The sequence below is a fragment of the Pristiophorus japonicus genome, chromosome 9 (assembly GCF_044704955.1).
Source record: "Pristiophorus japonicus isolate sPriJap1 chromosome 9, sPriJap1.hap1, whole genome shotgun sequence".
NCBI classification, from domain to species: Eukaryota; Metazoa; Chordata; class Chondrichthyes; family Pristiophoridae; genus Pristiophorus; species Pristiophorus japonicus.
The window spans coordinates 115,348,068-115,419,022 of record NC_091985.1 but is presented as its reverse complement, the minus strand read 5'-3'; the positions used below and the strand labels follow the sequence as shown (position 1 = coordinate 115,419,022).

Here is a 70,955-nt window from a genome sequence, read left to right as displayed (position 1 = left end):
ATTGTCCCACATTAATTAAATCAGAGTGAAAGACTGAGAGTAATACCGAACCGTCCTGAGCTGCAAAACAGCAGCGAGTACAACAGGCATGAGATGGTTAAAGATACAATATTGTTTTCTCACTCTCTCGTACTTTCCCGCAGTGTGAGATTCATAATGTGTCTGGTAAGAGATCTGTGCAATGAGACTGCATCTTCTGCCTCTCCAATGGGTTGTTTCTGGATCGAACGGGAATTTACATGTCAGTCTGGAACTGATACGATCTCTGTCTTTCACCGCCCTTCTCTGCCTCTCTTTTTCCTTTCGTCCCCTCTCTGTCGCTATCTGCTCTCTCTTGTACTGTATGGATGCTGTTATTGAGCGTGATATGGACACATTGATATGCAGTGTAATTGATATGCACTGTCTCTCTCTCTGGTTCTGTACATAAAGGTGTGATACTTTTAATTTCTAGATACACTGTCGGTAAGTGTAAGATTGCTACTTGCCTGTCTCTGTCGTGCTGTACATGTAGCTGGGATACCGTTATTGAGTGTAATATGGGGAATCCGACACGAAGCTTAAGATTGATACAGTGTATCTCTGTTAGTCTCTGATCGCAGTCTCTGGGTGCTCAGGATGGGATGGGTAGGACACAAGTTACTGTTATATATCCCTCAGTTTCTGAGCAGAGGGAAACGCAGACTAGCTTGAGGGGCGGTGAGCATATAATTTCTATTTTCAAATGTGAGGAGCGCTGACAATAAACGGTTTGAAACTGGCGGTTGGAGAAAACTGGAGGTGGAGCTGGAAGATCAGAGGTTGCTCTCTGCTCTGTTTCCTCCCCTCCCAGTCTCTCTGATGTCACTCTCAGTCTGTATCCTCCCCTCCCGGGTTCTCTCACTCTGACGCTTTCTCAGTCAGGTCGGGGTCAGCTCTATAAAAAGGAGCCAGAAGCAGTTTTTTTTCTCATTAAGCAGCGACTTGAGTGAATAGCGATCATGACTGGCAGAGGTAAAGGAGGCAAAGGCTTGGGCAAAGGCGGAGCCAAGCGACATCGTAAAGTGCTTCGTGATAACATCCAGGGCATCACCAAACCAGCCATCCGCCGCCTGGCTCGCCGTGGTGGTGTCAAACGGATCTCTGGTCTGATCTACGAGGAGACCCGCGGGGTGTTGAAGGTTTTCCTGGAGAATGTGATCAGGGACGCGGTCACCTACACTGAACACGCTAAGCGTAAGACTGTCACTGCCATGGATGTGGTGTACGCTCTGAAACGGCAGGGTCGCACTCTCTATGGATTCGGCGGCTAAACCATTCGACCCTTTCTACTCGGCACAAAACAAAGGCTCTTTTAAGAGCCACCCAACACCTCACAGAGAGAGCAGTGACCTGGGAACGCAAGCGGGGATATATTGTGATGGTAATTGGTTCAAGATATTTATGAATGTGGTTAGATTTCCCGAACTCTCGCCAATGGTTCGGGAAATAGTGAGAATTTGTGTGTGTGTTTTACCTGGGACATTTCCGCCCTGGGTGTAAAGACAGCGAGAGCAGTCTCACATGGACACACTGCGGCTCTCCGCACATTTATTGTTTAAATACCGATATTGTAGAGAGCGTGAAAGCGAGTCGGCAGCCAGTGCGGCCAATGGGAATGTTAATCGGGAGATCTAAGACGTGCTGCCGATTCCCCATCAGCCGTTTTACAGGAGCGCACAAAGTGAGGAACATTTCCCATCTGACAGAACCGAACAAGGAGCCGATTTAAAACCTGATTGTAAAATAGCGCCGGCAATCCGGGACTATAAAAGGGAGGTTATTATTTGTTGTCACAAACAGGCTTTCGCTCAAACTCCGTTATCTGTTACATTGAAATTGGCGGGTGTTTTGAAAATGATGACAAATTTGAACTCAGCCAATCAGGGCCCCGTAATTGTCACCGTTTCCTTCTGACTGTCAGCTCGTCCCTGATTGGCGGGGGGATGGTAGCCAATCACAGTCCCGGGGCGGTCCTTCAGACCCTGTCGCCGATCACAGTCCCGGGGCGGTCCTTCAGACCCTGTAGCCAATCACAGTCCCGGGGCGTTCCCTCACAGAACTTGTAGCCAATCAGAGCCCCGGGGCGTTCCCTCACAGAACCTGTAGCCAATCACAGCCCCGGGGCGGACCCTCACAGTCCCTGTAAAAGGCGGCGGCAGAACCGGCTTCACATTAATCCTGCCTGCTCCAGTTTGTAGTACAATCTGTTCAGACGATGGCCAGAACCAAGCAGACAGCGCGCAAATCGACTGGAGGGAAAGCTCCTCGCAAACAGCTGGCTACCAAAGCGGCCCGGAAGAGTGCTCCAGCCACGGGCGGAGTGAAGAAACCTCACCGTTACAGACCCGGCACTGTGGCTCTGAGGGAGATCCGCCGTTACCAGAAATCCACCGAGCTACTCATCCGCAAACTGCCCTTCCAGCGCCTGGTGCGAGAGATCGCACAGGACTTCAAGACCGACCTTCGCTTCCAGAGCTCGGCTATCATGGCCCTACAGGAGTCCAGCGAGGCTTACCTGGTGGGGCTCTTTGAGGACACCAACCTGTGCGCCATCCACGCCAAGCGAGTCACCATCATGCCAAAGGACATACAGCTGGCTCGCCGCATCCGCGGGGAGCGCGCCTAAACCCTCCAACAACAAGTGCAACAACGGCTCTTTTAAGAGCCACCAAATCCGCAAACGAAAGAGATGCAACCGCCTACTGGCATACTGATATGTATTGCTCATTAACTTTCGGTGCGACATGGTTATGTGGTGCCACAGAACTGTACTTCCAGGGGTGCAGCACCGAGATCTGGAACAGCCGATACATTGCTGCGTCCTCTGTCCGATTCATTTGCTGGGGTATTAATGATAAACATCGCAGTCTCACTAATCACCGGCAGCTTTTTGTTGGGGGAGTGGGGTGGGGAAAAGGTAGATCTGAGAAAAAGTAATGTTTAGGAAAGGAGCCCGTTAATGATGCTACCCCCGCTTACTGCCAAAGTTCAAATTCTAAGACTTCCCCCACTTACGGTGTTAAGACCTAGAACTACATCAGGCCTTTTTATTACTAAATTAATTCAACTCCCAAGCTATTCATACGCCAGAACAGATTGGTATTTTAGATCGAAAGTGGTGGAATTCAGACAAACTATAATCCACCGTTAACTGGAGGAGAGCGAGCGTGAGTACAGAACCGAAATATAATGGTTAGAGGCAAACATTCGGAGTGATTAAAATAGACTTAAAAATGTGACTCGCTTCAGACGGTAATCTGCCCCTTTCACCGATACTGTGGGCGGCTCTGAAAAGAGCCTTTGGGTTATTAGATTAAAGTTTCGCTGCTTCACTTTGTTTTGGAGCTCACGGCACTGGTTTTCTTGGGCAGTAGCACAGCCTGGATATTGGGCAACACCCCGCCCTGCAGGTGCCTGGGAATGATGTGGGTCTTCTTGTTGTCGCGAACCGCGTTGCCGGCCAATTCCAGGATTTCAGCGGTCAGGTACTCGAGCACAGCAGCGAGATAGGCCGGGGCTCCGGCACCCACACGCTCAGCATAGTTCCCCTTTCGCAGGAGCCTGTGAACACGGCCCACCGAGAACTGCAGTCTGGCTCGGGATGAGCGAGACTTGGGCTTGGCCCGAACTTTCCCGGCACCTATTTCCTCTTCCCGACATTTCCACAATCTCACAATGAGCAATTATTCCGGCACTCGCCCTTCTTATACCTTCAGGAGGAATGCGGTGGAGGCTCTTGTGATTGGTCCCTTTGTCCTGATTCTCATTGGACTGTACATGTCACCAGCGAGTGATTCACCAATCAGCAGGCCGCAAAAGGGCTAAAGGTAACGGCGCTAAATATTTCTAAAACAAACATCAGATTGTGTATTGATTCGATTCACAGGGGCTGCAGCGGGAGCTCAACTGGAACCCAGAATCCTGGCGCAAGAAGCCGAACATTAAGGGTTAGTATGTAATAAAAACAGAAAATGTTGGAAATACTCAGGTCAGTCAGCGTAGAATCATAGAAATTTACAGCGCAGAAGGAGGCCATTTAGGCCCATCGTGTAGGTGCTGGCTGACCGAGAGCTATCCAGCCTACTCCCACGTTCCCGCTGTTGGTCCACAGCCCTGTAGGTTACGGCACTTTAAGTGCACATCCAATTATTTTTTTAAATGTGATGAGGGTTTCTGCCTCTACCACCCTTTCATGCAGTGAGATCCAGATCCCCACTACCTTCTGGGTGAAGAAATTTCTCCTCATATCTCCTCTAATTACTTTAAATCTATGTCCCCCGCATGTTAACTCCTGGGCGAAGGGAAACAGGCCCTTCCTATCCATTCTATCCAGGCCCCTCATAATTTTATACATCTCAATTAGGTCTCCCCTCAGCCTCCTCTGTTCCAAAGAAAACAGACCCAGCATCTGCAATTTTTCCCCATAACTAAAATTCTCCAATCCAGGCAACATCCTCGTAAATCTTCTCTGCACCCTCTCTAGTGCAAACATGTCATTGCTGTAATGCGATGACCAGAACTGCACGCAGTACAGTTGTGGCCTAACTAGTGTTTTATACACTTCAAGCATAACCTCTCTATGATCTTATATTCTATGCCTCAGTTAATCAAGGCAAGTATTCCGTATGCCTTCTTAACCACCTTATCTACTTGTCCTGCTACCTTCAGGAATCTGTGAACATGCACTCTAAGGTCCCTCTGTTCCTCTTCACTTCTCCATATCCTACTACCATTTAATATGTATTCTCTTTCCTTGTTAGCCTCCCCAAATTCACTACTTCACAGTTCTCCGGACACAATTCCATTTGCCACTTTTCTGCCACGTGACTAATGCATTGATACCTTCCTGCAGTTTACAGCTTTCTTCCTCACTATCAAGCACACGGCCAATTTTTGTATCATGTTCAAACTTCTGAATCATGCCCCCTGTATTCAAGTCTAAATCATTGATATATACCACAAAAAGCAAGGAACCTAGTACTGAACCTCACTGGAGGCAGCCTTCCAGTGACAAAAACACCCATCAACCATCATCCTTTGCTTCTTGCCTCTTAGCCAATTTTGGATCCAACTTGCAACTTTGCCCTGGATCCCATGGACGTTTACTTTTCTGACCAGTTTGCCATGTCGACTACATCATAAGAACATTAGAAATAGGAGCAGGAGTAGGCCATACGGCCCCTCGAGTCTGCTCTGCCATTCAATGAGATCACGGCTCATCTGATCGTGGACTTAGCTCCACTTCCCTGCCCGCTCCCCATAACCCTTTACTCCCTTATCGCTCAAAAATCTGCCTATCTCCGCCTTAATTATATTCAATAACCCAACCTCCACAGCTCTCTGGGCCAGAGAATTCCATAGATTTACAACCCTCTGAGAGAAGAAATTCCTCCTCATCTCAGTTTTAAATGCGCTACACTCATCGACCCTCCTTGTTGTCTCCTCAAAAAGTTCAATCAAGTTAGTCAGACATGACCTTACATTAACAAATCCATGTTGACTGTCCTTGATTAATTTGTACTTTTTAAAATGATTTATGCTGTTCCTCAGAATTTTTCCCATAATTTGCCCACCACTGAGGTTAGCTTGACTGGCCTGTAATTACTTGATCTATCCCTTTCTCCCTTTTTAAACAATGGTACAACGTTAAGCTGTCCTGCAGTCCTCCAGCACCACACCTGTAGCCAGAGGATCGGAAAATGGTGGTCAGAGCCTCTGTTATTTATTTCCTTGCTTCTCTTAATAGTCTTGGATACATTTCATCTGGGTCTGGAGAGTTATCTACTTTCAAAGATACTAAACCCTTTAATATTTCCTCTCTCACTATATTTATCTCATCCAATATTTCACACTCCTGCTCCTCAACTACAATGTCTGTATCGTCCCTCTCTTTTGTGAAGACACACCCAAAGTATTCATTAAGAACCATGCCCATAATTTCTGCCTCCACACACAAGTTTCATTTTTGGTCTCTAATAAGCCCTACTCTTTCTTTCGTTATTATTGAATCTGCTTCCTCCACCCTTTTCGGCAGTACATTTCAGATCATAATAACTTGCTGTGGAAAAAATATCTCCTCATCTCTCCCTTTGATTCTATTGCCAATTCTGTGTCTGCTGGTTACCAACCCCTCTGCTACTGGAAACAGTTTCTTCTTATTTACTCTATCAAAATCCTTCATAACTTTCAACATCTCCATTAAACCTCCCTGATGGAGAGAATTGCCCTTGTCCTCTCGTAACAAGCCCGGATTCAACAGCCTGATACCTTGGATAAGCTTCAACGATCTTTTATTCCAGCACATGCAGGGGGAGCATCTCACTTCTCAGTCGCCTGAGAGGATCTCCACTGAACTGTTCAAATTACACCTTAATTATACAGGTTTTGGCACATGAGTGTCCTCGTGGATGGACCTTAACAGTGACGTGATTGGTTGTACCAACGCATGATCGAATACCCATTTGTTCCCTTCTTCCTGGTGTCACTCGCCTTATATTGTTATATGGTTATAGTAGTTCCTCTTTGGATTTCTTTACTGCTCCCTTGAGCCCGAGGTCAACGAGTGATCATCTCGTAGCTCTATTGTGTTTTATGCATATGTGTGGTTTTAAGCATACCTCTTGTTTAGCCAGCTCAGTGCTTTCACAATAGTCAGATAACATCTTTGATAATCAATCTTGCCCTTACAATCCCCCCTGTTGGCCCTTGGCTATATACCCCAAGATAGGCCAATGTGCCGTCCCCTCATTATTTCATCCAAAGGGGAAGTGATATTGTCAGCTTAATCCATCCTTCTAGGTGGCCAAGCCCTTACTTCAGGATGGTTTCTCGTATCTCTTTACCTTTACACACCATTTACCCGTTTTACAGATTTTTCCTTAGATACTAAAGGTTTAGTTTCTTCTAAGGCTTTTATGGTGGCCTGAGCAATGGCTTTCCTCGCCTGTCGTTTACATCTCCAACATAGTTCAATCAACAATACCGTTAAAACCACACATTGTACAATCACCAATACTTGGGATATTATTTTAATCCAGGGGTGCACCTGCATGTTTAGTCCAAAGTTCCAAAGCCTTGTATACCAGGGTTGGTTTGCCAACATTTCTTTAGTGTCCTTCTGGAGTTTGTCGATCTTCTTCATCAGGATGATGTACTTCTGCCGTTGTTCATGGATGTCCTGTTCCAACTTAGTTTGTTCTTCACTAAGTTTGGGTATATGTTGTCCTTGTGGTTCCTCAAAACCTTTATACCCTGCTTTGATAGTTTCCATCGCCATCCCGTTGACTGACTCGCCTTTCAATTCTGGATATATGATGTATCCCTGAATATCGACGACTTCTTTTGGTGTAAAACAGAAGTCGATGATCGTGATCGGGCAGTAGGTACCTCCCCCCACTGTCATGTTGACCGCCGTGGTGCTCACACACCAGCCTCCATTTCCTTGTGAGGCTGCAGTCGTTTCGGAATCCATTGTCAGCGGTGTGACACTCAACACATGTCCTTCTGTTTGGCCATATCCACAGTTGTTGTTACCTAGGTCTGGGTGCTGTCGGCATAAAACAACTTGATTATTCTTAAAACAATCTTTAACATGGACACCTTTGGTATTGTTTCCCTTTTTAATTACGTACTGGTGCAATTTGTAAAACTGCACATGGGTCTGATTCCTTATTTCTCCTATATTGTTTACTTAGTACAGTGTGTTTCCCTTTGTCATGTCATATTGTGGTACATATTGATAACACAAACCTTATTATATTCTGATGTCTGGTTACACACCTGTTCTTAGGGACCCAGGCATGGCTATTCATCCGGACCGCACAGGCTTGGGTGTCATTCTTGCCCAATGTCCATTCAGCAAATACATCATCGATTATCCAATCTGGCACCTCCCCATTCTGGAGTTGTTCTATGTTATGTTCCACCGTATTGAGCATCCAAGCCCCATATCCCGCACAAACTATCTCGGCCTCCTTTCTTTTACTCATAGTTTATCCAGCCTGGTTTACCAAATTTGTCATTTATGCATGGTCCCGCAATGTATGGGCAACCTGCAGCAGTTCCTACTCCGCCCCGTCCCCTAGCTGGGCCTATATTTTCTTATCATCTCCCCTTTCCAGCAGTCCTTTTAAGATCTGTGTCAGGTTGATGATCTGCTCGTCTATTGTTTGAAGATCCTGCGCCCACCATTTCCAATATTCCCCTCTTTCTCCTCCCGCCTTTCCCATATTTATTTGGCTTTTTTACGTTGAACTTCTTTACGTTGAACTTCATAGTCTTGAATTTGGGCCCCTCAAGGGCCCTTAGGGTTAGGTTTTCATATAATCTTATGGTTTTCTTACCACAAAACAGTGGGATCGTTATATCCGTTAGGTTTAACAATACCGTAATTACCCTTTGGCGTACCCCGAAGTGGATTTTGTCTCTAGTTGTTTTCATTACTAATCCTCCGCTTGCCCCCTGTTTCATGTTTGGGCATCCTGGGGGTTCTGGTTGGGGCTATTGTGATGGTTGGGATACCTATTTTACACGCAAACATTCCCCATAAGGACCCATTACCGCATTGTGATTCCCGGTGCCTTCAGATCTTGTAATTGTTTACATAATTCCATCACAAATCTTCTTACTCGGTCCCGGTAGGATCCAACGTCATCACTCTCCGTCATTAGAACCTCAGGTAATCTCATTGCCCTTCCTGTCATTAGTTCGAAAGTTGTGAGTCTGGTGGTCTGGTTTGGGGTCGCCCTTAACTTCATTAAAATCCAGGGCAGCATATCTACCCATCCCTTTCCTGTCTCGTCGATCACCTTGACCAATGCATTCTTCAGGGTCCTTCGTTCGTACGTCCTACTAATCCGGACGATTCCGGATGATAGGGGATATGACATTTCTGCTTGATTCCCAGTAGGGCGCATGCTTATTTCATTACTTTACCCGTGAAGTGTGTACCCTGATCTGAATCTATCTGTAGGGACATTCCCCACCTAGGTATAATTTCTCCTAATATTCTAGCCACCGTCTCAGCTGAGCAATTTCTAGTTGCGAATGCTTCTATCCATTTTGTGAATTGATCTATTATAACCAAACAATATGTTTTTCCCTGGTGATTGGGCAACGGGCCCGTGAAGTTTATCTGCAGGTTTTCTCATGGTCCCTTTGTTCAGGGTTGATGTCCCATTCTGACCTTTATTTTTCCACCTGGGTTATGCTTTACGCATGTTAAGCACGTCCTACAGTCATTTTCAATATCTCTTCCCATTCCCTTCCACCACCAGCATTGGGACATTGAACACGTCATGCTGGTCTTACCTGTATGCGCATACCCGTGGTATATACTCAATAAGTTTTGTTGTATGCACTCTGGGGCTACCACATTACAATCTTTCCTCCGGATTCCATCCGCGCCTTGTTTAGCTCCCTGTCTTTTCCATTCATCTTTATCTGCTGTATGGTTGCCTCCTGTACTTTAAACATATTTACTTCTTCCGGCCCAAGTGCACAGGCACTTATTTTAGCCCGTAGGCCCCGTACTTCTGCCGCTCACTTAGCTGCCTCATCCGCCCATGCATTCCCTTGCTGATGTCTGTCAGTAATTTTCTTATGGGCTTTGATCTGTACTATTGCACATTTCTGGGGCTGGAGGGAAGCCTTTACCAGTTCCTTAACGATGTTCTCGTGTCGAATTGGTCCTCTCCCCAATGTCATATAACCTCGCCGACACCAGGCTACCATAGTATCGTGGACCACCCCAAACGCGTATTGGCTGTCTGTACATATTTTTACCCTTTTACCTTTTGCCCATTTGAGGGCTTCTGTTAGGGCGACTAATTCGGCACTTGGGCCAAAAGGCTCCCTTCTAACTGCCCAACTCCCCTTGTTTGCCCTTCACCGTCTACTACCGCCCACCCGTTTGGGGCTTTCGATCGATGTACCGATGCGACCCGTGTATGTAAAGGTCCATTTCTGCTCCCTCGAGTGGCTCTTCCTTTATCGAGCTACTTTCCTCTGCCCCCTCTATCGGGTTACGTTCATGAACGTGGCCTTCTGTAATGATCCACCCTGTGGGGTTGTTACTGCTATCTTTTACTATTGTTACTGTGCTGCTCGGGGGTATTAGTACCGCTTCCCATGTCGCTCTTGCGTCTGACATTGTTCTCAGTCTCCCCGTGTTTAATAGCTCTACCAGGGTATGTTGCGTATGTAGGATAATTTGTCCTGACATTACTATGGGTTCACTAATTCTGACTGCCCTGCCTGCGCAGTCGAGAGCGGCTACACATCTAGATAATCCTGCAGCTACAGGTTGTTGCTTAGAGGAGTAATACTCACCGGTCATTGCTTGTCCCCATGTTGCTGGGCCACCACTGCATTATAGTGATTTTTGCTCTGGTGATTATAAACATGGAAGGGCTTATTCTGGTCCGGTACTCTCAGGGCGGGGGCGCTCATTAGGGCCTGTTTCAGCTGTTGAAATGCTGCTTGTTTGGAGCCCCAGTCTACCAGCTCTTGGGAGGGCTTTCCCCCTTTTATCAAATCTTGTATGGACTGAGCCATTTCTGCATATACTGGAATAAAGTTCCGACAGTAATTAAACAGTCCTACTACCTGTCTGACTCTCTTTACGGTCCCTGCCTTTGGCATCGTCCTAATGGCCTCCTTCCTATCCTCTGCCTTTTCTCTTGTGTTACTATATACCCTAGGTATGTGACTTGGCCCTTCCCTATCTTGGCCTTTTTTTGGATTGGCTTTCAGCCCTGCCTGTCGTCCACATATTACAAGAGGGTACTTCCTTCCCCTACATCTGTTGGCTCCAGGACCCCAGCCAGCGTCCGGTGGAATATACTTGGGCTGTTATGGAATCCTTGGGGCACTCTAGTCCATGTATACTGCTTTCCTTTTACAGTGAAGGCGGACTTCCCTTGTGACCCTTTGTCTAAGGGTATGGCCCAAAATCCATTTGCTATATCCAATACGGTGAATATTTTATGTTCCGGGCCCAAGCTATTGAAAATCGTTGTCGGGCTGGCCACTATCGGGTGCTCCCGGGGTGTAACTTTGTTTAAGACAGTATAGTTTATTGTCAGCCTATATGAGGCGTCTGGTTTCTTTACCGGCCATACTGGTGAGTTGTTTGTAGCTATTGTTTGTCTCACCACCCCTTGCCTTTCCAATTCTTTCACTATCTGAAGGACAGCTGCTTCAGCGTTGGGCTTCAGCGGGTGTTGCCTGTGGGCTTTATGTTCTGGGCCTGGGATCTTGACTGGCCCGGGCCCCACCAACCCACAGTCCTGTTTGTGTTGGGCCCATAGGGCAGGGTATAACTGACATATACTTCCCCAAGCACCCTTTGTTTCCCACTCGGGATCTATTGGACAGATCCCAGGCACCTGCTGCTGCTGATGGCCCGGGTGGTTAAATTTACACTGAGTTTGGTGCTCGTCTCCCCAGACTACTCGGTTACGAGTACCCCTATTTCCCTTAATATTTCTATCCTAATATGGTGCCTTTGGGATTGGGGCAGCACCAATACTGGGTGGGTAGTATTATCCCCTGTACTTCCAATAGTACAATTTCACTTAAAGTTGTCTTTCTGTTACCTCCTCCCACTCGTTGCATGCTGATCGTTTCCTTAGTAAGGGGTAAGTCTAGATTAGTTATGGATATTGACGCTCCCGTGTCTATCAGCATCCCACAATGCCAGCCCCCTAACATTGCGCTAACAAACATTCTTGGGTCCTCTCTTTGTGGTCCCACATCTTCACCAGGGGCCAGTAGCCCCTATTGAGTGGCTGCCAACTGTAGCATACTTATGACATCCTCGTTAGCAAGCGTCTCTTGCGGAGCGGGATGGTCGCAGAGTCCGCCGAGCTTCTCTAAGGAGCGCTACCACTTCTCCCTTGGTCAGGGGTGGTTCTCCTCCTGGGGCTCCTCTAATCTCTCCGGGTCGCTGTCCTTCCGCCCCTCCCCCTTAGCCCAGCATTTCCTCGCTGTATGGTCTAATTTGTCACAGTTCTGGCACTTCGGCCTTGATTGCCCACTCCTCCCTTGAGCCGCTTTTATATGCTGGCACTCTCCACTAAAGTGGCCATCTTTTCCACAATGAAAACAAGTCAAGGGGGCTGGGTGTAATTTTCCTTCCTCACTCGTTCCTTCCGCAGCTGCTGCCACTGCGGCCACATGCGCTTCTACCGAAGCTACTTTCCTTTTCTGAGTAGCATCCAGCTCAGACGCCAGTCTGGACAAGCTGTCATAGTTTTGCATTATGACTAGCCCTGTTTTTAATATGTCTTCGAGTGCAGTATTCAACCCGTCTTTGTATATTTTTAGGAATGCTTGATTATCCCTGGTGGGGTTCAGTATTCCCGAGTACACTTGGAAGCTCACCCATTTCCGCTCTTCATAGTCATGTGCGGATTGCCCCTTGTTTTGAGTGACCCCCATGATTATTCCCCAGTTTATGGGTATTGCTCCTGCTACCCAAGTTACGTTTGCTTTAAACGCCTGATATTCTGCCTCCGACTGCGCAATGGTGGGGGCTATCATCGCACACCAAGTGTCGTTGTCCCAACTGTTGCCACATTTCTTCAGTCATTTGTGCTGTTACTAACTAACGCTTACTACCTAACACAACATCTCGGTTGTGAAGGCTGTGGCATATTCTTATTTCCCGTATTTTCTGCCCAAACTGTTCAGTACTTCGTCTCCTCTCTAACATGGGTGGCATTTGTAATAACTTCAATGTGTCCCCGGGTGTCAGTGACACATAGGTGGTTTTTATCTGAGGCGTCACGGCAGGTATTGTGGGCGCGCCCAGGTTGCCTCCGGCAGCCGGTACTGCTGGGACAGCTGGGGTGCCGGGTACAGATTCTACCTTGATCGGGGCTGCCCGTACCTTCTGGTATGGGGGAGGTCCAACTTCTCTTCCCCAGTCGTCATCGTCTGGATTATATTTGCGAGCCAACTCTGGTCCCCCACTATTCTCTATTTCTTCACTTAAAACTTCCAGTGGGGGATATATTAGTACCGGTGCAGGCAGTGGGGTAGGTGGCACTGTAGGTCACCCAGTTACTGCTGCACATGTTGTACCATTCCTACTGCTTACTTCTGCCTCTTCTATCTTTTTTATTTTAGCTTTTAGTTCCTGTATTATTTTATCCTTCCTTTCCTTCTCTTTATTTTGTTCCCAATAGCAGGCTAATACTTCTTGTCTGGCACTCCCACCACTTCGCCTGCCTCCGGTGGGTCGTCTGGTTGCCATCCCTTTTTCTTCATTCCCTCAATTAGTCTCATGTTTTTATCTGCTAGCATTTTCCCTATAGATCCCTCGGGTCCCCAGTTGTATTCGCCCGCTATTCTAAGATTGCTAAGGGGCTACCTTTCCCTTAGTGGGCTACTCTTGTACTTCCGTCGCATCTCCTGACCGATACTTACTCGTTAGTACCGTGCCCCGGTTGACCGTGTTAGAGCCTACTCATACCCCAAATCATCCTTATCCTTGATCTCTGTCCTCTCTTTATTCTTTCTACAGATTTCCTCCTTTCCTGTAAACAGTTTTTCAACTCTAACTTGTAGGTGATATTTAAAAGGTACTCACGCCAACAGCTGCCACATCGTTTCAGGTCAGCGAGTCTGTATCCTGCAAACTATGCCAGTTGATGGGGAGAATCGCCCATCTCCTCTCGTAGCAAGCCCGGATTCAACAGACCTGGGATAAGTTTCAATGATCTTTTATTCCAGCACGTGCAGAGGGAGCATCTCACATCTCAGCCGCCTGAGAGACGATCTCCACCGAACTGTTCAAATTACACCTAAATTATACAGGTTTTGGCATGAGTGTCCTCGTGGATGGACCTTAACAGTGACGTGATTGGTTGTACCAACGCATGATCGAATACCCATTTGTTCCCTTCTTCCAGATGTCACTCGCCTTATATTGTTATATAGTTGTATTACTTCCTCTTTGCATTTTTTTTACTGCTCCCTTGAGCTTGAGGTTAACGCGTGGTCCTCTCGTGGCTCTATTGTGTTTTATGTGTACGTGTGGTTTTAAGCATATCTCTTGTTTAGCCAGCTCAGTGCCTTCACAATAACCAGATAACATCTTTGTTAATCAATCTTGCCCTTTCACTGCCCTTAAAATTCCCTGCTCTAAGGAGAACAACCCCAGCTTCAATAATCTTGCTATGTAAATTAAGTCTCACATCTCTGGTACCATTCTAGAAAATCTCATCTGCACCATCTCTAAGGCCTTGACACCTTGACATAAAAGCAAAGAAGTCTTGCTACAGCTATATAAGGTATTCGTGAGGCCACACCTGGAATACTGCATGCAGTTTTGGGTTTCCATATTTACGAAAGGATATACGTGCTTTGGAAGCAGTTCAGAGAAGGTTCACTAGGTTGATTCTGGGGATGAGGGGGTTGACTTACTTGGAAAGGTTGAGGAGGTTGGGCTTCTACTCATTGGAATTCAGAAGAATGAGAGGTGTTCTTATCGAAACGTAAAAGATTATGAGGGGGCTTGATAAAGTGGATGCAGAGAAGATGTTTCCACTGATGGGGGAGACTAGAACTAGAGGGCATGATCTTAGAATACAGGGCCGCCCATTTAAAATAGAGATGAGGAGAATTTTTTTTTCTCAGAGGGTTGTGAATCTGTGGAATTCGCTTCCTCAGAGAGCTGTGGAAGCTGGGACATTAAATAAATTTAAGACAGAAATAGACAGGGGTTATGGGGAGCGGGCGGGAAAGTGGAGCTGAGTCCATGATCACATCAGCCATAATCTTACTGAATGGCAGAGCATTCTTGAAGGGCCTTATGGCCTACTCCTGTTCTTATTTCTTATGTTCTTATCTTTCCTAAAGTGTGGTGTCAAGAATTGGCCACGACACTTCGGCTGGGACCTACCCAGTGATTTTTAAAGGTTCAGCACCAATTCCTTCCTTTGATATCACACTCCAATTTCTGGTTTCTAACTCAGTGCCGGCTCTGGACTGCTAAAGATAACAAAGTGCTCACAGGTCAGGTATGGAACTTTAGTGGCCATAGGACTGGAATCGAACTGGATGGTGTTCAATTCCCACAATTCAAAAATATCTGGCAATTTGTGGATTAATAACCATAGAAAATTCCGGATTGAGGAAAAAACCCAATCGTGTCATTTGGGGAAGATACCCTGCCTCCCTTCAGTCCCAGACTACGTGGATGATTCCTGAAGGAAGTGCACTACCCCTCCAGTCCCACAGTAATTGATTAATCCCTAAAAGGAGCAGTTGACCCCTCCAGTCTCACTCGAAGCGGTTAATGCCTTTCGTGAGCTTATGGGGGCGTCACTCCTAGCCAGGTCATTAGCATTATTTCCTCATTAATATAATGCTCAGTGTGCCCATCTATAACCAGGGATACCAGGGTTCAATTTCCAAATGTGGAGAGATGTTATTGCTATCAAAAATGAGAATGTATGGAATTGGAAGTAGCCTGTTGAATTGAAAATGGATTGGGAAGTATGAGTCAGAGAGCAGGGATAAAGCATATGTACTCAGATTAGTGGGAAGGCAGAGTCAGGAGCAACAAAGTTTTCATAGGGCTAGAACCTCCACTTTTTTTTGCATGTTTAACGCCCATTTAACGACTGAAATTATGTATAACGACCATATAGTGCCCATTTTGGCACAAAATGGAAACTGACGGGCATTTTTAGAAAACTTACCGCTGAGCGTTACTTTCCCATGTGGTTGACGCCAGGAACAAATATTACCGCCGGCCCCCTTTTTTTGGGCGGAATCATCAGAATGAGCAAAACCAACGCCCATAGTATCGCCTAGCATTACTTTCCGCATGGAATTAACGGCGAAATTCAATAATCCCGTCCGCCCACTTTTTTGTCGTAAAGAGCACATTTGGTGAAACTAACGCCCAGGAGATCGCCCACCGTCACTTTTCCCACCTCGCACACACATCGCCCACAATATCGCTCGCCCAAAAAAACGCCCTCAAAAGGTGGAACTGTTCTGAACGAACGCCAGCGGTGTGGCTGGTATTTTTAAAATCCCACTCTTGCGTGAGGAGCTGAAATCTGAAGAATTTGCTTGAAAGAGCGTTGATGAGAGTGACAACGCTGACACACTGCTATGTGTGTGCAGCTCAGACATCAATGGTGCCCATCAACTTGGTGCCAGTTAAAGTTTACGTTGATTGATGTTAAGTTGTATTTACGGAATCAACAGTGTGTAACGGTGCAGCTATCTGAGACAATGCGCAACAAGGTTATGTTCAATCACAAAAATTTTATACGAACATTGGTCTGAAATCATAAGTATCCCCGCCCACACCACACTTTTTCCACCACTGACATCAATCACATGTTCAACATGTCCAGCAACACAGAATACAAAGGCAAAGCTGGAGCGTGGTCCCCAGCCCCGATACATTGCAACAAATTGCATACACCCAGATGGAGATATAACACTGCCATCACCTGCAGACATGCACCTCACTTTCCTTCCCCCCTCCCCTTCTTCTCCCCACCTCTACCCCTTCCCCTCCTCGCTCCACGGCTGAGGAGCTCCTCAGGCGGTGCCTCATTGGGGATGAAGGCAGATGTGGTCGTTGCATGGGTACGGGAGCGGGGGATGCCGAGGGGGCAACATTCTCTGATGCAGAAGCAGGATCTTGGTCCTTGCTCTCATCTGTCGTTCGCAGCGGTGGTGCGGAACTAGCAGTGGAGTGTCGCGCTCGGGGACCACTGGGAGGCCTGTGTCAGCAGTGTTCCTGGCTATCGCATCCAGGGTCTCCGCCATCCGCGGAATGTACTCCGTCATGGTGGCCAGCTGTCGGGATATGCTCCACAATGCTTTGATGAGCTATTCACCAATGTCTACAGTCCTCCTGAAAAACTGTACCATCTCTCCGCTGTCATGTGGTGCACGTGGAACAGACCTGTCGTGTCCACGGGACCTCCGTGGGATCGGCGCAGTGCTGAGGACAAATTGGGTGCCCTGTGGCGAGGTGTTTGGGGCCGGTACCTCCAGTGGAGATGGGAATGACTGGAGGACCACTAGATAGCCTTCGGGTGGAATGGCTTCTGGAGTGTGGCGATGCAGGTTCCTCGAAATCCATGCTTTCATCTGTGGAGAACAGACCCAGCGGATTGACCGGCGAGAATCGGAGCTCTTTAGCACCAGACGTAGGATTGTCCGTCGACTCCTGTTCCACGCCCTCACCTTCTGGCCTCTGTGGTCTTGCCTTGGGACGCGCTGCTGGCTGAGCTGAAAAACACAAATGAGGTTATTAGAGGAGAATGGGGTGCTAGGGTCACAAGGTGAGTCCAGCGCTACATACAGCATATGCACGACAAAAGCACCACCGCTCTCAAAATCATCGCAGACATTACATTTCATGACCACCAACACATTTGCATTGCAATGATTTTCATTAGGCCATCATTATTTCTATGACTATTTTAGAAATCATCTATCATATACGAATGTTTGGATATGAGTGGGTGTGGCATCTATTGACATTACATTGCGCAATGGTGTAAGCTTTACTCACGTGGCATCACTTCAGGGTCTGCAGATGCGTCCATGGCTGTCCGGGGGTGGTACCGCACGAGTGCGAGCACACGCTCTTACATGTCGATGATAAAGCTGGGGACTGGTGCCCTCCACCTATTCACCTGTGTCTGGACCTCATCGTCGATAGCTTCTTCTGTAAAAGGTGACAGGATGACATTGCTTGAGATCATTGTGTGATATCATTGCTAGGTACTGTCACAGACACTGATACAACACATAACCAACAGATGTAATCATGATTATTAAGAAATTATCATTCTTTACCTAAAGACGTGCACCGTGACCACAGGCTTTGAGTAAAACATTCCTGGTAAAAGTGAAAGACCTCACATCTGATGATAGTCACTCATAACTGTTACAAATCAAATTATATAAATACATAAGTACATGTAAATCAATGTATTAGTTACTCTTGCGGATCCCACAAGGTCGTTCCATCGTTTGCGGCATTGATTGCCCTCTTGCACCTCATTGGTCGCCGAAGCCCACCTCTGCTGTCTCGGTCCATATCTTCTGGTATGCCTTTGGGGTGGGCTTCCTATGCCGTCCCTGTGTCAAATCACCCCAGCATAACTCAACCTCCTGCAGGAGGGAGGCATTTGCATCGTCTGAGAACCTCCTGGCTCTTTTGCGCCCTCCAATGTGCTCCTCTCCCACACTGCTCTCTCCAGCGTCAGTCTCCATAGCGTGCTGTGATGCCTCCTCCTCTCCATTATAGGCCAAATGCAGTCAAATATGTGGCTGGTAACAGCTCATTTTTGTTTGCCTACTTGCTGTGAAGCTCTAAAGTCTCCCTCCTTCCTCCCAAAGCAGCCACGCCACACCCAGACACGCCTTCAGTCCCTCTGAGCTCCCTCTCTCTCTGTCTCCTCTTCTGCGCATGTCATTATGACCTTTGACCTCCTGAATCACAGGAATCAGTATTGCCATGCCGTTGCTAAGGATGCGATACTTTAAGGCAGAAGGTCAGAGAGATTTAACACTACCGCCTATTTCATATCGTTCGCGGTAACGCCCATTTTCAAAAATGGAAACTAGGTGTTTTGAGAATGGGCGAGAAGCCGGCGATCTGAAAATCCTTTTTTACTGCCCACGCCGAAAATTTTTGGACGATAAGCACAAAAGTGGAGGTTCTAGCCCATAGAGTCTGGAATGTGAAAGTCCCCTGAGAATATCAGTCCGTCGCACCAATAGACAGGTGACTCTGTCCTTCTGTTTCTGTGTCTCTATCTCTCTGTTGATGTCTCTCGATGGGCTAGATTTTCCACTTTTTTTGCATGCTTAACGCTCACTTAATGTCCATTTTACCGCTGAAATGACGTATAACGCCCATATATCGCCTATTTAGCCACAAAATGGAAACTGACCGGGCATTTTTCGGAAACTTATCGCCGAGTGTTACTTTCCCCATTTGCGTAACGCTGGGAAAAAATAATACTGCTCGCTCACTTTTTTTGTCTTAAAGATCACATTGGCCAAAACTAATGGCCGTGAGATCGCCCAGCGTCACTTTCACCACCTCGGACACATATTGCCGACTATATCGCTCGCCCAAAAAAACGCCCGGAAAAAGTGGAACTAACTGGAACTAATCACAGTGTTATGGACGCCATGTTCGACATCACATGTCGCATTCTTTAAAAGGATGCTCTGCTTCAACCTCAGGGGAGTTCGGATGTACTCTGGAGGTATTTGGAGGTGATGTGAACATCTGTACAAATATCTTTACCATACTGTGAATGATTGGAATTTAATATGTGTCTTCGTCGTGACATTCATTCTTTGAGACCAATCGGTTGGAAACAGAGCTATTGCAATGGGGCCTGTCCTTTCTCACCCTGTCTTGATGACCAATTACATGTTGCAGACTTGAGATGACCGAAGATACACTCACAGCATTATGTGCCCAATGTAAGATGTGCCAGATTGATGTTGTGGTGGTGTGCTCCATGCTGCACAACTTGGCTACCAGGAGGGCACAAGAGTTGCCTGAAAGTCTGACAGTCCACCTCACCAAAGAGAGGAAGAGGAGGCGGACGCTGACATCGACCCAGACAAGCAGACTGACGCTGAAGCCATGCCACTGCCCCCCCACCCCGTAGACCGCAAGAAAGGGCCCGTGGTGGCATGATAGCTGCAAGAGCCTTATCTCAGGAGCTCATCAATGAGCGCTTTGCCTGAAAGAACGTTGGTGGTATTTACAAGGCTGACACACTGCTGAGTGTGCAGGTCATACATCATTGGTGACAATTAAAGTTTAAGTTGATTGAAGTTAAGTGTAATTATACCCTTTGATAAGGAATCACCAGCGTGTAATAGTGCAGCTATCTGAGCCAGTGCGCAACAAGGTTTTGTTAAATAAAAAACATTTAAACTGAACATTTGTCTGAAATCATCAGTATTTCTGTAAAAACCAGCCCTTCCTCCACACCCCCCTCCACTTCTCCTCCCCACCTCTACCCTTCCCCTTCCCCTCCTGACTCCATGCCGCCTGGCCGAGGAGTTCCTCAGGCAATGCTTCATTGGGGGGGGGATGATAGCCAAACCGCTGCTTGGACGGATAAGGGAGAGGATGGTCCCGAGGTGGGAACATGCTTCAAGCCAGAAGCAAGATGTTGTTCCTGGCTCTTGTGTCATTGGCAATGGGGGTGCGGCACCTTGGGGTGCAGTGCCGCACTCCAGAACCACTGGGAGTCCTCTGTCACCAGCGTTCCTGGCTACCAAATCCAGGGCCTCCACCATCTCTTCCATGTTATATATATTATTTGTTGGACAAAAACTCGGTGTCAACTATGTTCTTGGTGCTTAGTAGGCTTTTTACTGCTGGTGGTGAATCTCCCTCGTGCCTCCCTCAACAGCCAAAGAAGCACACACCACAGCCACACATGCTTTCAGTCCCTCTCATCTCCCTCTCTCTCCGTCTCCTCTTCTGAGCATGTCATTATGACCCTTGACCTCCTGAATCACAGAAATCAGGCGTTGCCATGCCGTTGTTAAGGATGGTGATACTTTAAGGCAGATGGTCAGAGAGATTTAATGCTGTCGCCTTTTTCGTATCGTTCGCGGTAATGTCCAATTTCAAAAGTGGAGACTAGGTGCTTTGATTATGGGCGAGAAGCCGGCGATCTGAAAACCCATTTTTACCGTCCACGCCGGAAATAACGCCCATTTTTGGGCGATCTGCACAAAAGTGTAAAATCTAGCCCTATATATCTTCCTGTCTCTCTTCTCACTCCTGGCTGGCCCCCCACGTTCAACCCTACATAATCTTGAGGTCATCCAAAAGCCAACTGCCTGTGTCCTAACTCGCACCTAGTCCTGTTCACCCATCACCCCTGAGCTCACTGACCGAGATTAGCTCCCGGTTAAGCAACGCCTCGATTTCAAAATTCTCATCCAGAGACAGAGAGAGAAAAAGACAGTGAGAGAGAGGAACAGAGGGACACTTGAGTGATAGAGCGAAAGAGTAATAGAAGGAAAGAACGAGAGTGAGGGACAGAGAGAGAGAGAGAGAGAGAGAGACACAGACAGAGAGAGGAACTAGAGGCACAGGGGTAAGAGAGACAGAGAATGAAAGACAGAGGGAGATAGAGCCAGAGAGAGAGAGAGAGAGCAAAAGCGATGGATAGACAGAAAAAGAGAATGAGGGACAGAGAGAGAGGACAGAGAGAGAAACATAGAAAATAGGTGTAGGAGTAGGCCATTCGGCACTTCGAACCTGCACCGCCATTCAATAAGATCATGGTTGATCATTCCCTCGATACCCCTTTCCTGCTTTCTCTCCGTACCCCTTGATCCCCTTAGCCGTAAGGGCCATATCTAACTCCCTCTTGAATATATCCAATGAACTGGCATCAATAAGTCTCTGCGGCAGAGAATTCCACAGGTTAACAACTCTCTGAGTGAGAAGTTTCTCCTCATCTCAGTTCTAAATGGCCTACCCCTTATCCTAAGACTATGTCCCCTGGTTCTGGACCTCCCCAACATTGGGATCATTCTTCCTGCATCTAACCTGTCCCGTCCCGTCAGAATCTTATACGTTTCTATGAGATCCCCTCTCATCCTTCAAATCTCCAGTGAATAAAAGCCCAGTTGATCCAGTCTCTCATAATAGTCCAGCCATCCCTGGAATTAGCCTGGTGAACCTTCGCTGTACTCCCTCAATAGCAAGAACGTCCTTCCTCAGATTAGGAGACCAAAACTGAACACAATATTCCAGGTGAGGGCTTACTAAGGCCCTGTACAACTGCAGTAAGACCTCCCTGCTCCTATACTCAAATCACCTAGCTATGAAAGCCAACATATCATTTGCCGCCTTCACCACCTGTTGTACCTGCATGCCAACCTTCAATGACTGAAAAACCCAGGTCGCGTTGCACCTCCCCTTTTCCTAATCTGCTGCCATTCAGATAATATTCTGCCTTCGTGTTTTTGCCCCCAAAATGGATAACCTCACATTTATCCACATTATACTGCATCTGCCATGCATTTGCCCACTCACCTAACCTTTCCAAGTCACCCTGCAGCCTCTTAGCGTCCCCCTCACAGCTCACACCTCCATCCAGTTTAGTGTCATCTGCAAACTTGGAGATATTACACTCAATTCCTTCATCCAAATCGTTAATGTATATTGTAAAGAGCTGGGGTCCCAGCACTGAGCCCTGCGGCACTCCACAAATCACTGCCTGCCATTCTGAAAAGCACCCGTTTATCCTGACTTTCTGCTTCCTGCCTGCCAACTAGTTCTCTATCCACGTCAGTACATTACCCCCAATACCATGCGCTTTGACTTTGCACACCAATCTCTTGTGCGGGACTTTGTCAAAAGCCTTTTGAAAGTCCAAATACACCACATCCACTGGTTCTCCCTTGTCCACTCTGCTAGTTACATCCTCAAAAAATTCCAGAAGATTCGCCAAGCATGTTTTCCCTTTCATAAATCCATGCTGTCTTGGACCGATCCTGTCACTGCTTTCCAAATGCACTGTTATTTCCCTCAATGATTGATTCCAACATTTTCCCCACTACTGAAGTCAGGCTAACCAGTCTATAATTACCAGTTTTCTCTCTCCTTTTTTACATTAGCTACCCTCCAGGGAACTGATCCAGGGTCGATAGACTGTTGGAAAATGATCACCAATGCATCCACTATTTCTAGGGTCACTTCCTTAAGTACTCTGGGATGCAGACAGTCAGGCCTCGGGGATTTATCATCCTTCAATCCCATCAATTCCCCTAATACAATTTCCCACCTAATAAGGATATCCCTCAGTTCCTCCTTCTCACTAGACCCACTGACCCCAAGTACATTCGGAAGGTTATTCGTGTCTTCCTTCGTGAAGACAGAACCAAAGTATTTGTTCACTTGGTCTGTCATTTCTTTGTTCCCCACTATAAATGCACCTGAATCCGACTGCAAGGGACCTACGTTTGTCTTCACTAATCTTTTTCTCTTCACATATTTATAGAAGCTTTTGCAGTCAGTTTTTATGTTTCCTGCAAGCTTCCTCTTGTACTCTATTTTCCCCCTCTTAATTAAACCCTTAGTCCTCCTCTGTTGAATTCTAAATTTCTCCCAGTCCTCCGGTTTGTTTCTTTTTCTAGCCAATTTAAATGCCTCTTCCTTTATTTTTAACACGATCCTTAATTTCTCTTGTTAGCCACGGTTGAGCCACCTTCCCCGTTTTATTTTTACTCCAGACAGGGATGTACAATTGCTGAAGTTCATCCATATGATCTTCAAATGTTTGCCATTGCTTATCCACCGTCAACCCTTTTAAGTATCCTTTGCAAGTCTATTCTAGCCAATTCACGCGTCATATCGTCGAAGATACCTTTCCTTAAGTTCAGGACTCTAGTTTCCAAATTAACTGTGTCACTCTCCATCTTCATAAAGAATTCTACCATATTATGGTCACTCTTCCCCAAGGGGCCTCGCACAACAAGATTGCTAATTAGTCCCTTCTCATTACACATCATCCAGTCTAGGATGGCCAGCTCTCTAGTTGGTTCCTTGACATATTGGTTGAGAAAACCATCCCTAATACACTCCAGGAAATCCTCCTCCATCGCATTACTACCAGTTTGGTTAGCCCAATCAATATGTAGATTAAAGTCACCCATGATAACTGCTGTACCTTTATTGCACATATCCCTTATTTCTTGTTTGATACTGTCCCCAACCTCACTACTACTGTTTGGTGGTCTGTACACAACTCCCACTAGCGTTTTCTGCCCTTTGGTATTCCGCAACTCCACCCATACCGATTCCACATCATCCAGACTAATGTCCCTCCTTACTGTTGCATTCATTTCCTCTTTAACCAGCAACACCTCCCCGCCTCCTTTTCCTCTATGCCTATCCTTCCTAAATGTTGAATACCCCTGGATGTTGAGTTTCCAGCCTTGGTCACCCTGGACCCATATCTCCGTGATGCCAATTACATCATATCCATTAACTACTGTCTGCGCAGTTAATTCGTCCACCTTATTCCGAATACTCTTTGAATTGAGGCACAGAGCCTTCAGGCTTGTCTTTTCAACACACTTTGCCCCTTTAGAATTTTGCTGTAATGTGGCCCTTTTTGTTTTTTGCATTGGGTTTCTGGCCCTTTTTGTTTTTTGCATTGGGTTTCTCTGCCCACCACTTTTACTATTCTCCGTTCTATTTTTTGCTTCTGCCTCCATTTTATTTCCCTCTGTCTCCCTGCACATGTTCCCCATACCCCTGCCATGTTAGTTTAACTCCTCCCCAACAGCACTAGCAAACACTCCCCCTAGGACATTGGTTCCGGTCCTGCCCAGGTGCAGAACGTTCGATTTGTACTGGTCCCACCTCCCCCAGAACTGTTTCCAATGTCCCAGGAATTTGAATCCCTCCCTTTTGCATCACTCCTCAAGCCATGTGTTCATCTGAGCCATCCTGCGATTCCTACTCTGACTAGCATGCGGTACTGGTAGCAATCCTGAGATTACTACTTTTGAGGTCATACTTTTTAATTTAGCTCCTAGCTCCCTAAATTCGTCACATAGGACCTCATCCTGTTTTTTACCTATATCGTTGGTACCTATATGCACCACGATAACTGGCTGTTCACCCTCCCTTTTCAAAATGTCCTGCACCCTATCCGAGACATCCTTGACCCTTGCACCAGGGAGGCAACATATTTTCCTGGAGTCCTGGTTGCGGCCACAGAATTGCCTATCTATTCCCCTTACAATTGAATCCCCTATTACTACAGCTCTCCCACTCTTTTTCCTGCCCTCCTGTGCAGCAGAGCCACCCACGGTGGCATGAACTTGGCTGCTGCTGCCCTCCCCTGATGAGTCATCCCCCTCAACGTAACCCAAAGCGGAGTATCTGTTTTGCTGGGGGATGACCGCAGGGGATCGCTGCACTACCTTCCTTCCACTGTTTTTCCTGTTGGTCACCCATTTACTATCTGGCTGTGTACCCTTTACCTGCGGTGAGACCAACTCGCTAAACGTGCTAGTCACATCATTCTCAGCATCGTGCATGCTCCAGAGTGAATCCACCCGCAGCTCCAGTGCCGTAGTGCGGTCAGTCAGGAGCTAAAGCCAGATACACTTCCCGCACAAGAGAGTGATCGACGGAAAGAGAGAGAAAAACATACAGAGAGAGGGAGATATAGAGAGAGGGTCAGATAGGGAGAGAGAACACAAAGATAGAGAGACGGACAGAGAGTGGGAAAGGCAGAGAAAGAGAGAGAAGAACAGAGAGAAACAGAAAATTAGAGAGGGAGAGAGCTAGACAGACTGAGACAGATAGAGGCACAGAGCGAGAGGAAGAGACAGAACGAGTCAGAGAGAGCAAAGGGAATGGCACAGAGAGAGGGACAAAGAGCGGGTCAGAGAGAGAGATAATGAGACAGCGAGCAAGACAGACTGAGAGATACAGGAAGTGGGTGAGACCAAGAGAGAGAATGATACAGAGAGTGACAGAGAGAGGGAAGGACAGATTGACAGAGAGAGAGGAGGACAGAAACAGACAGAGAATAAATGGTGGTGAGGCAGACAGAGAGGGACAATGTGAGAGATGACAGAGTAAGGCAGATAGAGCTGGTCTGAGAGAGACATAGACAGAGAAAGCAAAAGCTGGAGAGACTGTGAGAGAGAGGGACAGACAGAAGAGAGAAAGAGAGCGATGGAGACAGAGATAGAGTTGGACACATACAGAACGAGGGAGATGATCAGAAAGAGAAGGACACAGAGAGGTCACTGTTGTAATGTAGGAAACATGTTAGCCAAATTGCGTACAGCAAACTTTCACAAATAGCATTGAAATGAATGACAAGATAATTTGTTGTTTTAGCAATGTTGGTTGAGGGATAAGTAGTGACCCAGGACACCGGGGGAGAACTGTCCCTTGCTATTCTTTGAAATAATGGCCGTGGGATCTTTTGCGTCTGAGAGTAGACGAGGTCTCGGCTTAACAACTCATCCAAACTAGTGAAACCCCAGAAAAAGGCGTTTGGGAGGAAACAGTAACCGAGGTCTGTTAAAGGATGAAAATCCCACACCACATTTGGGAGAACAGCAGGAAGTTCTCCAGTATCTGGACCCAACATTCTCCCAACATTATTAGGTACGAAGGCAGAGTTGGTGAATGTGGACTGGGAAAATAAATTAAATAGTAAGACGATTGATAAGCAGCGGCAGACATTTAAGGGGCTATTTCATAACTCAAGGTGTACCGTTTGAGGCTGCGGGTCCCAGTGTGTCGCAGCAAGCCACACCTGCGAGACGGCAGAGGAGGGTGGGAGGGAAAGCTGAACCTGAAACATAGAATAAAGGGAACATAGGACAGCTCGTGAGGATGAGTGGGAGAGCATCCAGCTCACCAGATCGCTCCTGGAAACCTTGGGTGGGGTGAGAGTAGAAAATGTCCCGAAACAAAATGTTAAAATCCGCCCAGAGAAAAATATGGGCCTTGCACCCCCAATCTGGGCAGAAAAGTGCAATTTCGGCTGGATTGGGCGGTGCCTAAAGAAAATGGGTGAAAAATTTAAAAATCTATAAAAACTTACAGCGAGGCTGCAGGTAGGGCCTAAGACCAAAAAAAGAATTTAAATAATTCTTCAAAAAAACCTAACTAAAAAATCCCCAAAACATTCCCAAGACACTTTTAAAGTAAATCACCCCAACAGATTTTGAAAATAAATAGTAAAAACCCAATCACTTACCTTTTACTTGCAGACCTACTTACCTACCGCCCAGCACCGCTGATCCTCGTGGGCGGTTTAAAAAAAAAGTTTTATACTTACCTACGGGTCCCCGCTCAGTCAAAGATCGCTCCAGGGTGATCTGTGGACGATGCACGCCGGCGGTTCTCTCCCCAGTGGGACTTCGAAACCGCCAGCATGCCTCAGCTGGGGAATTTTCCGCCGACCCGGTTCTTGCCCAAAACGGCCAATACCGTCAAGAAAGCGGGCGGTGAAACATTGCAAATTCTAGCCCATGAAGTAGCAACACAGGCTGGAGGAATGGGTGAGGTGAGGGGAGAGATTGCGGGACTGTCATTAGAGGTAGCAACACTGTCGGGACAGATGAGAGAGGGAATGTCAGGGGTTGATCCACAGGCTGAAGAAGAGTCCAAAGAGGAATCCGGGCCATCTACAATGACGTCTACTAGCTCTGTCTCTGTCGAAACCAACCAACAACAAACGCGCTGTCAGAAAGAAAACAGAAAAAATCTTGGGAGTCAGTGGGGCGAGGAAGCAAAAGTCTGCAACAACGGGTAGGGGTAGAGGCAGTAACAGGGGCAGGAGTGGTGCACAGTGCTAAGGGGGAGCAGAGATGGCTTGTTTGTTTGTTTCTTCATTGAAAAGTTTGATACAAAATTTATTAAAGTTATTAAAGTTAAAAGTTAAGTACAACTGTACTATACAAATATTTAATAAACATTTATTTTATACATTTAACCAGAATCCTGTACATTATTTTTTTAATCCAGCACTAGAATATCTTTCTAGCTGATGTCACGGATTCAACAGGCCAAATGGCCTCCTGTGTTGTAACCAAACTGGGTAAAGTTCAGAAAACTATTTCATTAACTTGAAACTACAAGCACTAATGTTAAGCTTTCATATAAAATTTGTAATAAAGGCATTAAAATATATAAAAATTAATCTAGTGAATGCTGTTAACTTTATTATAAAATATGTAGTTTAAAAAAAAATAAGTTTAAATGAAACGGGCAGGTTCTATATACTGTGATCCTTTCCAACGTGCCTGGAGTTTGTTGTTCAGTCTGGCGTGGAGGATCTTCGGCCAGGGATTGCAACAGGTCGGGTTGGGTGCGTGGAAATGGCTCCTCTGGATGTTTATTTTGTAATGTGCCTGGAGCTTGTTCTTCGATGGAAAAGGCTCTTCTGGAAGTTTATTTTTGCCTGGTTTATTTTTACCTGGAGTTGTTCAGTCTGGCGTGGAGGACCTGCGGCCAGGGTTTGCAGCGGGCCAGCACCGATTTCATTAACTTACGGTAGACTTTTTAAAAACGGGCTCTAAGGTCTCTGTGCCTTTTTTTTTAAATCGGCGATGTGGATAATGGCCTAAATGGCCAGAAATAGTGCGGAATCACTTTTCGACGTAGACCAGGATGGTCGGCACTGGCGCCGAAACTTTGATGAAAATGTAAACTGACGCATTACGCCAAAGAAATCGTTGGGCACCAAAAAATGGTGCTCAATATTTCTCTATCTCCCTGCCCCTGTCTCTTTGTCTGTCTCTCACTCACTCTCTCTGTCTCTGTATCTTTCTCTGTCCCTCAGTCCCTGTTTCTCTCTCTCTCTCTCTCCCCTTGACCCTGTCTCTCTCTCTCTTTCTCCCTCTGATGCTGTCTCACTCTCTGTTCCTGTGTCTCTCTCCCACGCTTTATCTTCTCCAGTCTCTTCCCCCCCATTCCCTCTCTCCCACTCGTGTCCCTCCCCATCCCCTTTCCCCCGATCCCCTCTCCCCACCCCCTTCTAACCTCCTTCCTCCCATTTGCCCCCTTTCCCTCTCCAATCTTAACTCTCCCTCCCTGAAGCTCAGCTTCATAGAGGGTACCTGTGTGCAGTCCTCACAATTTGCTTTCCCACACATCTCTGTATCATCAGCAAACTTGGCTACATTACACTTGGTCCCTTGATCCAAGTCATTAATTTAGATTGTAAATAGTTGAGGCCCCAGCACTGATCCCTGTGGCACCCCACTAGTAACCGGAAAATGACCCATTTGTCCCGACTCTCTGTTTTCTGTTAAGCAACAGTGCGGCCTGACAGCTCAGGGGGAACAGTGCTCAGGACATCCCGAAGTGCTTTACAACCAATGAAGTACCAGAGGGTAATGCGCCAGCCAATTTGCACACAATAAGGCCCCACAAACAGCAATGTGATAATGAACAGACCATCTGCTTCTAGTGATTTAGCTGAGAGATAAATATTGTACCAGGACACCTGGTTGAACTTCCCTGCTCTTTTATCAAATGTGCCATGGGATCTTCTATGTCCCGATGATAGTCACTAATAAATCAAATAAAGGATTCAAGAGAAACTTCTTTACTCCGAGTGTGGTGAGAATGTGGGACTTGCTACCGCATGAAGTAGTTGAGGCGAATAGCATAGGTGCATTTAAGAGAAAGCTAGATCAGTACATGATAGGAATAGAAGGATATGCTAAAATGGGGAGCTCAAGTAATATAGTGGGAGGACGCTCGTATGGAGCAGAATCACCGGTATAGACCTCTTGAGCCAAATGACAGGTTTCTGTGCTGTAAATTCTGTAATTTTGCAAAATGTCCACCTGATAGGGAAGAGGAGTCCTCGGTTTAATATCTCATCCAAAAGACAGCACCTCCAAGAGTGCAGATCTACCTCAGTACTGGCATCGGAAAGTGTCGGCCTGGATTATCAGGCTCTAATCAAGGACGATTAGGGATGGGCAATAGATGCTGGCCTTGCCAGTGTTTCTCACATCCCATGAATGAATTAAATGAGCCTTCTAATTAAAAGATTAAACTCATTTTTTTGATAATTTCACCCCCCCAGTCAGAAAAGTGGATGTTTGCCTGTTCATTTTCTATGTACTTGTTAACAAATCAAGGAAAGGTTGTTTTGGGAGTATTGCATTCATATTGCCGCCTAAACCGCGTTGCATTGTGGGGAGATATAGTTCCAACCCCTGAACCCTGACTTCTGTCCACCCTATAAATAGGGCTATCATGCCACCTCCCTCTCATGAGGGGTAGCTTGCCTGTTGCTGGATTGTGGCTCGATGGGCAACAGCCATAGACTGAAGGAGCAGAGTGACCGGTGCCCAAATTTTAACAAGTGGCTGACATGTGTGTTATGTATGTAAACCTGTAAATACGATGTCTAACCATCAGAGGGCTTATCCCCTGGAATTCCAGGGGATCCCACAATCCTTTGGGAGAACCTGTATATAAGGAGGCCTCAGGCTGGAGAGGCACTCTGAGATCTGTAATAAAGGACTACGGTCACACCTTACTTTGAGCTTGCAGTATCTAGTCTAATTCTTTATTCAAGACATAACAACTGGCAACGAGGATGGGATACAAACCCACGTGTGCAAGGCACAGAAAACTACCGATGCTCTCAGTAGGCTGCCATTGCCCACTTCAGGGGTGGAGATGGCACAGCCCGCAGATTTAATTATGGTAATGGAAGCATTCGAGAGTGAGCAATCACCTGTTATCGCCGGACATATTAGAATCTGAACGAGCCAGGACCCCTTACGGTCCTTAGTAAAAAAACTGTGTGCTGCACGGGAGTTGGTCTAGTGTCCCGTTAGAGATGGAGGAAGAAATAAAGCTGTATCAGCGGCGCAGAGCTGCAATGTCTATACAGGCAGTCTGTCTCCCATGGGGTAATCGGGTAGTGGTGCCTAAAAATTAGTGATCTCCACAGCACCCACCCAGGCATCGTAATGATGAAAGCGATAGCCAGATCCCACATGTGGTGGCCTGGTATCGATGCAGACTTAGAGTCCTGCATGCACAAATGTAATACATGTTCACAGTTCAGCAATGCAGCCAGGGAGGCACCACTAAGTTTATGGTCCTGGCCCTCCAAACCGTGGTGCAGGGTCCATGTCGACTATGCGGGCCCATTCTTGGGAAAAATGCTCTTAGTGGTTGTAGATGCGTACTCCAAATGGATTGAATGTGTGATAATGTCGGCAAGCACGTCCCCTGCCACCATTGAAAGCCTACGGGCCATGTTTGCCACGCACGGGCTGCCTGATATCCTTGTGAGTGACAATGGACCGTGCTTCACCAGTGCCAAGTTCAAGGAGTTCATGACCCGCAATGGGATCACATCTGCCCCATTTAAACCAGTGTCCAACGGTCAGGCAGAACGAGCAGTTCAAACAATCAAGCAGAGCTTGAAAAGGATAACTGAAGGCTCACTGCAGACTCGCTTATCCCGAGTCCTGCTTAGTTACCGCACAAGACTCCACTCGCTCACTGGGGTCCCTCCCGCTGAACTGCTCATGAAAAGGGCACTTAAGACAAGGCTCTTGTTAGTCCACCCTAATCTACACAAACAGGTAGCGTTCAGGCGGCTTCAACAGAATACATATGATCACGCAACTGTGTCACGCGAAATTGAGATAAATGATCCTGTATTTGTGATGAACTGTGGACAAGGTCACAAGTGGCTCCCTGGCACTATTTTGGCCAAAGATGGGAGTAGGGTCTTTTAGGTCAAACTCTCAAAAGGACTCACCTGCAGGAAACACTTGGACCAAACCAAACTCAGATTTACGGACTATCCAGAACAACCCACAATAGATTCTACCTTTTTCGACCCTCCAACACAGACACAAGTGGCAACCGACCCAGTGGTTGACCACGAAGCAGAACCAATCACCCACAGCAGCCTAGCAGGACTCAACACCCCCAGCAGCCCAGCAACGCCAGCTGCTCAGCAGCCCAGCGACGGCCCAACAAACGCCTCACCAAAACCAGCATTTGCACCGAGACGATCAACCAGGGAAAGGAAGGCCCCAGATCAACGCACATTGTAAATAGTTACACTGTTGATTTTGGCGGGGGTGGGGTGGTGGGGGGGGGGGGGGGTGGTGGGAATGTTGTTATGTATGTAAACCTGTAAATACCACCAGAGGGCTTATCCCCTGGAGTCCCAAGCGATCCTACAATCCCTTGGGAGCCCCTATATATAAGGAGGCCTCACAGGCTGGAGAGGCACTCTGAGATCTGTAATAAAGGACTACGGTCACACCTTACTTTGAGCTTGCAGTATCTAGTCTGACTCTTTATTCAAGACAAAACAATATGAATGGAGGTACAAAAAGTGTAGTGGGGGAATTCTTCCAGCCCTCAGAGATTTCCGTCCTCCTCCAATTCTGGCTTCTTGCACAGTTCCATCATCAGCGACCGTGCCTTCAGCCGCCTAGACCCCAAGCTCTGGAATTCTCTTGCTAAATCTCTCCCCGTCCCTCTCTCTTAAAATCAATTTCTTGGACCAACTTTTCGTCATCTGTCCAAATATCCCCTTTCATGCTTCTGTGAAACTGTCTTGTTAGTGATATACTAACTGAAGTATGGCGGAGAGGCACTGTTGGCGAATACATGATCTCATCTCTCATCTGGAGGGAGGAGAGCATGCTAGGAGATCTCAGAGATGCAGTGATGGTGACCATCTTTAAAAAAGGGGACAAGTCTGACTGCGGCAACTACAGAGGAATCTCCCTGCTATCAGCCACTGGGAAAGTCGTCGCTAGAATCCTCCTTAACTGTCTTCTCCCTGTGGCCGAGGAGCTCCTCCCAGAGTCACAGTGTGGGTTCCGTCCCCTACGGAGCACAACAGACATGATTTTTGCAGCGCGACAGCTGCAGGAAAAATGCAGGGAACAGCGCCAGCCTTTATATATGGCCTTCTTCGACCTTACAAAGGCCTTTGACACTCTCAAGGGTGAGGGTCTATGGAGCGTCCTCCTCCACTTCGGATGCCCCCAAAGGTTCATAACCATCCTCCACCTGTTCCACGACGACATGCAGGTGATGATCCTTACCAACGGGTCCATTACAGACCCAAGCCACATCCGGACCGGGGTCAAACAGGGCTACATCATCGCCCCAAACCTCTTCTCAATCTTCCTTGTTGCCATGCTCCACCTCACAGTCAACAAGCTCCCTGCTGGAGTGGAACTAAACTACAGAACCAATGGGAACCTGTTTAACCCTCGCCGTCTCCAGGCCAGGTCCAAGACCACCCCAACCTCTTTCGTCAACCTACAGTACGCGGACGATGCCTGCGTCTGTGCACATACAGAGGCATACAGAGGACATAGTCATTTACTGAGGTGAACGAAAGCATGGGCCTTGCGCTAAACATTCGTAAGACAAAGGTCCTCCACCAGCCTGTCCTCGCCGCATAGCACTTCCCCCGAGTCATCAAAATCCACGGTGCGGCCCTGGACTGCGTGGACCATTTCTTATACCTCAGGAGCCTCTTATCCACAAGAGCAGGCATTGACGACGAGATTCAACACCGCCTCCAGTGCGTCAGTGCAGCCTTCGGCTGCCTGAGGAACACAGTGTTTGAAGACCAGACCCTCAAAACTGCCATCAAGCTCATGGTCTACAGGTCTGTAGTAGTACCCGCCCTCTTGTATGGCTCAGAGACATGGACCATGTACAGCAGACATCTCAAGTCACTGGAGAGATACCACCAATGATGTCTCCACAAGATCCTACAAATCCCCTGGGAGGACAGATGCACCAACATCAGCGTCCTCTGCCAGGCCAACATTCCTAGCATTGAAGCACTGACCACATTTGATCAGCTCCACTGGGCAATGCACAATGTTCGCATGCCTGACACAAGACTCCCAAAGCAAGCACTCTACTCAGAACTCCTTCATGGCAAATAAGCCAAAGGTAGGCAGAGGAAACGTTACAAGGACACCCTCAAAGCCTCCCTGATAAAGTGTAACATCCCCACCGACACCTGGGAGTCCCTGGCCACAGGCAGCCCTAAATGGAGGAAGTGCATCCGGGGGGGTGCTGAGCACCTTGAGTCTCATCGCCGAGAGCATGCAAAAAACAAGCGCAGGCGGAAAGAGCGTGAAGCAAACCAGTCCCTGGTCAAGGAGTGATTGAGGTGAATAGCGTACATGCAATTAAGAGGAAGCTTGATAAGTACATGAGAGAGAAAGGAGTAGAAGGATATGCTGATGGGGGAGATCAAATAATATAGTGGGAGGATCATCAACAGAACAGTTGGACTGAATGTCCTATTTCTGTGCTGTGAATTCTATGTAATTTTGCATAACGTCCACCTGAGGGGGCAGAGAGATCCTCGGTTTAATGTCTCATCCAAAAGACAGCACATTCAATGGTGCAAATTTGCCTCAGTACTGGCATCGGGGAGTGTCGGCCTAAATTATGGGGCTCGACTCAAGGGCAATTAGGGATGGGCAATAAATGCTGGTCTTGCCAGCGATGCCCACATCCCTTGAATGAATAAAAATAATGTCTTTGGAGTGGGGACTCAAACTCATGACCTTCAGACTCTAAGATTGCTACCCACTGAGCCACAGCTGACTCTTTACTGAGGGAATGCTGCATTCAGGCAAGGCCACGTATCCCTAAAGAACAGAAGTGTTGATAGATTTGATTATTGGTGAATGTTGGATTCAGATACCAGGAGAACTTCTTCCTCCTCTTACAATTGTGGCACTTGATTTCCATCCTTTAACAGACCCCAGCTACTGTTCTCTTCACCCAAACACATGTTTTCTGGTACATAACCAGTTCAGATGAGAATCTGCCCTCTCAGGTAAACGCAAAAGATTCCATCGCCATTATTTCAAAGAAGAGCAAGGGAGAATTCTCTGCCGGTGTCCTGGACCAATATTTATTGCTTAACAAACATTAATAAACAACAGCTTATCTGGTTATTTATTTGATTAGTTTGCAGGAGTTTGCTGTGCAAAATTTGACAGCTGCATTTCCTACATTACAACAGTGACATCTCTCTGTCCCACTATCTCCCTCTATCTCACTCTCTATCATTCTCTCCCTCTGTCTCCTTGTGTGTGAGAGTCTCTCAGACCCTTGCTGTCTCTCTCTCTCTCTCTCTCTCTCTCTCATGTCCCTCTTTCTCTTACTGTCCCTCTCTCATTTTTCCACACTTTCCCTCTCTGTTCGCTCCATTGTCCTCTCTTTGTCCTCTATCTCCCTCTGACCTTCTTTCTCACTCTCTATCTGCACGTCTCTCTTTCCCTGTCTGTCTCTCTGTCTCTGTCTCTCTCTCTCTCTCTCTCTGTCTTCCCTCTCTCTGTCCTCTCTCTCTCTATTTCCCTCTCCCCCCCTCACTATCAAGAACCACAAAGGAAAGCCAGCGATACAGTGTCAGAATCTGATTCCACTGCAGCATTGAGCCTCTGCATATCAGGTGTGTTGGACAGACTTACAGCAATTTAGGAACATTCAGACACAATCCAGCCTCTGCACTGCTCAATGAATGGGACTATCCCATGGAGTAGGGATATTTGCACTGATCTGATTTCTATTTTCCACTCCCATGAGACTAACCGTTCAACTGAAATTAATAGCCTCTGTTTAAAATGTGTCATTCACACTTATCACCTGGCACCTGCAATAAATGGTCTTTGTATAACTCCTCACATCCTTACTATCTGGATCTGTTTCCACTGCTCACTGTCCAATAACAGCAAGCAGGGCGAGACTGGAAGTAAACCAGGAACGTTCACTGCTCATTTGGGGAGAGAAAACTGCACATATATAGCAGGTTCTTCACATTCTGTCTGCCTTACATATTTCAGCGTGTGCACAATAGAGTAATTTAAAAGCCGGTGTGCTAAAGAAAGAGTAGGACCTATTAAAGACCATTAAGGTAATCTGTGTGTGGAGGCAGAAGATGTGGGTATGTTTTTTAGTGAATACTTTGCATATGTTTTCACAAAAGAGAGGAGCGATGCAGACATTGTAATCAGGGAGGAAGAGTGTGAAATATTAGATGAACTAAACATTGTGAGAGAGGAAGTATTAAGAGGTGTAGCCCATTTGAAAGTGGATAAATCCCTAGGCCTGGATGAAATGTTTCCCTGGCTATTAAGACAAGCAAGAGAGGAAATAGCACAGGCTCTAACCATTATTTTCCAATCCTCTCTGGCTGCAGGTGTTGTGCCGGAGGACTGCAGGACTACTAACGTGATACCATTGTTTACAAAGGGAGAAAGGGATAGACCAAGTAATTACAGGCCAGTAAGCTTAACCTTGGTGGTGGGAAAATATTTAGAAAAAATTCTAAGGGACAGGATAAACCTTCATTTAAAAAAACACGGATTAATCAAAGACAAGTCAGCATGGATTTGTTTGGGGAAGGTCATGTCAGACTAACGATTGAATTTTTTCAGCAGGTAATAAGTAGGGTCGATGACGGTAGTGCATTTGATGTAGTAAAAATGGATTTTTGCAAGGCTTTTTATATGATCCCACATGGCAGACTGGTCACAAAAGTAAAAGCCTAGGGGATCCAAGGCAAAGTGCCAAGTTGGATAACAATGGACTCAGAGGCAGGAAGTATAAGCTGTTTGCAGTGCAGCTCCGCAGGGCTCTTGCTTTTTGTGGTATATATCAATGATTTAGATTTGAATGTAGGGGGTATGATTAAGAAGTTTGCAGATGATACAAAAATTGGCCATGTGGTTGATAATGAAGAAAAAAGCTGCAGAGTGCAGGAAGATATCAATGAACTGGTCAGGTGGACAGAACAGTGGCAAATGGAATTCAATCCACAGAAGTATGAGATAATGCATGTGGGCGGGGGGGTGAGGGGAGGATGCTAACAAAGCGAGGGAATACACAATAAATGGTAGGGCACTAAGAAGTGTAGAGGAACAGAGGGACCTTGGAGTGCATGTCCACAGATCCTTGAAGGTAGCAGGACAGGTAGAAAATATGATTCAGAAGGCATACGGAATACTTGCCTTTATCAGCAGGGGCATAGAATACAAGAGCAGGGTGGTTATGCTTGAACAGTATAAAACATTAGTCAGGCCACAGCTAGTGTACTGCATGCAGTTCTGGTCACCACATTACAAGAAAGAAGTGATTGCACCAGAGAGGGTATAGAGGAGATGTACAAGGATGTTGCCTGGACTGGAGAATTTTAGTCATGATGAAAGATTGGATAGGCTGGGTAGTTTTCCTTGGAACAGAGTAGACTGCGGGGAGACTTAATTAAGGTGTAAAAATTTATGAGGGGCTTAGATAGAGTGGATAGGAAGGACCTAGTTCCCTTCACAGAGGGGTCAACAACCAGGGGATATTGATTTAAAGTAACTGGTAGGAGGTTTAGAGGGAATTTGAGGGAAATTGTTTTCACCCAGAGGGTGGTGGGGATCTGGAACTCACTGCCTGAAAGGATGGTAGAGGCAGAAAACCTCGTCACATTTAAGATGGACTTGGATATGCACTTGAAGTGCCGTAACCTGCAAGGCTACGGACCACGAGGTGGAAAGTGGGATTAGGCTGGATAGCTCTTTGTTGGCAGGCAGGGACACGATGGGCCGAAATGGTCTCCTTCCGTGCTGTAAATGTCTATGATTCTATGATTAACACAGCCAGAGCTGTGATTGGCTCCTGCCCCTGAATCTGGGGAACAGACTCTGTGAGGAGCGCCGGCCTCAGAATGTTTAACAGTTACTGAGCTGGGAAACTACAACTAACCCCCGTGAATCCGCAGCACAGGCCGAGCGGAGAGGAAAGCCTGTCCTGGGAACTGTAAATCTGGGGAACAGTTAGTCCTGTGAATGTCCGGAATGTCAGAGAGAGTGTGCTAAAGGGGCGGGCGGCTGTGTCCAATGTCACTGTGTTTGTGTGTCCCGACTCATCGCCCGATTTCCGAGTGCCTCTTGTCTAAAATAAAATGATTTCCCAGTCATAGGATCGCCCCGTGCCCCTGCTCAGCCCCGAAGTGGGAATTTAAGGTAATGTTTGAGTTCATGTCAAGATTTCAGTCGAAAACCAGAGACCATGCCAGCGATCGGCTGAGAGAGCGCGATCAGTGCAGCATTGAAAGGGGTTTAAATCGGGACTGGGGTCTTGAATTCGGCTGGAAGTTTTTCGACAGCAAACATTGTGGTCTTAGAATGAGGAAGGATCTAGACTGGGATCGTGGAGTGACCGATTTTCATTGGTATGGGAGAGTTTGTGGGAGAGAGAAACACAGAAATGCTGCAGGGGCCGAGAGCTGACAGCAGGATGTCTCCGCCCCGTCCGCTCGCTGCCTTTAAATTGCTCTGTGCCGCCACCTCTGGATTCATTTCTGACCCAGTTCTGACTGTCAGAGAGATTTTCGACACAGTTCCCGACATGACGGACACTGCCGCCGCCGAAACGGCTCCTCCTGCCGCCGCCGTTCAAACCAAGGCTCCCAAGAAGAAGATTGCTCGACGGCCCAAGACAACCCGCCCCAAGTTGAGCGATCAGATCGTCAAGATTGTGGGGGGTTGCATCGATCGCAAGGGGATGTCCATGATCGCGGTAAAGAAGGCTCTGACTAACAGCGGCCTGGATATGACCAAGTACCGGTCCCAGATCAAGAGGAGTATCAAGAGGTGTGTGGAAAACGGGATCCTGGTGCACACCGTGGGCAAAGGCGCCTCCGGCTCCGTCAAAATCGTCAAACAAAAAGTGGTAAAGGCCAAGAAACCAATGGCCAAGAAATCTCCAGCCAAGAAACCAGCAGCCAAGAAAGTCGCAACAAAGAAACCAGCGGCCAAGAAAGTCTCAACGAAGAAGCCAGCGGCCAAGAAAGTCGCAACGAAGAAACCAGCAGCCAAGAAAGTCGCAACGAAGAAACCAGCGGCCAAGAAAGTCGCAACGAAGAAGCCAGCGGCCAAGAAAATCGCAACAAAGAAACCAGCGGCCAAGAAAGCCGGCACCAAGAAGGCGCAGGCGCCGAATAAGTCGGTGAGATCGTCAGCCCTTAAGAAAAAGTCTCCTGCGAAGAAGCCCAAAACCCCCAAGGCGGCCAAGCCCAAATCAACAAAGCCAAAGAAGGCAGCGCCCAAAACGCAGTAAAATATCAAGTGCAACTTGTAAACATCTGAACCCAACGGCTCTTTTCAGAGCCACCCACGTCTCTCAGAAAAGAGCTGATCCCGGAATCACATGATTCCTGTCTCGGTGCCTGGCTCAGACTTCAGATAGGAATCATTCCCAATAAACCCAGGATCCCTGGTGACTCGCTGACATCGGCTGCACCCTCCCCCACTCTGCACTAAAACACAATGGGATCTGGGCCGGGCCTCACAGGACCTGGGGATATGTTGGGTGTGTAAGTTGTCACTAAACTGCTGGGACGGGAAGTGTGGGGAGATGGAATAGGGGCTGCCACTGAAATAGAAGGAACCGGCTCGACTTGTTACAGAAGGGACTGCACTTAGGCGGGAATATTACTGACTCTTCATTGTAGCAGGACCTTATTTACAAACTCCGGTTTCTGGAAATCCTGGAATATGAAGCCCGAGTCTGTAAGGGTTTGTGTGGAGCGCTGACTCTTTCATTTAGGTTAATTGTCAATGAAACGTCAGCCCTGTGCCCCCTGAAAGGGCCTCAACCGATAAAACTATAAATTAACCAAATTAAAGGAATCTTAATAGATCAAATTAAAATTTGGTTTCGGGGGTGATGCATTGCAGTTAGCAGAGAGCTGAGTTTCGGTTCTACTGAAGAAAAACGGTTTGAAATTGGCGGTTGGAGAAAACTGGAAGTGGAGAATGAGCTGGGAGGTGGAGCTCTCTGCTCTGTCACTCTGTCTGTCTCCTCCCCTCCCGGTCTCTCCGTCTGTCTCCTCCCCAGAAACAGGCTGTGCTGGTTTGGGAAACTGTAAGGTCGGTGGCCCTGGAAGGAAGATCTTCAGAGGAGATGAGGTCAGTGAAGATCTGGGAAATGATAGCTTGATGATCGGTAGTGGGATCATGGTCCAGGGGGAGGTAGGAGGGGGTGTCAGAGAATTGACGTTCAGCAGCCGCAAGGTAGAGGTCAGTTCTCCAAACAATAACAGCAGGTTAATCACAATGTTGGGGTTGTATCTGAGAGAGCAAAGTGCTACAAGTTCAGAGGGAGGTAGATTGGAGTGAGTGAGAGGAGCAGAGAAATTGAGACAGCCGATGTCCCGTCAGCAGTTCGCAATGAAAAGATCTAGAGAAGGCAAGAGGCCAGAGGGAGGGGTCTGAACTTTCCCCAATTCACTTTCATCAGAATCTGAGCAAAGAAAATGGGCCTGGTGGGAAAGGACAGAGAAAGTTTAAAGCGGGGGAGGGGCGGGGGGTTCCCATTTAAGATGCTCAAGTTGGGATCATTCCTTGCAGAATGTTTGTTCGAAATGAGCCCATCTTCAGATAGCAATCCTGCGGAAACATTAGAGGAACGAAGGAGTCGGAGTGTTATCTGGGACCATGCAGAAATTAATATCTGACGGCCATTGTCCCACATTAATTAAATCAGAGTGAAAGACTCGGTCAATGAGAGTAATACCGAACCGTCCTGAGCTGCAAAACAGCAGCGAGTACAACAGGCATGAGATGGTTAAAGATACAATATTGTTTTCTCACTCTCTCGTACTTTCCCGCAGTGTGGGATTCATAATGTGTCTGGTAAGAGATCTGTGCAATGAGACTGCATCTTCTGCCTCTCCAATGGGTTCTTTCTGGATCGAACGGGAATTTACATGTCAGTCTGGAACTGATACTATCTCTGTCTTTCACCGCCCTTCTCTGCCTCTCTCTTTTTCCTTTCGTCCCCTCTCTGTCGCTATCTGCTCTCTCTTGTACTGTATGGATGCTGTTATTGAGCGTGATATGGACACATTGATATGCAGTGTAATTGATATGCACTGTCTCTATCTCTCTGGTTCTGTACATAAAGGTGTGAAACTTTTAATTTCTAGATACACTGTCGGTAAGTGTAAGATTGCTACTTGCCTGTATCTGTCGTGCTGTACATGTAGCTGGGATACCGTTATTGAGCGTAATATGGGGAATCCGACACGAAGCTTAAGATTGATACAGCGTATCTCTGTTAGTCTCTGATCGCAGTCTCTGGGTGCTCAGGATGGGATGGGTAGGACACAAGTTACTGTTATATATCCCTCAGTTTCTGAGCAGAGGGAAACGCAGACAAGCTTGAGGGGCGGTGAGCATATAATTTCTATTTTCAAATGTGAGGAGCGCTGACAATAAACGGTTTGAAACTGGCGGTTGGAGAAAACTGGAGGTGGAGCTGGAAGATCAGAGGTTGCTCTCTGCTCTGTTTCCTCCCCTCCCAGTCTCTCTGATGTCACTCTCAGTCTGTATCCTCCCCTCCCGGTTTCTCTCACTCTGACGCTTTCTCAGTCAGGTCAGGGTCAGCTCTATAAAAAGGAGCCAGAAGCAGTTTTTTTTCTCATTCAGCAGCGACTTGAGTGAATAACGATCATGACTGGCAGAGGTAAAGGAGGCAAAGGCTTGGGCAAAGGCGGAGCCAAGCGACATCGTAAAGTGCTTCGTGATAACATCCAGGGCATCACCAAACCAGCCATCCGCCGCCTGGCTCGCCGTGGTGGTGTCAAACGGATCTCTGGTCTGATCTACGAGGAGACCCGCGGGGTGTTGAAGGTTTTCCTGGAGAATGTGATCAGGGACGCGGTCACCTACACTGAACACGCTAAGCGTAAGACTGTCACTGCCATGGATGTGGTGTACGCTCTGAAACGGCAGGGTCGCACTCTCTATGGATTCGGCGGCTAAACCATTCGACCCTTTCTACTCGGCACAAAACAAAGGCTCTTTTAAGAGCCACCCAACACCTCACAGAGAGAGCAGTGACCTGGGAACGCGAGCGGGGATATATTGTGATGGTAATTGGTTCAAGATATTTATGAATGTGGTTAGATTTCCCGAACACTCGCCAATGGTTCGGGAAATAGTGAGAATTTGTGTGTGTGTTTTACCTGGGACATTTCCGCCCTGGGTGTAAAGACAGCGAGAGCAGTCTCACATGGACACACTGCGGCTCTCCGCACATTTATTGTTTAAATACCGATATTGTAGAGCGGGTGAAAGCGAGTCGGCAGCCAGTGCGGCCAATGGGAATGTTAATCGGGAGATCTAAGACGTGCTGCCGATTCCCCATCAGCCGTTTTACAGGAGCGCACAAAGTGAAGAACATTCCCCATCTGACAGAACCGAACAAGGAGCCGATTTAAAACCTGATTGTAAAATAGCGCCGGCAATCCGGGACTATAAAAGGGAGGTTATTATTTGTTGTCACAAACAGGCTTTCGCTCAAACTCCGTTATTTGTTACATTGAAATTGGCGGGTGTTTTGAAAATGATGACAAATTTGAACTCAGCCAATCAGGGCCCCGTAATTGTCGCCGTTTCCTTCTGACTGTCAGCTCGTCCCTGATTGACGAGGGGACAGTAGCCAATCACAGTCCCGTGGCGGTCCTTCAGACCCTGTAGCCAATCACAGTCCCGTGGCGGTCCTTCAGACCCTGTAGCCAATCACAGCCCCAGGGCGTTCCCTCACAGAACCTGTAGCCAATCACAGCCCCGGGGCGGACCCTCACAGTCCCTTTAAAAGGCGGCGGCAGAACCGGCTTCACATTAATCCTGCCTGCTCCAGTTTGTAGTACAATCTGTTCAGACGATGGCCAGAACCAAGCAGACAGCGCGCAAATCGACTGGAGGGAAAGCTCCTCGCAAACAGCTGGCTACCAAAGCGGCCCGGAAGAGCGCTCCAGCCACGGGCGGAGTGAAGAAACCTCACCGTTACAGACCCGGCACTGTGGCTCTGAGGGAGATCCGCCGTTACCAGAAATCCACCGAGCTACTCATCCGCAAACTGCCCTTCCAGCGCCTGGTGCGAGAGATCGCACAGGACTTCAAGACCGACCTTCGCTTCCAGAGCTCGGCCATCATGGCCCTACAGGAGTCCAGCGAGGCTTACCTGGTGGGGCTCTTTGAGGACACCAACCTGTGCGCCATCCACGCCAAGCGAGTCACCATCATGCCAAAGGACATTCAGCTGGCCCGCCGCATCCGCGGGGAGCGCGCCTAAACCCTCCAACACCAAGTGCAACAACGGCTCTTTTAAGAGCCACCAAATCCGCAAACGAAAGAGATGTAACCGCCTGCTGGCATACTGATATGTATTGCTCATTAACTTTCGGTGCGACATGGTTATGTGGTGCCACAGAACTGTACTTCCAGGGGTGCAGCACCGAGATCTGGAACAGCCGGATACATTGCTGCGCCCTCTGTCCGATTCATCTGCTGAGATATTAATAAACATCGCAGTCTCACTAATCACCGGCAGCTTTTTGTGGGGATAATGGAGTGGAGTGGAGTGGAGTGGGGTGGGGTAAAAAAAAAGGTAGATCTGAGGAAAAAGTGTAATGTTTAGGAAAGGAGCCCGTTAATGTTCCTGCCCCGGCTTACTGTGCCAAAGTTCAAATTTTAAGACTTTCCCCTCTTACGGTGTTAAGACTAGAACTACATCAGGCCTTATTACTAAATTAATTCATCTTCCAAGCTATTCATACAGCAACCATTAATACGCCAGAACAGATTGGTATTTTAGATCGAAAGTGGTGGAATTCAGACAAACTATAATCCACCGTTAACTGGAGGAGAGCGAGTGTGAGTACAGAACCGAAGTATAATGGCTGGAGGCAAACATCCGGAGTGATTAAAACAGACTTAAAAATGTGACTCGCTTCAGACAGCAACCTGCCCCTTTCACCGATACTGTGGGCGGCTCTGAAAAGAGCCTTTGAGTTATTAGATTAAAGTTTCACTGCTTCACTTTGTTTTGGAGCTCACGGCGCTGGTTTTCTTGGGCAGTAGCACAGCCTGGATATTGGGCAACACCCCGCCCTGCAGGTGCCTGGGAATGATGCGGGTCTTCTTGTTGTCGCGAACCGCGTTGCCGGCCAATTGCAGGATTTCAGCGGTCAGGTACTCGAGCACAGCAGCCAGATAGACCGGGGCTCCGCCACCCACACGCTCAGCAAAGTTGCCCTTTCGCAGGAGCCTGTGAACACGGCCCACCGAGAACTGCAGTCTGGCTCGGGATGAGCGAGACTTGGCCTTGGCCCGAACTTTCCCGGCACCTATTTCCTTTTCCCGACATTTCCACAATCTCACAATGAGCAATTATTCCGGCACTCGCCCTTCTTATACCTTCAGGAGGAATGCGGTGGAGGCTCTTGTGATTGGTCCCTCTGTCCTGATTCTCATTGGACTGTTCCTGTCACCAGCGAGTGATTCACCAATCAGCAGGCCGCAAAAGGGCTAAAGTTAACGGCGTTAAATATTTCTAAAACAAACATCAGATTGTGCATTGATTCGATTCACAGGGGCTGCAGCAGGAGCTGAACTGGAACCCAGAATCCTGGCGCAAGAAGCCGAACATTAAGGGTTAGTATGTAATAAAAACAGAAAATGCTGGAAATACTCAGGTCAGTCAGCATAGAATCATAGAAATTTACAGCGCAGAAGGAGGCCATTTAGGCCCATCGTGTAGGTGCTGGCTGACCGAGAGCTATCCAGCCTACTCCCACGTTCCCGCTGTTGGTCCACAGCCCTGTAGGTTACGGCACTTTAAGTGCACATCCAATTATTTTTTTAAATGTGATGAGGGTTTCTGCCTCTACCACCCTTTCATGCAGTGAGATCCAGACCCCCACTACCTTCTGGGTGAAGAAATTTCTCCTCATATCTCCTCTAATTACTTTAAATCTATGTCCCCCGCATGTTAATTCCTGGGTGAAGGGAAACAGGCCATTCTATCCAGGCCCCTCATAATTTTATACATCTCAATTAGGTCTCCCCTCAGCCTCGTCTGTTCCAAAGAAAACAGACCCAGCATCTGCAATTTTTCCTCATAGCTAAAATTCTCCAATCCAGGCAACATCCTCGTAAATCTTCTCTGCACCCGCTCTAGTGCAAACATGTCATTGCTGTAATGCGATGACCAGAACTGCACGCAGTACAGTTGTGGCCTAACTAGTGTTTTATACAGTTCAAGCATAACCTCTCTGCTCTTATATTCTATGCCTCAGTTAATCAAGGCAAGTATTCCGTATGCCTTCTTAACCACCTTATCTACTTGTCCTGCTACCTTCAGGAATCTGTGAACATGCACTCTAAGGTCTCTCTGTTCGTCTTCACTTCTCCATATCCTACTACCATTTAATGTGTATTCTCTTTCCTTGTTAGCCCTCCCCAAATTCACTACTTCACAGTTCTCCGGACTCAATTCCATTTGCCACTTTTCTGCCACGTGACGAATGCATTGATACCTTCCTGCAGTTTACAGCTTTCTTCCTCACTATCAAGCACACGGCCAATTTTTGTATCATGTTCAAACTTCTGAATCATGCCCCCTGTATTCAAGTCTAAATCATTGATATATACCACAAAAAGCAAGGAACCTAGTACTGAACCTCACTGGAAGCAGCCTTCCAGTGACAAAAACACCCATCAACCATCATCCTTTGCTTCTTGCCTCTTAGCCAATTTTGGATCCAACTTGCAACTTTGCCCTGGATCCCATGGACGTTTACTTTTCTGACCAGTTTGCCATGTCGACTACATCATAAGAACATAAGAAATAGGAGCAGGAGTAGGCCATACGGCCCCTCGAGTCTGCTCTGCCATTCAATGAGTTCACGGCTCATCTGATCGTGGACTTAGCTCCACTTCCCTGCCCGCTCCCCATAACCCTTTACTCCCTTATCGCTCAAAAATCTGCCTAACTCCGCCATAATTATATTCAATAACCCAACCTCCACAGCTCTCTAGGCCAGAGAATTCCATAGATTTACAACCCTCAGAGAAGAAATTCCTCCTCATCTCAGTTTTAAATGCGCTACACTCATCGACCCTCCTTGTTGTCTCCTCAAAAAGTTCAATCAAGTTAGTCAGACATGACCTTACATTAACAAATCCATGTTGACTGTCCTTGATTAATTTGTACTTTTTAAAATAATTTATGCTTTTCTTCAGAATTTTTCCCATAATTTGCCCACCACCGAGGTTAGCTTGACTGGCCTGTAATTACTTGATCTATCCCTTTCTCCCTTTTTAAACAATGGTACAAAGTTAAGCTGTCCTGCAGTCCTCCAGCACCACACCTGTAGCCAGAGGATCGGAAAATGGTGGTCAGAGCCTCTGTTATTTATTTCCTTGCTTCTCTTAATAGTCTTGGATACATTTCATCTGGGTCTAGAGAGTTATCTACTTTCAAAGATACTAAACCCTTTAATATTTCCTCTCTCACTATATTTATCTCATCCAATATTTCACACTCCTGCTCCTCAACTACAATATCTGTATCGTCCCTCTCTTTTGTGAAGACACACCCAAAGTATTCATTAAGAACCATGCCCATAATTTCTGCCTCCACACACAAGTTTCATTTTTGGTCTCTAATAAGCCCTACTCTTTCTTTCGTTATTATTGAATCTGCTTCCACCACCCTTTTCGGCAGTACATTTCAGATCATAATAACTTGCTGTGGAAAAAATATCTCCTCATCTCTCCCTTTGATTCTATTGCCAATTCTGTGTCTGCTGGTTACCAACCCCTCTGCTACTGGAAACAGTTTCTTCTTATTTACTCTATCAAAATCCTTCATAACTTTCAACATCTCCATTGATGGGGAGAATTGCCCTTGTCCTCTCGTAACAAGCCCGGATTCAACAGCCTGATACCTTGGATAAGCTTCAACGATCTTTTATTCCAGCGCATGCAGGGGGAGCATCTCACTTCTTAGTCGCCTGAGAGGATCTCCACTGAACTGTTCAAATTATACCTTAATTATACAGGTTTTGGCACATGAGTGTCCTCGTGGATGGACCTTAACAGTGACGTGATTGGTTGTACCAACGCATGATCGAATACCCATTTGTTCCCTTCTTCCTGATGTCACTCGCCTTATATTGTTATATGGTTATAATAGTTCCTCTTTGGATTTCTTTACTGCTCCCTTGAGCCCGAGGTCAACGAGTGATCATCTCGTAGCTCTATTGTGCTTTATGCATATGTGTAGTTTTAAGCATACCTCTTGTTTAGCCAGCTCAGTGCTTTCACAATAGTCAGATAACATCTTTGATAATCAATCTTGCCCTTACAATCCCCCCTGTTGGCCCTTGGCTATATACCCCAAGATAGGCCAATGTGCCGTCCCCTCATTATTTCATCCAAAGGGGAAGTGATATTGTCATCTTAATCCATCCTTCTGGGTGGCCAAGCCCTTACTTCAGGATTGTTTCTCGTATCTCTTTACCTTTACACACCATTTACCCGTTTTACAGATTTTTCCTTAGATACTAAAGGTTTAGTTTCTTCTATGGCTTTTATGGTGGCCTGAGCAATGGCTTTCCTCGCCCGTCGTTTACATCTCCAACATAGTTCAATCAACAATACCGTTAAAACCACACATTGTACAATCACCAATACTTGGGATATTATTTTAATCCAGGGGTGCACCTGCATGTTTAGTCCAAAGTTCCAAAGCCTTGTATACCAGGGTTGGTTTGCCAACATTTCTTTAGTGTCCTTCTGGAGTTTGTCGATCTTCTTCATCAGGATGATGTACTTCTGCCGTTGTTCATGGATGTCCTGTTCCAACTTAGTTTGTTCTTCACTAAGTTTGGGTATATGTTGTCCTTGTGGTTCCTCAAAACCTTTATACCCTGCTTTGATAGTTTCCATCGCCATCCCGTTGACGGACTCGCCTTTCAATTCTGGATATATGATATATCCCTGAATATCGACGACTTCTTTTGGTGTAAAACAGAAGTCGATGATCGTGATCGGGCAGTAGGTACCTCCTCCCACTGTCATGTTGACCGCCGTGGTGCTCACACACCAGCCTCCATTTCCTTGTGAGGTTGCAGTCGTTTCGGAATCCATTGTCAGCGGTGTGACACTCAACACGTCCTTCTGTTTGGCCATATCCACAGTTGTTGTTACCGAGGTCTGGATGCTGTCGGCATAAAACAACTTGATTATTCTTAAAACAATCTTTAACATGGACACCTTTGGTATTGTTTCCCTTTTTAATTACGTACTGATGCAATTTGTAAAACTGCACATGGGTCTGATTCCTTATTTCTCCTATATTGTTTACTTAGTACAATGTGTTTCCCTTTGTCATGTCATATTGTGGTACATATTGATAACACAAACCTTATTATATTCTGATGTCTGGTTACACACCTGTTCTTAGGGACCCAGGCATGGCTATTCATCCGGACCGCACAGGCTTGGGTGTCATTCTTGCCCAATGTCCATTCAGCAAATACATCATTGATTATCCAATCTGGCACCTCCCCATTCTGGAGTTGTTCTATGTTATGTTCCACCGTATTGAGCATCCAAGCCCCATATCCCGCACAAACTATCTCGGCCTTCTTTCTTTTTTATCCAGCCTGGTTTACCAAATTTATCATTTATGCATGGTTCCGCAATGTATGGGCAACCTGTAGCAGTTCCTACTCCGCCCCGTCCCCTATCATCTCCCCTTTCCAGCAGTCCTTTTAAGATCTGTGTCAGGTTGATGATCTGCTCTTCTATTGTTTGAAGATCCCGCGCCCACCATTTCCAATATTCCCCTCTTTCTCCTCCCGCCTTTCCCATATTTATTTGGCTTTTTTACGTTGAACTTCATAGTCTTGAATTTGGGCCCCTCAAGGGCCCTTAGGGTTAGGTTTTCATATAATCTTATAGTTTTCTTACCACAAAACAGTGGGATCGTTATATCCGTTAGGTTTAACAATACCGTAATTACCCTTTGGCGTACCCCGAAGTGGATTTTGTCTCTAGTTGTTTTCATTACTAATCCTCCGCTTGCCCCCTGTGTCATGTTTGGGCATCCTGGGGGTTCTGGGGTCGTTGTGGTTGGGGCTATTGTGATGGTTGGGATACCTATTTTACACGCAAACATTCCCCATAAGGACCCATTACCGCATTGTGATTCCCGGTGCCTTCAGATCTTGTAATTGTTTACATAATTCCATCACAAATCTTCTTACTCGGTCCCGGTAGGGTCCAACGTCATCACTCTCCGTCATTAGAACCTCAGGTAATCTCATTGCCCTTCCTGTCATTAGTTCGAAAGTTGTGAGTCTGGTGGTCTGGTTTGGGGTCGCCCTTAACTTCATTAAAATCCAGGGCAGCATATCTACCCATCCCTTTCCTGTCTCGTCGATCACCTTGACCAATGCATTCTTCAGGGTCCTTCGTTCGTACGTCCTACTAATCCGGACGATTCCGGATGATAGGGGATATGACATTTCTGCTTGATTCCCAGTAGGGCGCATGCTTATTTCATTACTTTACCCGTGAAGTGTGTACCCTGATCTGAATCTATCTGTAGGGACATTCCCCACCTAGGTATAATTTCTCCTAATATTCTAGCCACCGTCTCAGCTGAGCAATTTCTAGTTGCGAATGCTTCTATCCATTTTGTGAATTGATCTATTATAACCAAACAATATGTTTTTCCCTGGTGATTGGGCAACGGGCCCGTGAAGTTTATCTGCAGGTTTTCCCATGGTCCCTTTGTTCAGGGTTGATGTCCCATTCTGACCTTTATTTTTCCACCTGGGTTATGCTTTACGCATGTTAAGCACTTCCTACAGTAATTTTCAATATCTCTTCCCAATCCCTTCCACCACCAGCATTGGGACATTGAACTCGTCATGCTGGTCTTACCTGTATGCGCATACCCGTGGTATATACTCAATAAGTTTTGTTGTATGCACTCTGGGGCTACCACATTACAATCTTTCCTCCGGATTCCATCCGCGCCTTGTTTAGCTCCCTGTCTTTTCCATTCATCTTAATCCTGCTGTATGGTTGCCTCCTGTACTTTAAACATATTTACTTCTTCCGGCCCAAGTGCACAGGCACTTATTTTAGCCCGTAGGCCCCGTACTTCTGCCGCTCACTTAGCTGCCTCATCCGCCCATGCATTACCTTGCTGATGTCTGTCAGTAATTTTCTTATGGGCTTTGATCTGTACTATTGCACATTCCTGGGGCTGGAGGGAAGCCTTTACCAGTTCCTCCTGGGGCTGGAGGGAAGCCTTTACCAGTTCCTTAACGATGTTCTCGTGTCGAATTGGTCCTCTCCCCAATGTCATATAACCTCGCCGACACCAGGCTACCATAGTATCGTGGACCACCCCAAACGCGTATTGGCTGTCTATATATTTTTACCCTTTTACCTTTTGCCCATTTGAGGGCTTCTGTTAGGGCGACTAATTCGGCACTTGGGCCAAAAGGCTCCCTTCTAACTGCCCAACTCCCCGTGTTTGCCCTTCACCGTCTACTACCGCCCACCCGTTTGGGGCTTTCGGTCGATGTACCGATGGGACCCGTGTATGTAAAGGTCCATTTCTGCTCCCTCGAGTGGCTCTTCTTTTATCGAGCTACTTTCCTCTGCCCCCTCTATCGGGTTACGTTCATGAACGTGGCCTTCTGTAATGATCCATCCTGTGGGGTTGTTACTGCTATCTTTTACTATTGTTACTGTGCTGCTCGGGGGTATTAGTACCGCTTCCCATGTCGCTCTTGCGTCTGACATTGTTCTCAGTCTCCCCGTGTTTAATAGCTCTACCAGGGTATGTTGCGTATGTAGGATAATTTGTCCTGACATTACTATGGGTTCACTAATTCTGACTGCCCTGCCTGCGCAGTCGAGAGCGGCTACACATCTAGATAATCCTGCAGCTACAGGTTGTTGCTTAGAGGAGTAATACTCACCGGTCATTGCTTGTCCCCATGTTGCTGGGCCACCACTGCATTATAGTGATTTTTGCTCTGGTGATTATAAACATGGAAGGGCTTATTCTGGTCCGGTACTCTCAGGGTGGGGGCGCTCATAAGGGCCTGTTTCAGCTGTTGAAAGGCTGCTTCTTGTTCGGAGCCCCAGTCTACCAGCTCTTGGGAGGGCTTTCCTCCTTTTACCCAATCTTGTATGGGCTGAGCCATTTCTGCATATACTGGAATAAAGTTCCGACAGTAATTAAACAGTCCTACTACCTGTCTGACTCCCTTTACGGTCCCTGCCTTTGGCATTGTCCTAATGGCCTCCTTCCTATCCTCTGCCTTTTTCCTTGTGTTACTATGTACCCTAGGTATGTGACTTGGCCCTTCTCTATCTTGGCCTTTTTTTGACTGGCTTTCAGCCCTGCCTGTTGTAGGGCCCCAAGCACCGTGGTCAATGTCAGCACGTGCTGTTTCTCCGTGGTGGACGCTCTGTCGTCAACATATTGTAAGAGGGTACTTACTTCCCCTACATCTGTTGGCTCCAGGACCCCAGCCAGCGTCCGGTGGAATTTACTTGGGCTGTTATGGAATCCTTGGGGCACTCTAGTCCATGTATACTGCTTTCCTCTTACAGTGAAGGCGAACTTCCCTTGTGACCCTTTGTCTAAGGGTATGGCCCAAAATCCATTTGCTATATCCAATACGGTGAATATTTTATGTTCCGGGCCCAAGCCATTGAAAATAGTTGTCGGGCTGGCCACTATCGGGTGCTCCCGGGGTGTAACTTTATTTAAGACAGTATAGTTTATTGTCAGCCTATATGAGGCGTCTGGTTTCTTTACCGGCCATACTGGTGAGTTGTTTGTAGCTATTGTTTGTCTCACCACCCTTTGCCTTTCCAATTCTTTCACTATCTGAAGGACAGCTGCTTCAGCGTTGGGCTTCAGCGGGTGTTGCCTGTGGGCTTTATGTTCTGCGCCTGGGATCTTGACTGGCCCGGGCCCCATCAACCCACAGTCCTGTTTGTGTTGGGCCCATAGGGCAGGGTATAACTGACATATACTTCCCCAAGCACCCTTTGTTTCCCACTCGGGATCTATTGGACAGATCCCAGGCACCTGCTGCTGCTGATGGCCCGGGTGGTTAAATTTACACTGAGTTTGATGCTCGTCTCCCCAGACTACTCGGTTACGAGTACCCCTATTTCCCTTAATATTTCTATCCTAATATGGTGCCTTTGGGATTGGGGCAGCACCAATACTGGGTGGGTAGTATTACCCCCTGTACTTCCAATAGTACAATTTCACTTAAAGTTGCCTTTCTGTTACCTCCTCCCACTCGTTGCATGCTGATCGTTTCCTTGGTAAGGGGTAAGTCTAGATTAGTTATGGATATTGACGCTCCCGTGTCTATCAGCATCCCACAATGCCAGCCCCCTAACATTGCACTAACATTCTTGGGTCCTCTCTTTGTGGTTCCACATCTTCACCGGGGGCCAGTAGCCCCTATTGAGTGGCTGCCAACTGTAGCATACTTATGACATCCTCGTTAGCAAGCGTCTCTTGCGGAGGGGGATGGTCACAGAGTCCGCCGAGCTTCTCTAAGGAGCGCTACCACTTCTCCCTTGGTCAGGGGTGGTTCTCCTCCTGGGGCTCCTCTAATCTGTCTGGGTCCCTGTTCTTCCGCCCCTCCCCCTTAGCCCAGCATTTCCTCGCTGTATGGTCTAATTTGTCACAGTTCTGGCACTTCGGCCTTGATTGCCCACTCCTCCCTTGAGCCGCTTTTATATGCTGGCACTCTCCACTAAAGTGGCCGTCTTTTCCACAATGAAAACAAGTCAAGGGGGCTGGGTGTAGTTTTCCTTCCTCACTCGTTCCTTCCGCAGCTGCTGCCACTGTGGCCACATGCGCTTCTACCGAAGCTACTTTCCTTTTCTGAGTAGCATCCAGCTCAGACGCCAGTCTGGATAAGCCGTCATAGTTTTGCATTATGACTAGCCCTGTTTTTAATATGTCTTCGAGTGCAGTATTCAACCCGTCTTTGTATATTTTTAGGAATGCTTGATTATCCCTGGTGGGATTCAGTATTCCCGAGTACATTTGGAAGTTCACCCATTTCCGCTCTTCATAGTCATGTGCGGATTGCCCCTTGTTTTGAGTGACCCCCATGATTATTCCCCAGTTTATGGGTATTGCTCCTGCTACCCAAGTTACGTTTGCTTTAAACGCCTGATATTCTGCCTCCGACTGCGCAATGGTGGGGGCTATCATCGCACACCAAGTGTCGTTGTCCCAACTGTTGCCACATTTCTTCAGTCATTTGTGCTGTTACTAACTAACGCTTACTACCTAACACAACATCTCGGTTGTGAAGGCTGTGGCATATTCTTATTTCCCGTATTTTCTGCCCAAACTGTTCAGTACTTCGTCTCCTCTCTAACATGGGTGGCATTTGTAATAACTTCAATGTGTCCCCGGGTGTCAGTGACACATAGGTGGTTTTTATCTGAGGCGTCACGGCAGGTATTGTGGGCGCGCCCAGGTTGCCTCCGGCAGCCGGTACTGCTGGGACAGCTGGGGTGCCGGGTACAGATTCTACCTTGATCGGGGCTGCCCGTACCTTCTGGTATGGGGGAGGTCCAACTTCTCTTCCCCAGTCGTCATCGTCTGGATTATATTTGCGAGCCAACTCTGGTCCCCCACTATTCTCTATTTCTTCACTTAAAACTTCCAGTGGGGGATATATTAGTACCGGTGCAGGCAGTGGGGTAGGTGGCACTGTAGGTCACCCAGTTACTGCTGCACATGTTGTACCATTCCTACTGCTTACTTCTGCCTCTTCTATCTTTTTTATTTTAGCTTTTAGTTCCTGTATTATTTTATCCTTCCTTTCCTTCTCTTTATTTTGTTCCCAATAGCAGGCTAATACTTCTTGTCTGGCACTCCCACCACTTCGCCTGCCTCCGGTGGGTCGTCTGGTTGCCATCCCTTTTTCTTCATTCCCTCAATTAGTCTCATGTTTTTATCTGCTAGCATTTTCCCTATAGATCCCTCGGGTCCCCAGTTGTATTCGCCCGCTATTCTAAGATTGCTAAGGGGCTACCTTTCCCTTAGTGGGCTACTCTTGTACTTCCATCGCATCTCCTGACTGATACTTATTCGTTAGTACCGTGCCCCGGTTGACCGTGTTAGAGCCTACTCATACCCCAAATCATCCTTATCCTTGATCTCTGTCCTCTCTTTGTTCTTTCTACAGATTTCCTCCTTTCCTGTAAACAGTTTTTCAACTCTAACTTGTAGGTGGTATTTAAAAGGTACTCACCAATTATTTAAAGGTTCAGCACCAATTCCTTCCTTTGATATCACACTCCCATTTCTGGTTTCTAACTCAGTGCCGGCTCTGGACTGCTAAAGATAACAAAGTGCTCACAGGTCAGGTATGGAACTTTAGTGGCCATAGGACTGGAATCGAACTGGATGGTGTTCAATTCCCACAGTTCAAAAATATCTGGCAATTTGTGGATTAATAACCATAAAAAATTCCGGATTGAGGAAAAAACCCAATCGTGTCATTCGGGGAAGATACCCTGCCTCCCTTCAGTCCCAGACTACGTGGATGATTCCTGAAGGAAGTGTACTACCCCTCCAGTCGCACAGTAATTGATTAATCCCTAAAAGGAGCAGTTGACCCCTCCAGTCTCACTCGAAGCGGTTAATGCCTTTCGTGAGCTTATGGGGGCGTCACTCCTAGCCAGGTCATTAGTATTATTTCCTCATTGTGCCCATAATGCTCAGTGTGCCCATCTATAACCAGGGATACCAGGGTTCAATTTCCCAATGTGGAGAGATGTTATTGCTATCAAAAATGAGAATGTATGGAATTGGAAGTAGCCTGTTGAATTGGAAATGGATTGGGAAGTATGAGTCAGAGAGCAGGGATAAAGCGTATGTACTCAGATTAGTGGGCAGGCAGAGTCAGGAGCAACAAAGTTTTCATAGGGCTAGAACCTCCACTTTTTTTTGCATGTTTAACGCCCATTTAACGACTGAAATGACGTATAACGACCATATAATGCCCATTTTGGGCATTTTTAGAAAACTTATCGCTGAGCGTTACTTTCCCATGTGGTTGACGCCAGGAACAAATATTACCGCCGGCCCCTTTTTTTGGGCGGAATCATCAGAATGAGCGAAACCAACGCCCATAGTATCGCCAAGCATTACTTTCCGCACGGAATTAACGGCGAAATTCAATAATCCCGTCCGCCCACTTTTTTGTCGTAAAGAGCTCATTTGGCGAAACTAACGCCCAGGAGATCGCCCACCGTCACTTTTCCCACCTCGCACACACATCGCCCACAATATCGCTCGCCCAAAAAAACGCCCTCAAAAGGTGGAACTGTTCTGAACGAATGCCAGCGGTGTGGCTGGTATTTTTAAAATCCCACTCTTACGTGAGGAGCTGAAATCTGAAGAATTTGCTTGAAAGAGCGTTGATGAGAGTGACAACGCTGACACACTGCTATGTGTGTGCAGCTCAGACATCAATGGTGCCAGTTAAAGTTTACGTTGATTGATGTTAAGTTGTATTTAACCCCTTTCATGTTACGGAATCAACAGTGTGCAACGGTGCAGGTATCTGAGACAATGCGCAACAAGGTTATGTTCAATCACAAAAATGTTATACCAACATTGGTCTGAAATCATAAGTATCCCCGCCCACACCACACTTTTTCCACCACTGACATCAATCACATGTTCAACATGTCCAGCAACACAGAATACAAAGGCAAAGCTGGAGCGTGGTCCCCAGCCCCGATACATTGCAACAAATTGCATACACCCAGATGGAGATATAACACTGCCATCACCTGCGGACATGCACCTCACTTTCCTTCCCCCCCTCCCCTTCTTCTCCCCATCTCTACCCCTTCCCCTCCTCGCTCCACGGCTGAGGAGCTCCTCAGGCGGTGCCTCATTGGGGATGAAGGTAGATGCGGTCGTTGCATGGGTACGGGAGCGGGGGATGCCAAGGGGGCAACATTCTCTGATGCAGAAGCAGGATCTTGGTCCTTGCTCTCATCTGTCGTTCGCAGCGGTGGTGCGGAACTAGCAGTGGAGTGTCGCGCTTGGGGACCACTGGGAGGCCTGTGTCAGCAGTGTTCCTGGCTATCGCATCCAGGGTCTCCGCCATCCGCGGAATGTACTCCGTCATGGTGGCCAGCTGTCGGGATATGCTCCCCAATGCTTCGATGAGCTATTCACCAATGTCTACAGTCCTCCTGGAAAACTGTACGATTTCTCCGCTGTCATGTGGTGCATGTGGAACAGACCTGTCGTGTTCACGGGACCTCCGTGGGATCGGCGCAGTGCTGAGGACAAATTGGGTGCCCTGTGGCGAGGTGCTTGGGGCCGGTACCTCCAGTGGAGATGGGAATGACCGGAGGACCACTAGATAGCCTTCGGGTGGAATGGCTTCTGGAGTGTGGCGATGCAGGTTCCTCGAAATCCATGCTCTCATCTGTGGAGAACAGACCCAGCGGATTGATGGGCGAGAATCGGAGCTCTTTAGCACCAGACGTAGGATTGTCCGTCGACTCCTGTTCCACGCCCTCACCTTCTGGCCTCTGTGGTCTTGCCTTGGGACGCGCTGCTGGCTGAGCTGAAAAACACAAATGAGGTTATTAGAGGAGAATGGGGTGCTAGGGTCACAAGGTGAGTCCAGCGCTACATACAGCATATGCACGACAAAAGCACCACCGCTCTCAAAATCATCGCAGACATTACATTTCATGACCACCAACACATTTGCATTGCAATGATTTTCATTAGGCCATCATTATTTCTATGACTATTTTAGAAATCATCTATCATATACGAATGTTTGGATATGAGTGGGTGTGGCATCTATTGACATTACATTGCGCAATGGTGTAAGCTTTACTCACGTGGCATCACTTCAGGGTCTGCAGATGCGTCCATGGCTGTCCGGGGGTGGTACCCCACGAGTGCGAGCACACGCTCTTACATGTCGATGATGTAGCTGGGGACTGGTGCCCCCCACCCATTCACCTGTGTCTGGACCTCATCGTCGATAGCTTCTTCTGTAAAAGGTGACAGGATGACATGGCTTGAGATCATTGCGTGATATCATTGCTAGGTACTGTCACAGACAATGATACAACACATAACCAACAGATGTAATCATGATTATTAAGAAATTATCATTCTTTACCTAAAGACGTGCACCGTGACCACAGGCTTTGAGTAAAACATTACTGGTAAAAGTGAAAGACCTCACATCTGATGATAGTCACTCATGACTGTTACAAATCAAATTATATAAATACATAAGTACATGTAAATCAATGTATTAGTTACTCTTGCGGATCCCACAAGGTCGTTCCATCGTTTGCGGCATTGATTGCCCTCTTGCACCTCATTGGTCGCCGAAGACCACCTCTGCTATCTCGGTCCATATCTTCTGGTATGCCTTTGGGGTGGGCTTCCTATGCCGTCCCTGTGTCAAATCACCCCAGCATAACTCAACCTCCTGCAGGAGGGAGGCATTTGCATCGTCTGAGAACCTCCTGGCTCTTTTGCGCCCCCCAATGTGCTCCTCTCCCACACTGCTCTCTCCAGCGTCAGTCTCCATAGCGTGCTGTGATGCCTCCTCCTCTCCATTATAGGCCAAATGCAGTCAAATATGTGGCTGGTAACAGCTAATTTTTGTTTGCCTACTTGCTGTGAAGCTCTAAAGTCTCCCTCCAAAGCAGCCATGCCACACCCAGACACGCCTTCAGTCCCTCTGAGCTCCCTCTCTCTCTGTCTCCTCTTCTGCGCATGTCATTATGACCTTTGACCTCCTGAATCACAGGAATCAGTATTGCCATGCCGTTGCTAAGGATGCGATACTTTAAGGCAGAAGGTCAGAGAGATTTAACACTACCGCCTATTTCATATCGCTCGCGGTAACGCCCATTTTCAAAAATGGAAACTAGGTGTTTTGAGAATGGGCGAGAAGCCGGCGATCTGAAAATCCTTTATTACTGCCCACGCCGGAAATAATGCCCATTTTTGGACGATAAGCACCAAAGTGGAGGTTCTAGCCCATAGAGTCTGGAATGTGAAAGTCCCCTGAGAATATCGGTCCCTCGCACCAATAGACAGGTGACTCTGTCCTTCTGTTTCTGTGTCTCTATCTCTCTGTTGATGTCTCTCGATGGGCTAGATTTTCCACTTTTTTTGCATGCTTAACGCTCACTTAATGTCCATTTTACCGCTGAAATGACGTATAACGGCCATATATCGCCTATTTAGCCACAAAATGGAAACTGACCGGGCATTTTTCGGAAACTTATCGCCGAGTGTTACTTTCCCCATGTGCGTAACGCTGGGAAAAAATAATACTGCTCGCTCACTTTTTTTGTCTTAAAGATCACATTGGCCAAAACTAATGGCCGTGAGATCGCCCAGCGTCACTTTCATCACCTCGCACACATATCGCCCACTATATCGCTCGCCCAAATAAACGCCCGGAAAAAGTGGAACTAACTGGAACTAATCACAGCGTTATGGATGCCATGTTCTACATCACATGTCGCATTCTTTAAAAGGATGTTCTGCTTTAACCTCAGGGGAGTTCGGATGTACTCTGGAGGTATTTGGAGGTGATGTGAACATCTGTACAAACATCTTTACTATACTGTGAATGATTGGAATTTAATATGTGTCTTCGTCGTGACATTCATTCTTTGAGACCAATCGGTTGGAAACAGAGCTATTGCAATGGGGCCTGTCCTTTCTCACCCTGTCTTGATGACCAATTACATGTTGCAGGCTTGAGATGACCGAAGATACACTCACAGCATTATGTGCCCAATGTAAGATGTGCCAGACTGATGTTGTCGTGGTGTGCTCCATGCTGCACAACTTGGCTACCAGGAGGGCACAAGAGTTGCCTGAAAGTCTGACAGTCCACCTCACCAAAGAGAGGAAGAGGAGGCGGACGCTGACATCGACTCAGACAAGCAGACTGACGCTGAAGCCATGCCACTGCCCCCCCCCCGTAGACCGCAAGAAAGGGCCCGTGGTGGCATGATAGCTGCAAGAGCCTTATCTCAGGAGCTCATCAATGAGCGCTTTGCCTGAAAGAACGTTGGTGGTATTTACAAGGCTGACACACTGCTGAGTGTGCAGGTCATACATCATTGGTGACAATTAAAGTTTAAGTTGATTGAAGTTAAGTGTAATTATACCCTTTGATAAGGAATCACCAGCGTGCAATAGTGCAGCTATCTGAGCCAGTGCGCAACAAGGTTTTGTTAAATAAAAAACATTTAAACTGAACATTTGTCTGAAATCATCAGTATTTCTGTAAAAACCAGCCCTTCCTCCACACCCCCCTCCACTTCTCCTCCCCACCTCTACCCTTCCCCTTCCCCTCCTGACTCCATGCCGCCTGGACGAGGAGTTCCTCAGGCAATGCTTCATTAGGGGGGGGGATGATAGCCGAACAGCTGCTTGGACGGATAAGGGAGAGGATGGTCCCGAGGTGGGAACATGCTCCAAGCCAGAAGCAAGATGTTCCTGGCTCTTGTGTCATTGGCAATGGGGGTGCTGCACCTTGGGGTGCAGTGCCGCACTCCAGGACCACTGGAAGTCCTCTGCCACCAGTGTTCCTGGCTACCAAATCCAGGGCCTCCACCATCTCTTCCATGTTATATATATTATTTGTTGGACAAAAACTCGGTGTCAACTATGTTCTTGGTGGTTAGTAGGCTTTTTGCTGCTGGTGGTGAATCTCCCTCGTGCCTCCCTCAACAGCCAAAGAAGCACACACCACAGCCACATATGCTTTCAGTCCCTCTCATCTCCCTCTCTCTGTCTCCTCTTCTGAGCATGTCATTATGACCCTTGACCTCCTGAATCGCAGAAATCGGGCGTTGCCATGCCGTTGTTAAGGATGGTGATACTTTAAGGCAGAAGGTCAGAGAGATTTAATGCTGTCGCCTTTTTCGTATCGTTCGTGGTAATGTCCAATTTCAAAAGTGGAGACTAGGTGCTTTGATTATGGGCGAGAAGCCGGCGATCTGAAAACCCATTTTTACCGTACACGCCGGAAATAACGCCCATTTTTGGGCAATCTGCACAAAAGTGTAAAATCTAGCCCTATATATCTTGTCTCTCTTCTCACTCCTGGCTGGCCCCCCACGTTCAACCCTACATAATCTTGAGGTCATCCAAAAGTCAACTGCCCATGTCCTAACTCGCACCTACTCCTGTTCACCCATCACCCCTGAGCTCACTGACCTAGATTAGCTCCCGGTTAAGCAATGCCTCGATTTCAAAATTCTCATCCAGAGACAGAGAGAGAAAAAGACAGTGAGAGAGAGGAACAGAGGGACACTTGAGTGATAGAGCGAAAGAGAGTGATAGAAGGAAAGAACGAGAGTGAGGGACAGAGAGAGAGAGAGACAGTCAGACAGAGAGAGGAACTAGAGGCACAGGGGTAAGAGAGACAGAGAATGAAAGACAGAGGGAGATAGAGCCAGAGAGAGAGAGAGCAAAAGCGATGGATAGACAGAAAAAGAGAATGAGGGACAGAGAGGGAGGACAGAGAGAGAAACATAGAAACATAGAAAATAGGTGTAGGAGTAGGCCATTCGGCACTTCGAGCCTGCACTGCCATTCAATAAGATCATGGTTGATCATTCCCTCGGTACCCCTTTCCTGCTTTCTCTCCGTACCCCTTGATCCCCTTAGCCGTAAGGGCCATATCTAATTCCCTCTTGAATATATCCAATGAACTGGCATCAACAAATCACTGCGGCAGAGAATTCCACAGGTTAACAACTCTCTGAGTGAGAAGTTTCTCCTCATCTCAGTTCTAAATGGCCTACCCCTTATCCTAAGACTATGTCCCCTGGTTCTGGACCTCCCCAACATTGGGATCATTCATCCTGCATCTAACCTGTCCCGTCCTGTCAGAATCTTATACGTTTCTATGAGATCCCCTCTCATCCTTCTAAACTCCAGTGAATAAAAGCCCAGTTGATCCAGTCTCTCATATAATAGTCCAGCCATCCCTGGAATTAGCCTGGTGAACCTTCGCTGTACTCCCTCAATAGCAAGAACGTCCTTCCTCAGATTAGGAGACCAAAACTGAACACAATATTCCAGGTGAGGGCTTACTAAGGCCCTGTACAACTGCAGTAAGACCTCCCTGCTCCTATACTCAAATCACCTAGCTATGAAAGCCAACATATCATTTGCCGCCTTCACCACCTGTTGTACCTGCATGCCAACCTTCAATGACTGAAAAACCCAGGTCGCGTTGCACCTCCCCTTTTCCTAATCTGCTGCCATTCAGATAATATTCTGCCTTCGTGTTTTTGCCCCCAAAATGGATAACCTCACATTTATCCACATTATACTGCATCTGCCATGCATTTGCCCACTCACCTAACCTGTCCAAGTCACCCTGCAGCCTCTTAGCGTCCTCCTCACAGCTCACACTGCCACCCAGTTTAGTGTCATCTGCAAACTTGGAGATATTACACTCAATTCCTTCATCCAAATCGTTAATGTATATTGTAAAGAGCTGGGGTCCCAGCACTGAGCTCTGCGGCACTCCACAAATCACTGCCTGCCATTCTGAAAAGGACCCGTTTATCCTGACTTTCTGCTTCCTGCCTGCCAACTAGTTCTCTATCCACGTCAGTACATTACCACCAATACCATGCGCTTTGACTTTGCACACCAATCTCTTGTGCGGGACTTTGTCAAAAGCCTTTTGAAAGTCCAAATACACCACATCCACTGGTTCTCCCTTGTCCACTCTGCTAGTTACATCCTCAAAAAATTCCAGAAGATTCGCCAAGCATGTTTTCCCTTTCATAAATCCATGCTGTCTTGGACCGATCCTGTCACTGCTTTCCAAATGCACTGTTATTTCCCTCAATGATTGATTCCAACATTTTCCCCACTACTGATGTCAGGCTAACCAGTCTATAATTACCCGTTTTCTCTCTCCTTTTTTAAAAAGTGGTGTTATATTAGCTACCCTCCAGTCCATAGGAACTGATCCAGGGTCGATAGACTGTTGGAAAATGATCACCAATGCATCCACTATTTCTAGGGTCACTTCCTTAAGTACTCTGGGATGCAGACAATCAGGCCTCGGGGATTTATCATCCTTCAATCCCATCAATTCCCCTAACACAATTTCTCGCCTAATAAGGATATCCCTCAGTTCCTCCTTCTCACTAGACTGTACTGACCCCAAGTACATTTGGAAGGTTATTCGTGTCTTCCTTCGTGAAGACAGAACCAAAGTATTTGTTCACTTGGTCTGCCATTTCTTTGTTCCCCATTATAAATGCACCTGAATCCGACTGCAAGGGACCTACGTTTGTCTTCACTAATCTTTTTCTCTTCACATATTTATAGAAGCTTTTGCAGTCAGTTTTTATGTTTCCTGCAAGCTTCCTCTCGTACTCTATTTCCCCTCTCTTAATTAAACCCTTAGTCCTCCTCTGTTGAATTCTAAATTTCTCCCAGTCCTCCGGTTTGTTTCTTTTTCTAGCCAATTTAAATGCCTCTTCCTTTATTTTTAACACGATCCTTAATTTCTCTTGTTAGCCACGGTTGAGCCACCTTCCCCGTTTTATTTTTACTCCAGACAGGGATGTACAATTGCTGAAGTTCATCCATGTGATCTTTAAATGTTTGCCATTGCTTATCCACCGTCAACCCTTTTAAGTATCCTTTGCAAGTCTATTCTAGCCAATTCACGCGTCATATCGTCGAAGATACCTTTCCTTAAGTTCAGGACCCTAGTTTCCAAATTAACTGTGTCACTCTCCATCTTAATAAAGAATTCTACCATATTATGGTCACTCTTCTCCAAGTGGCGTCGCACAACAAGATTGCTAATTAGTCCCTTCTCATTACACATCATCCAGTCTAGGATGGCCAGCTCTAGTTGGTTCCTCGACATATTGGTTGAGAAAACCATCCCTAATACACTCCAGGAAATCCTCCTCCATCGCATTACTACCAGTTTGGTTAGCCCAATCAATATGTAGATTAAAGTCACCCATGATAACTGCTGTACCTTTATTGCACACATCCCTTATTTCTTGTTTGATGCTGTCCCCAACCTCAATACAACTGTTTGGTGGTCTGTACACAACTCCCACTAGCGTTTTCTGCCCTTTGGTATTCCGCAACTCCACCCATACCGATTCCACATCATCCAGACTAATGTCCCTCCTTACTGTAGCATTAACATAGAAACATAGAAAATAGGTGCAGGAGCAGGCCATTCAGCCCTTCTAGCCTGCACCGCCATTCAATGAGTTCATGGCTGAAATTGAAACTTCAGTACCCCCTTCCTGCTTTCTCGCCATAACCCTTGATCCCCCGAGTAGCAAGGACTTCATCTAACTCCCTTTTGAATATATTTAGTGAATTGGCCTCAACTACTTTCTGTGGTAGAGAATTCCACAGGTTCACCACTCTCTGGGTGAAGAAGTTTCTCCTCATCTCGGTCCTAAATGGCTTACCCCTTATCCTCAGACTGTGACCCCTGGTTCTAGACTTCCCCAACATTGGGAACATTCTTCCTGCATCTAACCTGTCTAAACCCGTCAGAATTTTAAACGTTTCTATGAGGTCCCCTCTCATTCTTCTGAACTCCAGTGAATACAAGCCCAGTTGATCCAGTCTTTCTTGATAGGTCAGTCCCGCCATCCCGGGAATCAGTCTGGTGAATCTTCGCTGCACTCCCTCAATAGCAAGAATGTCCTTCCTCAAGTTAGGAGACCAAAACTGTACACAATACTCCAGGTGTGGCCTCACCAAGGCCCTGTACAACTGTAGCAACACCTCCCTGCCCCTGTATTCAAATCCTCTTGCTATGAAGGCCAACATGCCATTTGCTTTCTTAACCGCCTGCTGTACCTGCATGCTAACCTTCAATGACTGATGTACCATGACACCCAGGTCTCATTGCACCTTCCCTTTTCCTAATCTGTCACCATTCAGATAATAGTCTGTCTCTCTGTTTTTACCACCAAAGTGGATAACCTCACATTTATCCACATTATACTTCATCTGCCATGCATTTGCCCACTCACCTAACCTATCCAAGTCACTCTTTAACCAGCAACACCTCCCCGCCTCCTTTTCCTCTATGCCTATCCTTCCTAAATGTTGAATACCCCTGGATGTTGAGTTTCCAGCCTTGGTCACCTTGGAGCCATGTCTCCGTGATGCCAATTACATCATAACCATTAACTACTGTCTGCGCAGTTAATTCGTCCACCTTATTCCGAATACTCTTTGAATTGAGGCACAGAGCCTTCAGACTTGTCTTTTCAACACACTTTGCCCCTTTAGAATTTTGCTGTAATGTGGCCCTTTTTGTTTTTTGCATTGGGTTTCTCTGCCCACCACTTTTACTATTCTCCGTTCTATTTTTTGCTTCTGCCTCCATTTTATTTCCCTCTGTCTCCCTGCACATGTTCCCATCCTCCTGCCATGTTAGTTTAACTCCTCCCCAACAGCACTAGCAAACACTCCCCCTAGGACATTGGTTCCGGTCCTGCCCAGGTGCAGACCGTTCGGTTTGTACTGGTCCCACTTCCCCCAGAACTGTTTCCAATGTCCTAGGAATTTGAATCCCTCCCTTTTGCACCACTCCTCAAGCCATGTATTCATCTGAACCATCCTGCGATTCCTACTCTGACTAGCACGTGGTACTGGTAGCAATCCTGAGATTACTACTTTTGAGGTCCTACTTTTTAATGTAGCTCCTAACTCCCTAAATTCGTCTCGTAGGACCTCATCCTGTTTTTTACCTATATCGTTGGTACCTATATGCACCACGATAACTGGCTGTTCACCCTCCCTTTTCAGAATGTCCTGCACCCTATCCAAGACATCCTTGACCCTTGCACCAGGGAGGCAACATACCATTCTGGAGTCCTGGTTGCGGCCACAGAAATGCCTATCTATTCCCCTTACAATTGAATCCCCTATTACTACAGCTCTCCCACTCTTTTTCCTGCCCTCCTGTGCAGCAGAGCCACCCACGGTGGCATGAACTTGGCTGCTGCTGCCCTCCCCTGATGATTCATCCCCCTCAACAGTACCCAAAGCAGAGTATCTGTTTTGCAGGGGGATGACCGCAGGGGATCCCTGCACTACCTTCCTTCCACTGCTCTTCCTGTTGGTCACCCATTTACTATCTGGATTGAGAACTGGTTGTCAGACAGGAAGCAAAGAGTAGGAGTAAATGGGTACTTTTCAGAATGGCAGGCAGTGACTAGTGGGGTACCGCAAGGTTCTGTGCTGGGGCCCCAGCTGTTTACACTGTACATTAATGATTTAGATAAGGGGATTAAATGTAGTATCTCCAAATTTGCGGATGACACTAAGTTGGGTGGCAGTGTGAGCTGCGAGGAGGATGCTGTGAGGCTGCAGAGCGACTTGGATAGGTTAGGTGAGTGGGCAAATGCATGGCAGATGAAGTATAATGTGGATAAATGTGAGGTTATCCACTTTGGTGGTAAAAACAGAGAGACAGACTATTATCTGAATGGTTTCAGATTAGGAAAAGGGGAGGTGCAAAGAGACCTGGGTGTCATGGTACATCAGTCATTGAAGGTTGGCATGCAGGTGCAGCAGGCGGTTAAGAAAGCAAATGGCATGTTGGTCTTCATAGCAAGGGGATTTGAGTACAGGGGCAGGGAGGTGTTGCTACAGTTGTACAGGGCCTTGGTGAGGCCACACCTGGAGTATTGTGTACAGTTTTGGTCTCCTAACCTGAGGAAGGACATTCTTGCTATTGAGGGAGTGCAGCGAAGGTTCACCAGACTGATTCCCGGGATGGCGGGACTGACCTATCAAGAAAGACTGGATCAACTGGGCTTGTATTCACTGGAGTTCAGAAGAATGAGAGGGGACCTCATAGAAACATTTAAAATTCTGATGGGGTTAGACAGGTTAGATGCAGGAAGAATGTTCCCAATGTTGGGGAAGTCCAGAACCAGAGGTCACAGTCTAAGGATAAGGGGTAAGCCATTTAGGACCGAGATGAGGAGAAACTTCTTCACCCAGAGAGTGGTGAACCTGTGGAATTCTCTACCACAGAAACTTGTTGAGGCCAATTCACTAAATATATTCAAAAAGGAGTTAGATGAGGTCCTTACTACTAGGGGGATCAAGGGGTATGGCGAGAAAGCAGGAATGGGGTACTGAAGTTGAATGTTCAGCCATGAACTCATTGAATGGCGGTGCAGGCTAGAAGGGCCGAATGGCCTACTCCTGCACCTATTTTCTATGTTTCTATGTGTACCCTTTACCTGCGGTGAGACCAACTCGCTAAACGTGCTAGTCACATCATTTTCAGCATCGTGCATGCTCCAGGGTGAATCCACCCGCAGCTCCAGTGCCGTAGTGCGGTCCGTCAGGAGCTAAAGCCAGATACACTTCCCGCACACGTAGTCGTCAGGGAAACCGGAAGCGTCCCTGACTTCCCACATGGTACAGGAGGAGCATAACATGTGTCCGAGCTCTCCTGCCATGTCTTAACCCTTAGATTAACTTAATTTGGCAACAACAATGCTGAAGGTTACTTACTGATAAAGAAAAAGTAGAGGAAAAACTACTTACCAATCATTTACCCCCTTTGCTGTGACGTCACCATTCAATTTCTTTCTACTTTTTTGCTTCCCTGCTGCAACTGCACCGGCTCGCCTCACCAACGTCCCGCTCCGCCTCGTCGACGCTGTCGCTGTTCCCTGCAACTGCTGGGCCTCTTGTACGGCTCACCAACATCCTGCTCCGCCTCCTCGACACTGCCGCTGCTCCCAGAGAAGGAGAGAGGATAGTCAGTGATAGAGCTAAAGAGAGTGATCGACAGAAAGAGAGAGAAAAACATACAGAGAGAGGGAGATATAGAGAGAGGGTCAGATAGGGAGAGAGAACACAAAGATAGAGAGACGGACAGAGAGTGGGAAAGGCAGAGAAAGAGAGAGAAGAACAGAGAGAAACAGAAAATTAGAGAGGGAGAGAGCTAGACAGTGATTGAGACAGATAGAGGCACAGAGCGAGAGGAAGAGACAGAACGAGTCAGAGAGAGCAAAGGGAATGGCACAGAGAGAGGGACAAAGAGCGGGTCAGAGAGAGAGATAATGAGACAGCGAGCAAGACAGACTGAGAGATACAGGAAGTGGGTGAGACCAAGAGAGAGAATGATACAGAAGTGACAGAGAGAGGGAAGGACAGATAGACAGAGAGAGAGGCGGACAGAAACAGACAGAGAATAAATGGTGGTGAGGCAGACAGAGAGGGAGAGAGTGATAGCAAGAGAGGGACAATGTGAGAGAGGACAGAGTAAGGCAGATAGAGCTGGTCTGCGAGAGACATAGACAGAGAAAGCAAAAGCTGGAGAGACTGTGAGAGAGAGGGACAGACAGAAGAGAGAAAGAGAGCGATGGAGACAGAGAGATAGAGTTGGACACACATACAGAACGAGGGAGATGATCAGAAAGAGAGGGACACAGAGAGGTCACTGTTGTAATGTAGGAAACATGTTAGCCAAATTGCATACAGCAAACTTTCACAAATAGCATTGAAATGAATGACAAGATAATCTGTTGTTTTAGCAATGTTGGTTGAGGGATAAGTAGTGACCCAGGACACCGGGGGAGAACTGTCCCCTTGCTATTCTTTGAAATAATGGCCGTGGGATCTTTTGCGTCTGAGAGTAGACGAGGTCTCGGCTTAACAACTCATCCAAACTAGTGAAACCCCAGAAAAAGGCATTTGGGAGGAAACAGTAACCGAGGTCTGTTAAAGGATGAAAATCCCACACCACATTTGGGAGAACAGCAGGAAGTTCTCCAGTATCTGGACCCAACATTCTCCCAACATTATTAGGTACGAAGGCAGAGTTGGTGAATGTGGACTGGGAAAATAAATTAAATAGTAAGACGATTGATAAGCAGCGGCAGACATTTAAGGGGCTATTTCATAACTCTAGGTGTACCGTTTGAGGCTGCGGGTCCCAGTGTGTCGCAGCAAGCCACACCTGCGAGACGGCAGAGGAGGGTGGGAGGGAAAGCTGAACCTGAAACATAGAATGAAGGGAACATAGGACAGCTCGTGAGGATGAGTGGGAGAGCATCCAGCTCACCAGATCGCTCCTGGAAACCTTGGGTGGGGTGAGAGTAGAAAATGTCCCGAAATAAAATGTTAAAATCCGCCCAGGGAAAAATATGGGCCTTGCACCCCCAATCTGGGCAGAAAAGTGCAATTTCGGCTGGATTGGGCGGTGCCTAAAGAAAATGGGTGAAAAATTAAAAAATCTATAAAAACTTACAGCGAGGCTGCAGGTAGGGCCTAAGACCAAAAAAAGAATTTAAATAATTCTTCAAAAAAATCTAACTAAAAAATCCCCAAAACATTCCCAAGACACTTTAAAATTAAATCACCCCAACAGATTTTGAAAATAAATAGTAAAAACCCAATCACTTACCTTTTACTTGCAGACCTACTTACCTACCGCCCAGCACCGCTGATCCTCGTGGGCGGTTTTAAAAAAAAAAGTTTTATACTTACCTACGGGTCCCCGCTCAGTCAAAGATCGCTCCAGGGTGATCTGTGGACGATGCACGCCGGCGGTTCTCTCCCCAGTGGGACTTCGAAATCGCCAGCGTGCCTCAGCTGGGGAATTTTCCGCCGACCCGGTTCTTGCCCAAAACGGCCAATACCGTCAAGAAAGCGGGCGGTGAAACATTGCAAATTCTAGCCCATGAAGTAGCAACACAGGCTGGAGGAATGGGTGAGGTGAGGGGAGAGATTGCGGGACTGTCATTAGAGGTAGCAACACTGTCGGGACAGATGAGAGAGGGAATGTCAGGGGTTGATCCACAGGCTGAAGAAGAGTCCAAAGAGGAATCCGGGCCATCTACAATGACGTCTACTAGCTCTGTCTCTGTCGAAACCAACCAACAACAAACGCGCTGTCAGAAAGAAAACAGAAAAAACCTTGGGAGTCAGTGGGGCGAGGAAGCAAAAGTCTGCAACAACGGGTAGGGGTAGAGGCAGTAACAGGGGCAGGAGTGGTGCATAGTGCTAAGGGGGAGCAGAGATGGCTTGTTTGTTTGTTTCTTCATTGAAAAGTTTGATACAAAATTTATTAAAGTTATTAAAGTTGAAAGTTAAGTACAACTGTACTATACAAATATTTAATAAACATTTATTTTATACATTTAACCAGAATCCTGTACATTATTTTTTTAATCCAGCACTAGAATATCTTTCTAGCTGATGTCACGGATTCAACAGGCCAAATGGCCTCCTGTGTTGTAACCAAACTGGGTAAAGTTCAGAAAACTATTTCATTAACTTGAAACTACAAGCACTAATGTTAAGCTTTCATATAAAATTTGTAATAAAGGCATTAAAATATATAAAAATTAATCTAGTGAATGCTGTTAACTTTATTATAAAATATGTAGTTTAAAAAAAAATAAGTTTAAATGAAACGGGCAGGTTCTATATACTGTGATCCTTTCCAACGTGCCTGGAGTTTGTTGTTCAGTCTGGCGTGGAGGATCTTCGGCCAGGGATTGCAACAGGTCGGGTTGGGTGCGTGGAAATGGCTCCTCTGGATGTTTATTTTGTAATGTGCCTGGAGCTTGTTCTTCGATGGAAAAGGCTCTTCTGGAAGTTTATTTTTGCCTGGTTTATTTTTACCTGGAGTTGTTCAGTCTGGCGTGGAGGACCTGCGGCCAGGGTTTGCAGCGGGCCAGCACCGATTTCATTAACTTACGGTAGACTTTTTAAAAACGGGCTCTAAGGTCTCTGTGCCTTTTTTTTTTAAATCGGCGATGTGGATAATGGCCTAAATGGCCAGAAATAGTGCGGAATCACTTTTCGACGTAGACCAGGATGGTCGGCACCGGCGCCGAAACTTTGATGAAAATGTAAACTGACGCATTACGCCAAAGAAATCGTTGGGCGCCAAAAAATGGTGCTCAATATTTCTCTATCTCCCTGCCCCTGTCTCTTTGTCTGTCTCTCACTCACTCTCTCTGTCTCTGTATCTTTCTCTGTCCCTCAGTCCCTGTTTCTCTCTCTCTCTCTCTCTCTCCCCTTGACCCTGTCTCTCTCTCTCTCTCTTTCTCCCTCTGATGCTGTCTCACTCTCTGTTCCTGTGTCTCTCTCCCACGCTTTATCTTCTCCAGTCTCTTCCCCCCCATTCCCTCTCTCCCACTAGTGTCCCTCCCCATCCCCTTTCCCCCGATCCCCTCTCCCCACCCTCTTCTAACCTCCTTCCTCCCATTTTCCCCCTCTCCCTCTCCAATCTTAACTCTCCCTCCCTGAAGCTCAGCTCCATAGAGGGTTCCTATGTGCAGTCCTCACAATTTGCTTTCCCACACATCTCTGTATCATCAGCAAACTTGGCTACAAGTCATTAATATAAATTGTAAATAGTTGAGGTCCCAGCACTGATCCCTGTGGCACCCCACTAGTTACTGTTTGCCAACCGGAAAATGACCCATTTGTCCCGACTCTCTGTTTTCTGTTAAGCAACAGTGCGGCCTGACAGCTCAGGGGGAACAGTGCTCAGGACGTCCCGAAGTGCTTTACAACCAATGAAGTACCAGAGGGAAATGCGCCAGCCAATTTGCACACAATAAGGCCCCACAAACAGCAATGTGATAATGAACAGACCATCTGCTTCCAGTGATTTAGCTGAGGGATAAATATTGTACCAGGACACCTGGTTGAACTTCCCTGTTCTTTTATCAAATGTGCCATGGGATCTTCTATGTCCCGATGATAGTCACTAATAAATCAAATAAAGGATTCAAGAGAAACTTCTTTACTCCGAGTGTGGTGAGAATGTGGGACTTGCTACCGCATGAAGTAGTTGAGGCGAATAGCATAGGTGCATTTAAGAGAAAGCTAGATCAGTACATGAGGGAGAAAGAAATAGAAGGATATGCTAAAATGGGGAGCTCAAGTAATATAGTGGGAGGACGCTCGTATGGAGCAGAATCACCGGTATAGACCTCTTGGGCCAAATGACAGGTTTCTGTGCTGTAAATTCTGTAATTTTGCAAAATGTCCACCTGATAGGGAAGAGGAGTCCTCGGTTTAATATCTCATCCAAAAGACAGCACCTCCAAGAGTGCAGATCTACCTCAGTACTGGCATCGGAAAGTGTCGGCCTGGATTATCGGGCTCTAATCAAGGACGATTAGGGATGGGCAATAGATGCTGGCCTTGCCAGTGTTTCTCACATCCCATGAATGAATTAAATGAGCCTTCTAATTAAAAGATCAAACTCATTTTTTTGATAATTTCACCCCCCAGTCAGAAAAATGGATGTTTGCCTGTTCATTTTCTGTGTACTTGTTAACAAATCAAGGAAAGGTTGTTTTGGGAGTATTGAATTCATATTGCCGCTTAAACCGCGTTGCATTGTGGG

At 47.0% G+C, this 70,955-nt stretch overlaps 7 protein-coding genes across 7 annotated transcripts; 5 read left to right on the top strand and 2 right to left on the bottom strand.

Moving 5' to 3' along the window:
* Positions 1 to 980: 980 nt before the first annotated feature.
* LOC139273913 (histone H4) lies at positions 981 to 1,292 on the top strand. Its single transcript, XM_070890985.1, has one exon. It carries the CDS (start codon positions 981 to 983, stop codon positions 1,290 to 1,292), a length of 312 nt encoding a protein of 103 aa, XP_070747086.1.
* A 944-nt stretch (positions 1,293 to 2,236) lies between these two features.
* LOC139272669 (histone H3-like) lies at positions 2,237 to 2,647 on the top strand. Its single transcript, XM_070888751.1, has one exon. The coding sequence runs from the start codon at positions 2,237 to 2,239 to the stop codon at positions 2,645 to 2,647; it is 411 nt and encodes a 136-aa protein (XP_070744852.1).
* Positions 2,648 to 37,954: 35,307 nt separating this feature from the next.
* Positions 37,955 to 38,698, top strand: LOC139273912 (histone H1-like). The gene has a single exon (XM_070890984.1). The coding sequence runs from the start codon at positions 37,988 to 37,990 to the stop codon at positions 38,696 to 38,698; it is 711 nt and encodes a 236-aa protein (XP_070747085.1). The 5' UTR covers positions 37,955 to 37,987.
* A 2,396-nt stretch (positions 38,699 to 41,094) lies between these two features.
* Positions 41,095 to 41,406, top strand: LOC139272668 (histone H4). Its single transcript, XM_070888750.1, has one exon. The coding sequence runs from the start codon at positions 41,095 to 41,097 to the stop codon at positions 41,404 to 41,406; it is 312 nt and encodes a 103-aa protein (XP_070744851.1).
* A 904-nt stretch (positions 41,407 to 42,310) lies between these two features.
* Positions 42,311 to 42,812, top strand: LOC139272667 (histone H3-like). Its single transcript, XM_070888749.1, has one exon. It carries the CDS (start codon positions 42,311 to 42,313, stop codon positions 42,719 to 42,721), a length of 411 nt encoding a protein of 136 aa, XP_070744850.1. The 3' UTR covers positions 42,722 to 42,812.
* Positions 42,813 to 43,464: 652 nt separating this feature from the next.
* Positions 43,465 to 47,911, bottom strand: LOC139272670 (histone H2A.J-like). Its single transcript, XM_070888752.1, has 2 exons — positions 47,890 to 47,911; positions 43,465 to 43,775 (listed from the first exon to the last, which is right to left on the bottom strand). Exons 1-2 carry the CDS (start codon positions 47,909 to 47,911, stop codon positions 43,465 to 43,467), a joined length of 333 nt encoding a protein of 110 aa, XP_070744853.1.
* Positions 46,957 to 50,449, bottom strand: LOC139272859 (uncharacterized). Its single transcript, XM_070888970.1, has 2 exons — positions 50,439 to 50,449; positions 46,957 to 47,656 (listed from the first exon to the last, which is right to left on the bottom strand). The coding sequence occupies exon 2, from the start codon at positions 47,623 to 47,625 to the stop codon at positions 46,957 to 46,959; it is 669 nt and encodes a 222-aa protein (XP_070745071.1). The 5' UTR covers positions 47,626 to 47,656; positions 50,439 to 50,449.
* Positions 50,450 to 70,955: the final 20,506 nt, after the last annotated feature.

Coding starts and splice junctions, on each gene's coding strand:
- LOC139273912 (XM_070890984.1), top strand. CDS start 37,988: ATGACGGACACTGCCGCCGCCGAAACGGCTCCTCCTGCCGCCGCCGTT.
- LOC139272667 (XM_070888749.1), top strand. CDS start 42,311: ATGGCCAGAACCAAGCAGACAGCGCGCAAATCGACTGGAGGGAAAGCT.
- LOC139272668 (XM_070888750.1), top strand. CDS start 41,095: ATGACTGGCAGAGGTAAAGGAGGCAAAGGCTTGGGCAAAGGCGGAGCC.
- LOC139272859 (XM_070888970.1), bottom strand. CDS start 47,625: ATGGCCAAACAGAAGGACGTGTTGAGTGTCACACCGCTGACAATGGAT.
- LOC139272670 (XM_070888752.1), bottom strand. CDS start 47,911: ATGCCTGGGTCCCTAAGAACAG. Junction 43,776..47,889: donor GCCTGGGTCCCTAAGAACAG/GTGTGTAACCAG, acceptor AAAAGGAAATAG/GTGCCGGGAAAGTTCGGGCC.
- LOC139273913 (XM_070890985.1), top strand. CDS start 981: ATGACTGGCAGAGGTAAAGGAGGCAAAGGCTTGGGCAAAGGCGGAGCC.
- LOC139272669 (XM_070888751.1), top strand. CDS start 2,237: ATGGCCAGAACCAAGCAGACAGCGCGCAAATCGACTGGAGGGAAAGCT.